At 37.3% G+C, this 72,089-nt stretch overlaps 1 long non-coding RNA gene and 1 pseudogene across 3 annotated transcripts; one reads left to right on the forward strand and one right to left on the reverse strand.

Annotated features, from left to right (window-relative positions):
- Window positions 1-19,990: 19,990 nt before the first annotated feature.
- Window positions 19,991-46,126, forward strand: LOC128264972 (uncharacterized). 3 transcript variants are annotated; one of them, XR_008268786.1, is made up of 5 exons: window positions 44,936-45,292; window positions 45,418-45,478; window positions 45,560-45,582; window positions 45,829-45,986; window positions 46,045-46,126. It is a non-coding gene; the product is annotated as an uncharacterized LOC128264972 (long non-coding RNA). The 3 variants fall into 3 exon arrangements; XR_008268785.1 differs by lacking the exons at window positions 44,936-45,292; window positions 45,418-45,478; window positions 45,560-45,582 and adding an exon at window positions 19,991-20,114; XR_008268787.1 differs by lacking the exons at window positions 44,936-45,292; window positions 45,418-45,478; window positions 45,560-45,582 and adding an exon at window positions 44,374-44,469.
- Window positions 46,127-70,406: 24,280 nt separating this feature from the next.
- The window catches only part of LOC128264971 (uncharacterized), a 2,506-nt pseudogene continuing 823 nt past the window's right edge, over window positions 70,407-72,089 (reverse strand).

Raw genomic sequence — 72,089 nt, forward strand, 5'->3', positions numbered from 1 at the left:
AAAACTTGCACTTAGAAGATCAACATCTAAATTAGCCGTATTTGAAGTTATTGGTGAATCTCAATCAGTGATTTGATTCACGGGGGCCGGAATGTTATTTAATAGCAGTGTATGTTCACTTTTGCACTTTTGGTCGACACGATTGGTAGTTTCTCTTAGGAAAAAAAAAATTTTAATATTAATATAAGCTACTAAAAAACAGATAATAAAAAGCATTCAAACACGGCCGAACGCATTGATCGAATCTGGTCGCAATAAAATATACGTTTCGACACTTAAAATACAGAGTCTGCGCAGTCAAAAGGCGCTGTTTAAATTCAGCCAGACCAACAAGCGTTTTTATTATGTCCTATCGACCACGGAATTCAGCAGAAGTCAACAGGAGCGTTAAAAATGTTACACAATATTTATTAAGTTTCTGCCTAACAAATTCCACAATATGAGTAATGGCACTTATGCAACTGTTTTTAGAGTTAGTTATTGCGGGACAACAGCATGAGCAGTAACATTTTTTTAAATTTAGGGTTTATGTTATCGAGGCCTTTAGCATTAGATTTCACCTAAAGAATAATAGCAAGGACATCACACGAATTGACACACATGAAACTAAAACTATTTTGACATATAGGTACAGTATTCAGGTACGTGCTGTACAGCGCTTTAGGTACATAAAATTTCTGAAAATTTTTGGTTTATTTTTTCAACATCGGCGTTTGGTTCCCTATTCCTAACTTGTTTATTTCGGCCCAACGGAACTTTAAAAAGGAGCAATTTTCCAACTTTGACTTATAAAATCAGCATTTAGCTGAACAAATTTTTTTATTTACTATTGTTCGAACCCCATTGTAATTGTTTCTTAATTCCACAGTTTTGTAGTGCTTTTTAATTTCGCTATTAAACCAAGGATTTTGCAACGGCTTTATCACTTAAGTTCTTAACGGCACATATTTGTTAAACAAGTACTGGACACTACTATTTAAAATATGCAATTGACAATCTTATAGTCTCTATAATTAAAATAAGTTGATTGATAGTCCAAGGTCAAGTCATTGGTCAAGAATATTAAGTCATATCTGGAACGAATAACGTGAGAGAGAAATAGAAGCAATTTTGTGAAGCTCCGCTTTAAACACCGAAAAACACCTTAAACTCGCCTTAAAAAATTAAAGACTGCTTACGGCAGCAGCATAAAAAAGAGTAAAACACATTGAAGTTCTGGTTGCCCGGAATACAAGGTGTGTGTCAAAAGTTTTCAAACTTTTCAAAAAGAAAAAAAAACTACAAAATAGTTTGGAATGAAACTTTGCATTTATTCAAAATAGTCTCCCTCCGACTCAATACAACGATTTGCACGATTTAAAAGTGATTCGAATGAGTGTTTTAGCTCGTCAACCGGGATGGCCTTGAGTATGTCGGTCGTCTCCTTTTCAATGGACTTTATGTCATCAAAATATCTGCCTTTCATTGCCAATTTTAATTTTCCGAATAGGAAAAAGTCACACGGAGCTAAATCAGGTGAATATGGTGAGTGGTTGACGGTAAGAATGTGATTTTTTGTTAAAAAATCGGTCACAAGCATTGCTCGATGAGACGCCTTTTCGTGCTCTTTGAGTGTGTGTGGAACAAACCGTGCACAAACCTTCCGCATACCCAAATGCTCAATCAAAATGCGATGAATAGATTTATAGGATATCTCCAACTCCATTTCCATGTATTTCAACGAAGATTTTGGTTCTTTTTTGACAAAATCACGAACAATTTGAATGTTTTCATCAATAACAGCACTTTTCGGACGGCCCGAACGTTCGTCGTCTTCCAGGCTTTCACGACCATTTTTAAAACTATTAAACCACTCGTAAGTTGAGGTACGGGATAGACAATCATCACCATAAACTTGTTTCATCAATTTATGAGTCTCGGTGAAAGTTTTACCGAGTTTAAAACAAAACTTAATAACCGCTCTTTGCTCCATGATTTTTCGTCGACCAACTAACACAAGGTACTGTCACTTAAAACGCAATAATTCCAATTCCACTGTTCCAAATGTCTTGAAATTTGGAGGGAAAATCGGTGAATAATGTATCTTTCAAACGCATATACACACACAAAGAAGGCGGCACCAGAAAATGCCCTGCCAGAAAAGTTCGGAAACTTTTGACACACACCTTGTAAATTGGTTTTAAGCAGTAAAATCGCTTCTTAATAAATCCCCAATTTTAAGTGCAACAACAAACCATTAAAGAAACAGTGCATAGCAAAACACAAGAACACAGAGACAAAACACTCAACACATCAAAACACTCAACCCTCTCGTCACCAACACAAATATGTCTTCAGCAGCAAAGCGACTTAGGAAGGAAACTCACTCCGATCTGAAGGGAGCCCGTGACTCCGATGTTGAACTGCTTAACACGATCGACCTCAGATTTTCCGAGCTAAAGGAAAGTCTTGCAGGGGAGATCCGTGATGGCGAGGCACGTATAACAGGCACTCTGGAAGAAAAATTTAAGTTAATAGCAGCTGATTGCAACAAACTTTCACTGAGAGTCACTCAATTGGAGAGCGAGGTGAGAGAGATGGGGATGCGGAGGCAGCGGGTCCAGGAGCTGGAGGCGAAACTGTCCAAAAACTGCCAGGATCAGCGCGTTGACGAGTTGAAGGCAAAGTGGGTGGCCTCCTGCAACGCACAGGCGGCGTATTCTCTCGCCGTGGAGATATCTTCGTAAAGGAGAGAGAGGGAGGGAAGGCGATTTACGTGCAAAGCCTGGGCTAACTGGTTCAAATGGAGATTTGCACCCCCGATGGGGTGCTGCGCTGGAAGCTGCTAGTTCTGGGACATTAATGTTAATTCATTTCGCACCTAAGAGGCGCTGATATTTATATTCCATTTTTGTGAAATTATCAGTAGTTTTATTATATTTATTTAGGATTAGAATCAGTCGCATTAATTTTAATTTTATTTTGTTTCTTGGTGTGGTGTGTCTTTATGTCATAAATATTTATAGACTGCGAGCGCAGCTAATATTACAATTAAAAAATTTAAAACGGGTGACAGCAATAACAATAACATAAACATAAATCCAAATCGATCCATAAATCCATGCGATGTTAAGGGTTCTCGGAAAGAAGAGAGCTGGTCTTAATGTGTGTCATATAAATGCTCAAAGCCTCACACTAAAAATTGAAGAATTTAGATACCTCTTTATCAATTCGAGCGTAGATGTTATATGTGTTTCTGAAACTTGGTTTGTTCCTAATTTATGTGATGTTTTAGTTGAATGTGATGGCTATAATTTGCATCGCTCTGATCGTGATAGTCATGGGGGTGGGGTTGCAATATATGTGAGTAAAAAGTTATGTTCCACGTTTGTATGTAAACACTTAACCAGTAGTGCAATAAAATACTTATTTATAGAAATTAGATGCCAAAGATATGCTGATAAGCTACTAATTGGGTGTATAGTATACATAGTCGGTATATACCGACCTAACTGCCGGATTGACTATGAACAATTTTTAAACATCCTTCCTGACGTGTCATTTAATTATTCAGACGTCATTATAACAGGCGATTTTAATAGCGATATTTTAAGGGAATCCCACCTTGCAGAGGACATGAAATCGCTGGGGATGAAGTTGGTTAACTTTGTGTCCCCTACGCATTTTACTAAAACCCGCAACTCGCTTTTAGATTTAATTTTTGTGTCTGATACTGACAAAGTAGCTGCATATGACCAACTTATTGTCCCATCGTTTTCAAAACATGACCTCATATACTTGACCTACAATACCTTGACCATCCAATAGTTTTTAGGGACTTTAGAAATATAAACTATGACCTTTTGGACTCCACCTTTAATTTGTGCAATTGGAATGACATACATTCCCTTTCCGAAGTAGACGAACAAGTTAACTTTTTACAAAACAATATTTGTTATTATTATAACTGTCTCGTGCCTGTTCGTAGAAAAGTTTTTCGTTTTTCTGAAAAACCATGGTTTCAAAGAAACATCAAAGACGCAATATTACAGCGTGACGGGGCGTACAATAAGTGGAGAAGGTACAGGACACCTCAAGCTTACGCAGTGTTCAAGTCATTGAGAAAAAAAGTGACCAAAATTACTGACACCGCCAAGACAAATTTCTCTTCCCATAAATTCAACAACGCTTCTTCCACTGCTCAGACATGGAAAAAAATTAAAAACCTGGGAATATGCAAAGTTAAGCCAAGACTTGAACAAGATATAAATGTAAATGAACTTAATAAAAAGTTCTTAGGCTGCACAGTACCTGAAATCACTTAAAATAAATATCTGAACCCACGATTTGTACCTGAAACTGTCTGTGATATTAGATTTAGGTTTATGTGTGTTAGTCAGTGTGATGTCCTTCAAAGTATACTACGAATTTAGAGTGACGCCAATGGGTCTGACAACATAAACCCTAAATTTATAAAAATTTTGCTGCCAAAAATCCTGCCATACATAACCTATACATTTAATACTGTACTGACAAAATCTACTTATCCCGACTGCTGGAAAGCGGCAAAAATAATTCCGATTCCTAAATCAAATAATGAGTACAGACCCATCTTCATTTTACTATACCTATCAAAGGTATTTGAGAATCTCATGGCTGATCAAATTAATAAATTTATGTCCGACAATGCAATGCTTACTAAAAATCAGTCCGGTTTTAGGAAAAACAGAAGCTGTACCTCAGCTATTTTAAAAATTGCAGACGACATAAGGCAACAAATAGAAGAAAACAATGTTACACTCTTAGTTACACTCTTACTGGACTATAGTAAGGCCTTCGATACAGTATACCATAATGTCCTTTGTGCAAAACTACGTAATATGTTTTCTAAAACTTCTGTCAAACTTGTGTCTTCGAACCTAGAAAATCGTCGTCAATCTGTTTTACTGTCTAGCGTTTCGTCTTCATATGAAAATGTTAATCGTGGTGTACCCCAAGAGTCTGTGCTTGGTCCCTTATTGTTTACCTTTTATGTTAATGACCTTCCAAATGCGTTTTCTGAATGTAATGTTCACTTGTATGCTGATGACCTCCAAATTTATGTGAGTCGTCCTTTAAACAGAATAAATGAATGTATAGATGTTTGTAACAGAGAACTTGAACGTGTAAATGAGTGGGCCGGCAACAATGGACTTGGGATTAACCCATCAAAATCAAGATGTCTTGTCATAAGTAAAAGAAAGATAATTTTTTAACAATTTGTAGCCACTGAGTATGAATAACACGCCACTTGAGTACGTTGATAAAGCTGTAAGCTTAGGTATTACATTCAACAGAACACATACCTGGAATGATCATATTACAAAGTCTGTAGGGAAAACATATGGCATAATAAGGACATTATTCGTAACTAAAAATTGCCTGCCCACCCATATACGTTTACTAATAGCTAAAACCTGCATTGTTCCAGCGCTATTTTATGGAGTAGAAGTTTTTTTCAAACTGTGACACTATCAGTAAGAACAAAATTAAAGTTCTATTTAATTGCATAGCCAGGTATATATTCAACCTACCACATAGAAATAACGTATCCGAATTTTCGCTGAAAATATTCGATATCTCGCTAAATGAATGGATAAAAATGCGAATCTTAATTTTTCTGCAAAAAATTATTTTCCAAAAAGCACCTTCGTATCTTTTCGAAAAACTTCAGTTTACATCCTCTAGATGAGCAAAAAATCTTACTTGCATAAGTCCTAGATCATTGACATCCGAAAGACAATTTTTAATTAATGCTATTCGATCATGAAATCAGCTTCCCAACCATCTTAAAAATATTAGCAGTGCCACGCAATCCAAGATAAAATTATTCACACACCTTAAAAATACTATTTCGTAAATTAAAGTAAAAATATAAGGCGACTTAGGTTAGTTTTTATGAAAATTAGATTTAAGTATAATGTAACAGTTAAATATTTGCAACTCTTAATGACTAGCGCATTAACTTAAAAGTTCAAAACTTGTAGCGTTAGGATGAAATTTTATAATAAAATACAAATACAAATAAAAAATACATAAAGCTGGAAGAGATACCTGGTCAGCAAGTAAAATTTTACTATGGTCACTAACAAGAAATAAGTCAATAAGTTTCACTAAAACAGGCCAAAATCACGATTACAACCGACTCCCCCTAAATCACTCAAAAAAAAAAATGTTTTGGTGTTATTGCAAATTTTTTGAGTCCATTCTAATGGTATATTTTAATAATTCTAAAACAAAATGTTCTGTTTTTCATTTAAACTTTTAAAAATAAAATTACTTCACATCCACGCACAGGCAGTCATGGGACAACCGGTTTGGCGCGATTTGTTTGCGTGGTTATTCACGTACACTTGAGTCCTCAGAAAATTACCTGTGATTGTGGAAGTGGTAGATTACAGTTCCTGGCGATGCACACACACTTGTCGAAAAGGTACTAGGGGGGTCATTTCCATGAGACTGATAGAATTCCATAGGATACCACCTACACTGACTATGGCATTTATAAACGTACTGTAAAGCCATTCATCTGCAAATTTGGAGGATTGCCGAAAAAGAACCTCCATTACCGCATATAATAGCTACTTACTCCGCTCTGAAAGAAACTGACCCACGTGCGGCTCTGTGAAAAATTAGTTTTTTTAGTCAACTATGCCTGGACACATTCTTAACAGATCTTAAAACCTAATGTACGATCTAAAACTACTAATAATTAACAAAATAATTATACACAAAGGTACAATCCCTTTAATATTCGGTACCGAAGGAACCGCGTTGTCAATAATAATAATAAGCTATAACCCATCATCCTCTAATCGAAATACAACCCAAATTAATCCTCAAAGAACAGAAATGAAATTGACCCGAGTTTAAGGGCCGTAGAGCTCTACAGAGCCTCCGAAATTTTCGGGTAGCAGCCTTCCAGGACCCACAGACCCCCAATCCAAAGCCAAAGTTCCCCTCAAAATAGATCAGGTTGTAACGACGCCGATTTGACTATAGAATGCCCCGGCAAACTTTCAAAGGGAGACATTATTGGAAAAACTTATCTAGTTCCCCTAGACGACATAGTTGTAATCTCAACTATAAAACAGTCCAATCTTAAAATCCAATTGAAGAAATTCCACTTTCTACAAATAGAAATAGCATTCCTTGGTGACATAGTTACACCAGAAGGAAAAAAAATAAGCCCAGATAGTTCTCAAAACACATTTATAGGTCTCGCTAATTACAATAAAACATTTATAAAAGAACTCGCGAAAAAAAAAAATTATGTGACACCCTTTTTAAAAATGGGTGCCAAAGTTACACATACAGACAAATTTACTAAATCTTTTGAACGCTAGTTACTTGGCTCTTGGTGTGGTATTATCACAAGGTAATATCGGAAGCGATAAACCAATCTGTTTTGCTAGCTAACTATTCAACTATCGAGAAACAACTCTAATCAATAGTTTCGACCCTTCCTCTAAGATAGGCAATTCACAATAGGCTAATGAGTTTAAAAGAACCTAATTCTGAACTCGTAGGGTGGAGACATACGCTCGAGAAATTCTCCAACGCGGACGCACTATGTCATATTAATCTAGAAACATACGCTTTGTCAAGATCTTCCGTTGGAGCCACAGAAGGTAGCTCCTTACATTCGGCAGAGGAGGACTCAAATGACGACCCATTTATGAAAAGTTTTTATAATAAAATAACTAAAAAACTATTTCTGAAGTAAAGCATTTCATTTAATAGACATTGTTAATTGCCAGCAATTAACTCATCAGATGTTTTTTTCAGTAAAATACATGTAGCGGCGCCTGAAGAACGTTTGTTTGTTTTGGCTTGAAAACTGGCGATTATTTTAGTATTTAGCGACCTTTAGAGACTAGCCAGATGCATAGCCAAATTTAGTGTCGGAAATTAGTGTTTAGCAAAAAAAAAAATACTAACTAGTGTTTTTGCGGGTGATGCCAGATAGTTCTACAATCAGCTGTTGCTGAGAAGCTTGCCATAAGCCGAAATGGCGGATTTTTCAGCTGGCAGAAATTTCTGGAAAAGGCCGAAACCGACGCCGCATGATTTCTGAACTTCCTTCTTAATTAAACCGGCGTGGCAGTCAGACGTGGTAAATTTTATTCGTTCCCATTCGGCAAAGTTTTGAAAAAAAAAATACACACGCGGTATTTCAAAGTTCTCGCAAAGTGATTTTTCCCGCGAATAATTCAAGCAAAGAAGTGAGTTGTGGGGGTTTTCTCGCTAAATATTTTCAAGTGCTGAATTTTCGATTTCTTTTAAAAGGCTGAAATTTTACGGTTCCCGATACGGCCGCCACAGCCGCCACGGCAAACCAGCACGAGCGCATGTGCAAGGGGCCCAGTTAACTTTCGCCGACGTTCCGGGGAGCACCCACATCAGCCAGCAATTGGATCTGCCCTGTGGAGCACCCACGCTGCCCAGCGATTCGGATCCGCCCGGAGGAGCACACACGCTGCCCAGCGATTCGGATCCGCCCGGAGGAGCACCCCATTGACGGCGATCAGCAGTCGCCCTGAGGAGCACCCGCCTTTGCCAAACCGCAGTGCCTTAGGAAGCACCCCAAATTTTTATTCAGTGATCAGTAGTTGCAGCAGTTGAAACAGTGAACTCTCGTTTAATTCAACGAGGAAATACCTCGGCCAAATAATCATATAAGCTCGGAAAAAAAAAGAAAAAATGTTTAATTAGATCGGCCCTAACCCAAATCTAAAAAAAATGTAAAATCTACGCTTGGGCTCGACCTTAACCTTATTTGTAACCAAAAAACAAAAAAAAATCAAGCTTGTAAGAAAATTTCCACGTGCATATCAGCGAACAGGCTACACTGGAAGAAATTCCTAAACATGAGTTAACGTAAATCAAGAAGAGAATTTATTGAAAGAATATGTTATTGAATATTGAAGTGACGATAATTATGTTATGAAAAGAAAATTTAATTAAATAATTATAAGATCTAAAATAAGTTATTATTCATTCCCTGCCAAAAGTTTTCTTAAATTCATTTTGATTCGAAAAACAAAAAAAATAATTATGAAACGTTTATAAGTGCACAAATAATATAATATATATCATATTATATTATATTATTATATAAAATATAACCCATGTCAAAGCAGGAATGCCTTGATTTCTTTTCCAGCCTGCCTGCGTCGGAAGATCGATCGTCCGCCAGCTGTGTGAGTTGTTTTACCTTTATTTAAAATTACTAAAAAAAAAAAAAAAATAATAAAAAAATTAAAATATTTGTGCCTATTAAATTCTCATAAACAAAAAAAAAAATATATATATATCAATTCCGAAAATTTAAGAAAATTATTACTTATAAATTTAACCTTGCCACAAGTGAATTAAACAAAAAAAAAATTAATTCTTTAAATTTACTCTGAGAATATTTACTCTGAAAAAAAAAAAATAAACAATTTAATAAAATTAAAAGTAATTAACTAGCGAACCACTGATGAATGATGAAATGAGAATGAATATTAATAATTATAAAAGAACAAATTATTGAATTTTCTTTGAACATAAAACTATTTTTTCTTGAAAATTTATATTGTCTAATATACCCAATACTTATTTTTACTATATTTAAGCACTAGTTTATACTCTCACCATACATATGTATTTTACATTAATAATTATATACACCTGTGAAGCCCAGTATTTACCCATGAGGTTTAACACTTATTATATTTTATCTTTTCTCGCCGAAATTGTTTCACCCTGTCGTAAATTACCTAAGAAAGATTAAATATGTTACTTGCGATTGAAATAATTATTAAAATGGAAGCTTAATGAACTAACTAACTGAACTCAGCTGATGTCTCTGCGGTCTTAGGGTATACAAGGGATCACCAGAGTTATGCTCTAGCGGCAGGTGGTCATAGGTAGGATGGGCAATATGCGAGCCAAATAACATCTAAGGCGTCGCAAACAACAAATTTCTCTCTCTTTCTTTTACACTGTCCCCTTTCAATAATTTCTCAAACTTTTCTTTTTTTTTAAATTATGCATCTTTTCTTCCGGTTAAGTAACTAGCTTTTGATATTGTCGCATGCACGCTCAATTTTGATTTATTAATAGTAATACGTAGACAGTGTCAAGATCTGTACGAGCAAGACCTCCACCCCCAAGCCGACGAGCTAGAGCCAATACAGATCCTTGAAAACGTTTAAGGTACTTTGTACTTTAGTCGAACGTTACACGCAGTTTATACAGTTTAATTTATTATTATTAAAAATTAAATTAGTACATATACTTCTCTATACGGAAAATACTGGCATCACTCACGAGCTGTGCCATATCCAGAAAGAGGTTATGACCAAATTTTTTTTCCCTTCTTGTGACTAGAGGATTTATATTCTTTTAATCCGGAGTTGGAATACAGGCGAGTATGTCTTAGAACAATCCGCTGACCAAGTCCAAATAAAGTATAAAACTTCTTTCCTTTCTTTTTCTTTTATTTTCTAATTTCTGAGAAATTTTATAAAATATAGATACTCTTCGTCGCAGAGCATCAAGCAAAGAGTTCAGTTAATATTTCCTTATTACGTAATTTCGATTTTTTCGTTGATTTCAAATATTTAGATTTTTGCTTATTTTGCTATTACTGAAATTAATATCGTACCGCTGAAATTTCATCACTGAAACTACTCTTCTACCGCTGATATTTTCGAGGAAAATATTATCTTACCGTTTACATACGGTTGATTTGCTAAAACTATTTTGTTTATTATCGTTCGTGTGCATGATGGGGATAGACCGATCTCCGGAAAGGGTTGCCGAAAACGCCGCAAACATCGTCTGTCCGATATGCAAGGCCGAAGTATACCTAGTAGATGTTTGCCTTACATCATGTCAACATGAATTTCACAAGCGATGCATAGAAGCTCATTGGAAGTAGGCCAACTCTCCCAAAAAGTGGGGATAGCCGTCAAACTCGTAGCCAATCGAAGAACCGCCAGCTCGCAGATAACGCGGACAAACAAGTATCAGATGATATAGCTTCTTCGTCAGGATACAATTCCAATACCATCAACAGCGGTGATACTATTCCAAGTGCTATTACTGCAAATGCCATCACTTTACTAGCCATGGAGCGAAGATTACTAGCTACACTTACCGAAAGTATGGTCAGTTCAATTCAAAAGTCCGTTTCCGAAGCTATGTCAAGGATAATGTCCGATCAAGGTACTAATAGAACCCTAAGCGAGCTGAGTTAACCGTTCAATTCTCAACAGTTCGGAAGTGGTTTCAATAGGATCGATACAAGGGAAGAAACCGGGGTGAATTCTAGGCAAGAGATTTTAGCTCCGTGTTCTCCTGCGTCGCTTCGAAGTGCCGATGCAGATTTATTAAATCGACCAGTTAAAGTTATTCATATTTTGAACGGCTGGAAAATAAAATGTTCTGGTGTAGGATTGTCAGTAGACAATTTTATTTACCGCGTTGAAGCACTAACTAAGGAGACGTTAGGCAATAATTTCACTGTACTTTGTAGGAATGCTAGCGTTCTTTTCGAAGATAAAGCTATTGAATTTTTTTGGCGATATCACAAAGCTTATGGTGAAGTCCGATGGGATAGCTTTTGTTCAGCCTTGCGTCTACAGTTTCGACCCAGTAGGGATGATGGTGATCTTGAGGAGTTGATTAGGAACACCAAACAAAAGTCAAACGAAACTTTTGATAGTTTCAATGACTCCATTTCGAGTCTAATCGATCAGTTAGAACAGCCTTGGATGCCTCACAAGCTCATTCGGGTTCTCCGAAACAATCTTCGTCCCGAAATTAGACATGAAATCTTAAATATCGACATTCAATCAGTTTCAGAACTGAGGGAGATTTGTCGCAGGCGTTGTCAGGGTTATTTCAGATCTTCCCCTTTCAAACGTGAAGTCTCGGAATTTAGTCCAGAACAGGAGATGCCTCCAGAATCGGAATCCGATAAAGAAGGCGATATCGAAGCTTTTTCCTTGTTGTGCTGGAACTGCCGCAAAGAAGGTCACCGGTATCAGAACTGTGTAGCCGAAAGAAGAGTTTTTTGTTACGGATGCGGAGCTGCCAACACATACAAAACAAGTTGTAACAAGTGTTCGATGCCGCCATACAAACAGAAGGCCTCCAGTGGCGTTCGAAGTCAAGCAACGATGACCGATCCATAGATCACGCAACTATAGTTGCACCTAATTTTTTCCATGACGTACAAATATCCCCAGACTGTCCTTTGCTTCATAGCAAAATTCCAATGTTAGAAAAAATTAATATCCCGGAAATAAATAATGAACAAGAATTAGAGAAGCGGAAAACGAGAAATTCCGTCCGAATGCAATCATTTTGGCAGGAGGTCAAAACGTGTTAAGCCGGACTGGAATATATTAACTCTCTACCTGCAGGGCCAAAAGATCCTCGACCCTTTTTATCAATTCGCATGTTCGATCGTACCGTTTACGGACTGTTAGACTCTGGCGCGTCGATAAGTTGTGTCGGTGGAAACCTTGCCAGATACATAATTAACAGCAAAGAATTTAAGACGATAAAAGTCAGCGCTACAACTGCTGATGGAACATCTCAGCAGATAGTTGGTCATTTAAAAGTTGTTGTAGAATACAACGACGTTAAAAGACCTTTAAAATTCTACGTGGTACCTTCGCTGAAGCAAAATTTGTATTTAGGAATAGATTTCTGGAAAATTTACGATTTGCTTCCGAAATGCATTAATATATCATCATAAGAAACCGATCCCGACCGTAAGGTTAATGCTGATCAGCATAACTTGTCCACGGTTGACAAAGCCAAATTAACGAACGTCATTAATTGTTTTCCGTCTTTCACTCACGAAGGTCTCGGCAAGACCAACTTGATAACGCACTCAATCGATGTCGGTACGGCTAAACCGATAAAACAACGACACTTTCCTGTCTCACCCGCAGTAGAAAAGGCCATGTATGCCGAGATTGACAGAATGTTACAATTGGGTGTGATAGAGGAGTCCGAAAGTTCGTGGTCTTCTCCTATTGTAATGGTGACGAAACCCGGAAAAGTTAGGATCTGTCTAGATTGCCGAAAGGTAAACAGTTTCACGGAAAAGGATGCATACCCTCTTCTCCAGATTTAAGTCTTCTCCAGATTTTAAGTCGTTTGCCTATGGCGGAATTCATATCCAGCCTTGACCTTAAGGATGCCTATTGGCAGGTTCATCACGAGACAAAACGGCTTTCACTGTCCTGGTAGACCGCTTTACCAGTTTAAGGTTATGCCTTTTGGGCTGTGCAATGCCACTAGTACAATGTCCCGTTTAATGGACAAGGTTGTGCCAGCACATCTCAGAAACGAGGTGTTCATTTACCTTGACGATTTATTGGTAGTTTCTTCCAGCTTTGAGAGGCATCTTGAAGTTCTCAGAGAGATCGCTCTGGAGATAAAGCGTGCAGGTTTGACAATCAATATTGGCAAAAGTCACTTCTGTATGCTTTGTGTGCGATATCTAGGTCATATAATCGGCGATGGTGGAATACACACCGACCCCGAAAAGGTGGGTGCAATTACTAATTTTCCGTTACCAAAAACTTTACGCAGTCGACGAAGTTTTATGGGTTTGTGTGGGTGGTATCGTAAGTTTGTTCCCAATTTCGCTTCACTCTCACCTCCTTTAACAGACTTAATGACCACAAAACGAAGGTTTAGTTTAACCGACGAAGCCATTAAAGATTTCGAAGTCTTAAAACTTTCACTCAGCAAGGCTCCAGTCTTATGCAGCCCCGACTTTACAAAGCCTTTTGCGATACATTGCGATGCTAGCAAAACAGGGATAGGCGCAGTACTAGTACAGGTGTCTGAAGAAGGAGACGAACGGCCGATTGCCTTCATTTCAAAGAAGCTGAACAAAGCTCAGCGTAATCATACTGTTACCGAGCAAGAATGTCTAGCGGCGGTAGCAGCTCTCAAGAATTTTAGGGCGTATGTGAAGGGACATAAATTTAAAATCATAACCGATCACGCCTCATTGAAGTGTCTAATGTCTAAACACGACCTAAATTCACGACTAGCTCGATGGGCTTTAGCTTTAGCTTTAGCTTTAGCTTACAATTGAAAATCGAAAGGGTTCTCTGAATATCGTTCCCGACTCACTTTCCCGTGTTAACGAAGACGTGGTAGCCGCTATAGACTTACGCGAAGGATTTTTAGTGGACATGAACTCAGAGCATTTCCAATCAGCTGAGTATGTTTCTCTTGTCGAGAAGGTAAAAGCCAACCAAGAAAATTTGTATCGGAAAGCCGAACATTTAACGGGAGTCCATGATGAGTATGCTTAGAAGCTCTGGATACCTAAAGAACTGGTTCCAGAAATCCTCTCGCGAGCTCACGATAGTCCTTTATCTTCTCGCGGCGGCATACACAAGACGATTGAGAGAGTAAGGCGATACTATTTTTGGCCTGGCCTTGTTCCAGACGTAAAGGCTTATATAAATGCCTGCGAAGTGTGCAAAACCACTAAAGCTCCGAATTGTGTATTGCGACCGCCACTAGGAAAAGCGCCAGAAAGTCAGCGATTTTTCCAACGGTTGTTCATAGATTTCCTTGGACCTTATCCCAGATCCAGAAGGGGAAATATCGGTATATTTATCGTGCTCGACCATTTTTCAAAATATGTCTTTCTCAAACCCGTGAAGAAAATAGATACATGTGCAATTATAAAATATCTAGAAGGGGAGTTGTTTATGGCATAAACATATTGGTGGTACATATTCTTTGTTAAGTAAATTAAATTTACTAGATGATCGTTCTTTGAAATTCAATCGTCAGTATTCATTTGAAATAGTTCGAGATAAAGCTTGCAAGTTAATGCAGGAAAAGCACGATATAAACGAGAAGCGATATAATCTCCGATCGCGAGTTGTGTCTTTTGAAGAAGGGCAGGAGGTTTTCCGTCGAAATTTTAAACAAAGCTGTTTTCAAACTGGTTACAATGCCAAATTCGGTCCTTCCTTTGTGAAAGCGAGGGTTCGAAGAAAGTTAGGAAACTCTTATTACGAATTGGAAGATTTACAGGGTCGAACTATAGGTACCTATCATGCAAAAGATATTCGACAATAACGTGTCTGCAGTCGGTATCTGTCTAGGGTAACCCTAGCCAGATTTTCCGGAGGGGCTTTGTAGCGGCGCCTGAAGAACGTTTGTTTGTTTTGGCTTGAAAACTGGCGATTATTTTAGTATTTAGCGACCTTTAGAGACTAGCCATTAGCAAAAAAAAAATACTAACTAGTGTTTTTGCGGGTGATGCCAGATAGTTCTACAATCAGCTGTTGCTGAGAAGCTTGCCATAAGCCGAAATGGCGGATTTTTCAGCTGGCAGAAATTTCTGGAAAAGGCCGAAACCGACGCCGCATGATTTCTGAACTTCCTTCTTAATTAAACCGGCGTGGCAGTCAGACGTGGTAAATTTTATTCGTTCCCATTCGGCAAAGTTTTGAAAAAAAAAATACACACGCGGTATTTCAAAGTTCTCGCAAAGTGATTTTTCCCGCGAATAATTCAAGCAAAGAAGTGAGTTGTGGGGGTTTTCTCGCTAAATATTTTCAAGTGCTGAATTTTCGATTTCTTTTAAAAGGCTGAAATTGTACGGTTCCCGATACGGCCGCCACAGCCGCCACGGCAAACCAGCACGAGCGCATGTGCAAGGGGCCCAGTTAACTTTCGCCGACGTTCCGGGGAGCACCCACATCAGCCAGCAATTGGATCTGCCCTGTGGAGCACCCACGCTGCCCAGCGATTCGGATCCGCCCGGAGGAGCACACACGCTGCCCAGCGATTCGGATCCGCCCGGAGGAGCACCCCATTGACGGCGATCAGCAGTCGCCCTGAGGAGCACCCGCCTTTGCCAAACCGCAGTGCCTTAGGAAGCACCCCAAATTTTTATTCAGTGATCAGTAGTTGCAGCAGTTGAAACAGTGAACTCTCGTTTAATTCAACGAGGAAATACCTCGGCCAAATAATCATATAAGCTCGGAAAAAAAAAGAAAAAATGTTTAATTAGATCGGCCCTAACCCAAATCTAAAAAAAATGTAAAATCTACGCTTGGGCTCGACCTTAACCTTATTTGTAACCAAAAAACAAAAAAAATCAAGCTTGTAAGAAAATTTCCACGTGCATATCAGCGAACAGGCTACACTGGAAGAAATTCCTAAACATGAGTTAACGTAAATCAAGAAGAGAATTTATTGAAAGAATATGTTATTGAATATTGAAGTGCGGATAATTATGTTATGAAAAGAAAATTTAATTAAATAATTATAAGATCTACAATAAATTATTATTCATCTAGTGCGCGGTTAATTTACGTTTTCTATCTCCCTGCCAAAAGTTTTCTTAAATTCATTTTGATTCGAAAAACAAAAAAATAATTATGAAACGTTTATAAGTGCACAAATAATATAATATATATCATATTATATTATATTATTATATAAAATATAACCCATGTCAAAGCAGGAATGCCTTGATTTCTTTTCCAGCCTGCCTGCGTCGGAAGATCGATCGTCCGCCGAGGAACCAGCTGTGTGAGTTGTTTACCTTTATTTAAAATTACTAAAAAAAAAAAAAAAAAAAAATAACAATAAAAAAATTAAAATATATGTGCCTATTAAATTCTCATAAACAAAAAAAATATATATATATATCAATGCCGAAAATTTAAGAAAATCATTACTTATAAATTTAACCTTGCCACAAGTGAATTAAACAAAAAAAAAAATGAATTCTTTAAATTTACAATGAGAATATTTCCTCTGAAAAAAAAATAATTAATTTAATAAAATTAAAAGTAATTAACTAGCGAACCACTGATGAATGATGAAATGAGAATGAATATTAATAATTATAAAAGAACAAATAATTGAATTTTCTTTGAACATAAAACTATTTTTTCTTGAAAATTTATATTGTCTAATATACCCAATACTTATTTTTACTATATTTAAGCACTAGTTTATACTCTCACCATACATATGTATTTTACATTAATAATTATATACACCTGTGAAGCCCAGTATTTACCCATGAGGTTTAACACTTATTATATTTTATCTTTTCTCGCCGAAATTGTTTCACCCTGTCGTAAATTACCTAAGAAAGATTAAATATGTTACTTGCGATTGAATTAATTATTAAAATGGAAGCTTAATGAACTAACTAACTGAACTCAACTGATGTCTCTGCGGTCTTAGGGTATACAAGGGATCACCAGAGTTATGCTCTAGCGGCAGGTGGTCATAGGTAGGGTGGGCAATATGCGAGCCAAATAACATCTAAGGCGTCGCAAACAACAAATTTCTCTCTTTTTCTTTTACACTGTCCCCTTTCAATAATTTCTCAAACTTTTCTTTTTTTTTTAAATTATGCATCTTTTCTTCCGGTTAAGTAACTAGCTTTTGATATTGTCGCATGCACGCTCAATTCTGATTTTATTAATAGTAATACGTAGACAGTGTCAAGATCTGTACGAGCAAGACCTCCACCCCCCAAGCCGACGAGCTAGAGCCGGAATATTAAGCGTGCCCAGCCAATACAGATCCTTGAAAACGTTTAAAGTACTTTGTACTTTAGTCGAACGTTACACGCTACATACAATCAGACTACAAAAATTCTTATTCAATACCCATCTATATAGAATTACGCGGCACACACAGGTAGTGGAGGATATTTCAGACAAACAAGAAGAAATAAAAAGCAAGGATTCAAAACACAGAAAAATTAGAGAAACATAAGAACAACTTTCTTTCCTCAACTACTTTTGAGTCCACCCCTGGCCGAACCTATGGTCATGGATCCACTTCGTACTCCATCGATCAGCAACGCCAGCACAACAAGCTGATGCCGATACACGAGCATTGACCAGCAGTGACATACTATTAGCTGATACCGCTACACATGCATTGGATGGATGACCGTGGTGGAAGCAAGCCAGCCGCTGCGTCGGCCACAATGGCAACTTACTGACTAAATCGGCAACTTGTAAGTTAGTTTAGCTTAGCTTTCTTTTAAGACAATTTATAAATATAAAACCAGTCCCTAAACCTGCAAAGAATACGTATTTTATTTCCATTGAACCTTGCTCGTGCCTACGTTGGCTTTTCAATTTGGGGGAACCAGAAGGACAACCAGCTCGCTGGCCTAAGCGGCTCCAACAGTATGACATTACATCTAACATCGTAAAGGCAAGCAGCATGGGAGTTGAGACGCCTTGTCTCGCCGAACTTGTGGAGACTGCCGCATATGCAACAAAGCGGAACATTGCGATGCTCAAGGAGTCTTATTCCTACAAGTATCCATGAAAGTATACCGCTTTGGCGCTAGTCTTAGCTTGGATACAAAATGGAGAACGGCCGCCAAAATCCACGACATGGGGCGAAAGTCGTGAAACAAAAGCCTTCTGTCTTTTTTTCGATCGCCTTTTCCAAAACGAAAGCGTTCTAATGATTAAAAATAAAACCGCAGACGACTTAATGGTAGTAAAGCTCCTCAGGAGGAGACCAGGAGCAACGCTCATAACTCAACTACCGGAGGTCATTTTGTAATCATCAAGTCGACCGCCAAGCTAAAGAAACATTTTTTCTGAATCGGGAAAGCGCCGACGTTGCGGTTTGATGCGCGTGCTGTCCTAATGTATTGCCAGAAAAGGACCAACTCGTCACACGACCTCAGCCAAGCGTCATAGGTGCCCCCTTCGAACGACTGGCTATTAACATCCTTGGCCCTTTACCTACTACAAAGCTCGGTAACCGATACATAGCTGTTGTGATGTGCTACTTCAGCAATTGGCAAGAATGCATAGCTCTGCCCAACCAAACCGCGGAAACCGTATCCCGAACGCTCGTCCAAGATGTGTTTTGCAGATACGGTGCAGATACGGTGCAGATACGGTGCACCCTCAATCGGACGGATGGGTTAAAAAATTCAGCTACTTGACGAAATTTGCACTATAGGCCTATCGCTCTGTAATACTCATCTAATCTGGAAACTTACCCGGCTAACGCGGAAATCTTGCAGGAACTCATCCGACGAACACAACAGGTCGCTCGACACAGTCTAATCGCGGCCGCCAGCACAAACAAGAGAAGACTGAGAAGGGGTAAAGTATTGAAAGTCACTAGATCTACGGAAACTCTATCTATGCTTAATATCATAATTAAAGAACCCAATTGTAAATCATATTTTAGTCTGAAATTGTAATAAAAGTAAAATTCACATAACTTGGGCCGTTACAATGGTGTTTGATAAAAAAGTTAGCTGCAAAATAAAATTTATCGAAAAATAAAGATACTGTAAATACTTTACAATAAACATGTATATTACTTATGTATTTAATATTCCACACATTTAATTTGTTGGCCATTGGCCAGAATGTTCAGAAAAACACAAATAATCATAGTGTTTAAGATTTTAATCGATTGGGAGCCATCATTTACCATCTGCTACTCAAACCGGACAAAAATTCAGTTGATAGCACTTGTATTCTGTAAAAACGGGGCTACTCAGACAAGCAGCTGCGGTCTCTGTCATAGATAAGACTAGAATACGAATCTTGGAAAAATAATTGGAAAAAAAATAAGTCAGAACTCAATTGAAGCGATAGTTGGATTCATTTGACAATACCTAACAGACTTTGACACTGTTCTCTGACATGTTACATACCTTTCATTACGAGTTAAAAAAAAAAAATAACTTGCAACAATACCTTCCTATTAATAACGACAAAAGACGACTTTTTCATGTAAAAATCGAAGTAAAGATGGTTTGTTTTCAAAGACTCAAAATTGCCAAGACGAAATTGCCAATAGTAGCTTTTGAGAAATCTTCGTTAGCTTATACATATTATTTCAACAAGTGATATTTTTATTTTAATGTTTTATAATTATTTGCAATATTATTTTTTTATTTTTAGAGTAAAGAAGGTGAACATAACTTTATGATGCTGCCCATTGAAGCAACGGAATCAACTGATCCAATTGATGGAACAGAGGAAATTAGGCGACTAAAACGTGCTTTTAAGCCAAATCAAATATTTAAAGAGGTTTGTATAAAATAGAAAATTCGATTTTAGGATTATTTTTTGATTTTTTAACTTAAAAAAAACGTGAGATCTGGTAAATAATAAATTGTACTTATTGTAAAACCTAGTGTCATGGTAATTCATGTGAAAAGGCGAAGAGAATTCTATGACGCTAAAAAAGGAAAGTTAAAAGAGCATGTTTGACGCTAAAAAAAGGATTGTTAAAAGAGCAGGAGGCTGCAAAAAAACAAATTTTTCAGATTTCTTGTTTTTTATTTCTGAGTACACAAGTTTTGTACACAGTAAATGGCAATATTTAAAGAGTAGAGAGTTTTTTTGTCAAAACAAATTATTATTTATCCCGTGGCAGCGTTTAGTCGGTTTATTTTCACTTGCACTGCGTAAAACCTAGAATCACAGTATTGTCTTAAACAAAAAATTTACGAATGATCGAAATTAAACTGCATTATATGCAGTTTTTAGTTTTTAATTTTGGAGGTGCAAAATTAGCCTACTATTGCCTGTAAAAATAGTTAAAAATTTATAAAAGCGGTCGTTTATCCGCAAGTATGTATTGTTTAAAGGATGTGTGCAAATTTCATTTAGATTGAAGCATTACCTTTTGAGTTACGTGACACACCGTCTTGAAAAAGTAGTTTTGAGAAAAACGCGTCTAAAGTTTTGACAACAATTGAAAGTATAGTTAAGATTTTTATTAACGTACAAAGAACCTTCTATTTTAGGGCCATAGTCAGCATTTTAGAAGCAGCTTTAGTGTCCAAACAACTTCTTTTTTGTTGTCTACGGGCTGTTCGTATCTCCTTAGAGGGTTGGATCGATTTTTGTTCGGCGTGTTATATACCTCCTCCGTCGCATAAAAAATTTGACGTCATATATATTTAGGGCAATGTTTGAAAAAAAAAACATATTTTACATTATAAAAAATGGAATATTGATTGACCTATAATGGTTTCCGCATGTCGTGTCGCCGTTGACATCGAAATTGGCGTAGGAGATCCTGACCGCAATTTTAATCGGAAATCATAAAATCAAACGTTATTCCACTGAAGGGGGTTTTCGATACTCGGTACTCTACTATTTTCGAAATATTTTCACATTTAGCATAAAAATTACATTTTTCATTATTTTATAATTTTTGCGTTAGAAATTTTCAAAAAACTATTTTTTTCTTGTCCGTTGAATACCGACAGAAGTTTTTTATGCTCTTTATAAGAAAGCTAGGTGAAAAAAATCGGTTAACTACTTTTTTTGCAATCCTCTACGCCAATCTGAAAAACATGGTTTTGAGAATATGCAGTTTAAATTTTGCGGTCAGAGAAAAGGAACTAAGGCGCCAACAACTGTCAAGTGCCATATCTTTCATAATTTTTAAGATCGGCTTTTAAAATTTGGCCACAATTTTCTTGAAGCTAATGCTACTCCGACATGTGAGTGGCACGAACAGCTGATCTCGGTTTGATTTCTTTTGAACTGTCACAAATTAAATAAAAATGAAATAAAAATCATGATTATAAGCAAGTTTTCGGATATCTTCAATGCTCAGCAGGACATCCATAATGCGACCGAAGCATTTGCCGACTTGGACGACAAGGACGGGGACCTAATGGTGTTCTTTGACGGGTTTGCAAAGACTAACACAGTTTTTAACAAGAAGGGAAGCAAACTTCGGCAAGCCGAAGTTCATATACCCTTGCAGCTAATTTAAAAATTAAATATTCTTGAAAACTTAAAATTTATGATATACTATATGTTTAAAAGCATTGAAGCGATGATGATTTGCAGCTCAATTATTCGATAGTTCCTATGACAGCTATACGATAACGTTTTTCGATTTATAGAATTAAAAGCGTAATTTTAAACTGTCAAATTATTGATAAGTCAAAAAGAATTTTTAAAAAAATTACAAAATAGAACAGGTACATTTTTAAACAATTGTAATTTTTAATAATTTTATTGATATATGATATAGTCGTCCGATTTTGATAAATTGAAACCGTAATTTTGAAATATTTAACCATTACTATATCTCGAAGAACTAAGAAAAATTTAAATAAACACTAAAGTTATCATTTTTTTTATTTATTTTTCCGATTGTTCCTGTGGCAGCTATATGCTATAGTCGTCTGATCCGGCTCATTCCGACTTATATACTACCTGCAATAGAAGGAATGGGAATGTTTCATGCAGATAGCTTTAAAACTAAGAGACTAGTTTGCGTAGAAACGGATGGACAGACGGACTTGGCTAGAGCGACTGTCCTAGTGATGCTGATCAAGAAAATATGTACTTTATAGGGTCGAAAATGTCTCCTTCACTGTTTGGCAAACTTTTGACTGAAATTTTAATTCCCTCTGCATGGGTATATAAAGTAAATTAACAAGTCAAAACATATATCTTTCAATGTTTCTTTAAATGTTGGCTTATACGGTAACTGATTTCACATAGGTCATCAGAACTTTTGGGAATGGTCGATTTTAATTGATCTATAAGCTACTTATTATTATCATTTCAAAATAAGGTTTTTAGAGCAGATTAAAACTCCATTGAATTAGTTTCGACTGGCGCAAAGAGTAAGGGTGTCCCAATGAAAAAATGGGCTGGCGACCATGCTGCTCTGCTGCTCTGTCGTCTAAGACTCGTGTCATCGGGCGGGAATTCAGAATTGCTTTAACTTCTGTGAGGGCGGTCCGGGGCTCTTCATAAGTAAGATCTGCTTCACCGGCGGTTTGAAGCATCAACGTTTTGCCGATTTGACTTACTCCAACAAAAGCCGCCAAAATCGGACGGAATCAAGCAGAACGCAACTCCCTTCCAGGCGCTGTAAGACCTTAGAAGGCGAAGAGATTCGGGCTCCAGAAGTTCACGAGTTTTTTGCGTTGACGCAGTAGATGCGTTGCGGTAAACGGTATAGGAAAGCATTATTTGTTAGATCAAAACTAATTCTAAGGCGAAGCAAACGAAGATTTACGCATAAGTATTATACTGTATGAGGTCATGACCAGCCCGCAAAAATCCACTCCTGTTACAAATAATGGGCGTTCACCATGGAGACGATCTGGTTGGAGAATTCCTATGAGTTGGGACACGAGGAGAAGCCTGTAGTAGAAGCTGCAGAAGCACAAACTCTCGTCCGTTGATGAACCACAATTTGTCCCGTAGTAAAGATGGCATGATCTTCACTCCTGCGAGCAAATTGAACTGATGTATAAACTCAGCATAGAATTTTGTAAAATGGAAGAACGGAATTACCTACTTTTTCCCCTACTCCCATCACGATCAGGATTGTAATGCCTATACGGATTTTGTTATAAAAGGTGTGAGCTTTTTTAAAGATGATCTCCTTGCTATAAACCATTTGCTGAATTTGTGCTATGATTGGCCGAAAGGTCTGATTTAGCTTGCTTACGAGCACTTGTACTATATATTAAACAGTTATATTTCTGGCTAAAGCGACCAGTTAAATTCTCAATAACATGTTCTAAAATGCTGGGTTTTATGAAAGAGCTAGTTGTCTTGACTAGCATTGCATTATATTGTCATTCTTATTAAATAACTATTGGATAAATAATGATAATTCCAATTAATTTGATATAAGTTCCTGGATTGCTAAGTCCTTTACTTTAGTTTGTTTGCAATAATATTATAAAGGAAAATGGGAGTACCCAAAGAATTAATTTCCATAATTAATTATGAAAACTGAATCTAACTGAAATATAAATCTAAAATGTTACTTGAATTATGACCATGCGATCTGGATCTCCGAACTTTCCTCGAATATGAATTATAATAAATATTGTAACCACTGTAACATCGATAACATTATAAATTAATTTTGTTTATTAGGGGCATCTAAGTAGTTCACGTCAATCCCAAATAAAGTAAGATCAGAAAACTTTCTCAGATTCTACACGTTGGGTGGGCCAGGAAAAAAAAGAACAGTCACATATTAGTCCTTAGTCTTAGTATACCTATATAATAAATACGTCTTAAGAAGAAATATCTATATTTCCAATTCCACCTTACTGTTTACGACATTTGTTCATGTACCGCCTATGTGGAAAAGGCCTAACATGACCCACCCATTTTCCATGAGCACGCCGGAACCGTATAGTGGGCAGAGGGACTGATGCATCACGAACGGCAGAACGGTTTTTGATTCAGTCCAAAAGTATACCATTAAGATGTAAAGCTTGAGATTGTGCAGGAATTTTCGAGTTTTTTTGAGCAGCACGGCTGTACAAAGTTCCAGCTTTGGGCACAATAAGGACTGAATCGGCGCCCCTTTAAATTGTACGATGGTGTCGAATGTAAAGACAGCATTATGCTTGCAAGCGTATGCAAACACGTGAAGCTCGCTCTCGTGCTGTGTGATGTAGGTACAAAACGTTGAAGTTTCACTGTTGAGAGATTGAGCAAGTGGGTTCTTAAGCTATGCCACACGATCGTTGGGAATTGCTCATCGCAGAAAATTTTCGGATCACTCAATACTTTATGAACGTTTTGCAATTCATACCGTCTGGCGCAATCAGTTCAAGTGAGCCGACGATTCGTGATACTTCAGATTAAACGGTCAGTCTAGTAGGTGTATCAGAGAACTTGAATTGAAAAATGTATACATCGTCTGATGGTGGCCATGCTAGTCCAAGCATTTTCGTTGATTTCAAATCCTCCAGCTGCATCGAAATCTTGGCATCAGATGATTGTCCTAGGATAGTTCTGATAATTTAACTTATTTCTAAGTGCGATTTCCAGTTCATCTGCGTCTGTCAACAGATCGTCGAAATATATATCAGTTCGTTACACTAATGCTGCAAGAGGCTTGCGGGATTCGTATAAATCTGATATGTAAAAATACATACTACGAATGGCGAGATATGGTGCTGCAGAAAGTCTCTAAGTGACGGTATTGAGTTGGCATATCTTAAGAATGTCAGTTTTCTCGTTTTCCTCTCGTTTTGGTCAAAAGTTTGCGGCGATTTCTTGAATGGAAGGCGAACTGTAATTCGATTGTCGGCACAAAGCTTCGGTGAATAATGAAATGCTGCTTTATTATTGTTGAACGTTGATGCATTATAAGCAGAACAAGCAACTGGCCCAACGAAACCAATCACGAGCTTTTCACGCGCGGGCCCTATTGGCATAGTGGGCAATTCTCAAGTTCGCGAAGAAAACAGAAATAACAAAATGCAGAGACATTTATAAAAAAACTAAAACTAATTACGGCGAAAATATGTTAAAACTGAAGTTTTTAAGACAGGGATAGAGGTTGAAATGCAAATTTGATTATATAGATTACTATAATTATTGCAAGGAACGCAAACGGGTTCATGCAGGCCAAAATTTCAGGTACATCAAGGCAAGTTTAGATGGTATTTGCGGGTTGGTCTACAGACCCATTAAAAATTAAGCTGCTTATTAATTCTACGATTAACAAGAGTAGGTAAATTAAGTAATCTATTAGAGTAAGAAGGCCGCCTTGCGTTTTGATCCTAGTTCAAACCACGAAGGAAAAACGAATTTTTTTTGTACCGACTCAATACGATCAATGTGTGCCTGATATTGGGGACTCCAAACGGGAGCGCAATATTTTAAATTAGGACGGACAAGGGAAGTAAATAATAATTTAGTTGTATAAGGATCGTCAAATTCTTTTGACCATCGCTTAACAAATCCAAAAACACTCATTGCGTTTTTAACAGTAGACTTTATGTGGCAGTCGAATTTTAATTTTGGGTAAAGAAAAACTCCTTAGCAGTTCAGCGAACATATTCGGTCTGGTGGCATATTATGAAGAGAATAGTTTATAAATGAATGCGTACCTCTATAAAATGCCAGTACGTTACAATTAAGGCAATTCATATTTAAGAGGTTAGATTGACACCATCTCTGAAAACAATCAATATCAAACTGTAAACCGAAACCCGATTGCAAATTATTAAAGGACAAGCAAAGTTTAACATCATCAGCATCCAGTAATACTCGAGAATGTTTTATGACAGAAGGAAGATCATTAATAAATAAAGTAAATAGCAATGGGCCCAATGACTACCTTGAGGCACTCCGATCTGATTTAATTTAAATAAAAAAAGAAAATTATTAATAGAATCAAAAGCCTTATTAAAATCTGTATATATAACATCAGTCTGCTTTTTGTTATTAAATCCTTTAACTATAAAAAATGTCATTTCAAGTAGGTTCGTGGTAGAACTTCGCTTAACAAAACCATGTTGATAAGGTGATATTAGTGAGAAACACAAATGTTGCAAATGAAAAGTAATAATGCGCTCAAATGCTTTAGGTATTGCAGACAATTTGGAAATACCTCTTTAATTTTGAACATCCGACTTTCTTCCTTTTTACGGAGTGGAATAATAAAAGAATCTATTAAGATAGTTCGAAAACTGATGGTGAGGTAGACCATTGAAACAGTTTTAAAATCGGCTTACAAATTACCACTTACCACTACCCCAGGAAGCCCGTCCGGCCACGGAGAGTATGTTGGTGTTGCGGCTCCAAATCCTTTAGAAGAGAACTTTCTGTTATTACCGGGGAAAAATTCAATTTGACTTTTTTAAATTTTAAGAGTAAACTAAATTTAGACTAGAATCCGCACTATAGGTATTTTGGAAGAACTTGGCAAATAAATCAGCAATTTCAGATTCAGTGGACGCCTCAGTTGAGTATAATCGTGGCAAATAAATCAGCAATTTTAGAGTCAGTGGACGCCACAGTTGAGTATAATCGTACTAAAGAAGACAAGGAGGAGTTTTTTCGCTTGACATTTACAAAGTTATAAAATTGCTCCGGATTATTTGAAAATTCGGTTTTACACCGGTTCAAATACATAGAATAGCATTGACTGTAAAGAACATTAAAATCCGATCGAGCACCCACATATTTCGAAAAATCAGATGGCTTGCCCGTCCTTATGTACTTTTTGTAAGTGTTTGTTTTAAGGTTTTTAGGTCTTTGAAGCTCTGGTGTAAGCCACGGAGATCTGTGGATTAAGATTGTCAGAAACGCATTCATTAAAAAATTGTATAAGTTTGTCCAGTTGTATTCGGAAATCAAGTAGTTTAGCTTATTAAAGTCGTTTCACAAACTAAATGGGAATAGGTATCAGGGCAGAGAGGAAAATTGTAAATTCCATTGTGGGACGTTATCGGTCCTCAGACGGATCCAAAACAAATACAAGATCTAATTGCCTATTTAAGGAGTTACGGATAAAGCTCGACTGTTGCTTTCGATCGTAAGCATAAGTCGCTGGCAGCAGCAAGTGCGACATTTGGAAGTCAACAGCAGTCGCAGTCGCGAAAAACTAGACATTGTGCTTTTTCTTCTTTTTGTACTTCTTGCACTTATTATTATTATTTTTAAATTGTTTTTCATTATTTTAAAAAATATAAAGGAAATCAAAATTTAAATTACTAAGAGTTTTCGAAAGTCATTTGGTTTTGGAGAAATGGGGTGAAAATGCGATAACATTTATTTCTTATATTGGAGCTGTTAGAGCCGGTGGACTTTTATGACATTACTGTATTCTAGCGTTAAATACGCGCCCAACGTCACCCCAATCACCTCTATCCGATACTCCATTTAAAAGATAGTCAATAAACCAGCTTTATAAATCATCTTTGAAATTAAAACATTTGTCCTTTTGTTGGTTTGTTTGTGCGTATCAAAGCGAAGTTTTAGGGTTCTGAAACTAATTTTACTGTTTTAAGCAGCTTGAGCTGAATAGGTTTTGTTCTACCACTTTTTGGAAAACCCGCTATCTTAGCAAGAAAACATCTAAAAATGCTTCTTTAAACGGACAGACAGACATGGCTAGATCGACTCGGCTAATGATCCTGATCAAGAATATATATATATCGGAAAAGCTTCCTTATACCTGTGACGTACTTTTCAACGAATACAATATACCCTTTGACTTTACGAGTAACAGGTATAATAAGAACGTAGAAGAACAAGCCATAGCCGTTTGCACTGACATTGTAAAAATTCATTAACACGGAGGATTTGAACTTCGCAGTTTAGTAAGAGAGACGATGAACGGTACGCCAAACATGCTAAAGCTAGACGGACAAAATTATAATTATAAGACACTTGGCATCTATTGAAGCACAAAAATTATTATTTCCAAGAACGAAAGAACTGTTAGCGGGAGGTGGGGTGCTGCGTGCTCTTTGCTTCTAGAGTTAGCTATAAAGCTCGACAGTTAGCGTCACCTAAACTTCGATTTTTTTGTGGAGGAATATTTAGTTTTAAATTTGTTAGCTGAGAACAGGGGAACACAATTATAGCGATCTCTCTTGTTTTAATTCGGTGTAGTTAAACACTATCAAAGTCTTAGAATAAATATTTCTTACAAATTTATCCAAGCTTAACCTTATAATATATTACATAAATTTAAGGTGACTGTGGTCAATTTTTAAGGTCACGAATAACCTTAATTTTTGTATGGTCACAAGTTTCCTAAAAATTCAAGTCATCGCATTACCTAATTTTAGGACTTTAGAGCTTGGCGCACTTTTTTGGTAATTATATCCGTTTCTCTTATAGTGAAATGGAATATTGTTTTCATTGAAAAGTATGTAACAGGTAAATGAAAGGTTTTCCGGCTCTATAAAGTATATATATTTTTAATCAAAATCAATAGTCGAGTCGATCTTGCCATGTCCGTCTGTCTGTTCGACTAGATTGTTAGTTTCCAGACAACTTAAGTTATTTTAGTGTTACCAGGCGTATTTTCTCTTATAATAATCATGGCTATCGAAATGGGTACCAATTTCATTGTACACGCTTGTGTAGGAGTTTTGTCGACACTCATTAGTTATGACAGATACATTTTAATGTTGATATTTGATGTGAAAATAAAACTGAATTGTTCCTCGGTAGTACATAATATTGGGCGTAGTGCACTGAGGGGTAGGCAAATCGATCAATAAATTTTTCCTGATGTGTGAAATAATACATCCGATTCCATGTGCGGCGGAAGTTTGTAAACGGAACTTGTATTCATCAATAGTCGGTTTTCTGCCAAGGTAAAAATTTTCTGAGCAAAAACGACTCTGATAAGCCTTAATAAAGAAGAACCCCTTGAAAAGTCAATTACATTTTAACTTCCTTGACAGTAAAGAATGCTCTTTATTTAAATTTCTTCCTCAAGGGGTTCAACGGGTGTTGTTATAATCATATTTTTTTGGACGTTGATGCACTATGGTCAGTAGCCCTTACGATACCAAGCTATGCTTGTTACGCGCAGTGGGTTAACTCATTAAAACTAATTTCGTGCTAAGAAAAATAGTATTAATGCTTTAAAAATTGGTAAAAAGGAACGTGATATAGTTTGTTTTAAGTTGGAAATAATCATTTTTGTGCTTTAATAGATGCCAAGTGTCTTATAATTATAATTTTGTCCGACTAGCTTTAGCATGTTTGGTCCAACTGGCGTACCGTTCATCGTCTCTCTTACTAAACTGCGAAGTTCAAATCCTCCGTGTTAATGAATTTTTACAATGTCAGTGCAAACGGCTATGGCTTGTTCTTCTACGTTCTTATTATACCTGTTACTCGTAAAGTCAAAGGGTATATTGTATTCGTTGAAAAGTATGTCACAGGTATAAGGAAGCTTTTCTGATATATATATATTCTTGATCAGGTCATTAGCCGAGTCGATCTAGCCATGTCTGTCTGTCCGTTTAAAGAAGCATTTTTAGATGTTTTCTTGCTAAGATAGCGGGTTTTCCAAAAAGTGGTAGAACAAAACCTATTCAGCTCAAGCTGCTTAAAACAGTAAAATTAGTTTCAGAACCCTAAAACTTCGCTTTGATACGCACAAACAAACCAACAAAAGGACAAATGTTTTAATTTCAAAGATAATTTATAAAGCTGGTTTATTGACTATCTTTTAAATGGAGTATCGGATAGAGATGATTGGGGTGACGTTGGGCGCGTATTTAACGCTAGAATACAGTAATGTCATAAAAGTCCACCGGCTCTAACAGCTCCAATATAAGAAATAAATGTTATCGCATTTTCACCCCATTTCTCCAAAAACAAATGACTTTCGAAAACTCTTAGTAATTTAAATTTTGATTTCCTTTATATTTTTTTTAAAATAATGAAAAACAATTTAAAAATAATAATAATAAGTGCAAGAAGTACAAAAAGAAGAAGAAACACAATGTCTAGTTTTTCGCGACTGCGACTGCTGTTGGCTTCCAAATGTCGCACTTGCTGCTGCCAGCGACTTGTGCTTACGATCGAAAGCAACTGCGCCGAAAATCAAAAGCAACCATCAGTCGAGCTCATCGATTTTCGCGACTGCGACTGCCGACGACTTCTGGAAGTCGACAATTGCTGCCGCTTCGACTTACGCTTACGATGGAAAGCCACAGCAAAGCGGAAAGCAAAAAAACGAAAATCAGCGACTGTTGCTGCTGTTTGATTTTGGTCGCTTTTTCATTTTTGCTTTTGCATCGACTTCGACTTCTATTTATTTCGTAAGCAGAAGCAAAAGCAAAATCACACGAAATGAAACTTACTGCAGTTTTTTAAACACTGATTTTCATTACGTTTGCTTACAGTTGTTTATATTAGCTCAATTAAAACTACTGAAGGCAGCAAGGAGCCGTGTGAAAACAAGCCTCACGAGCTTGCTAACAACATCAATCTGGGAACTAGACGAAATTACCGTGTTATTGAACAGACTCAATTCAGTTTGGAAGGGATTTGAGACAGTCAGCGACAAATTGGCCCTTTACGACGAGGAGAAGGGGTATGTTGATCCAGCTATCGACAACGAGAGGTACGAGGTCAAGTACTTGCAAGCAAACACATTACTTCTCACGCTAAAGCGCGCTCGTGAAACATCAATGGAGAGCGAGGGTGATAGCAAACAACAGAAGACAATCTGACAATCTGACGAAGTCAGATGGTTGGAAAGCGAAAATCTGGTTCGTTTTCCACAACAAAAACAACAAAAACTCAATAAACGTTTGGCTGAGCAAAAAACTCGACGGCGAAAATAGTGCAAAACGAGATGGCAAAAATCCATATCAAGGCATTTACTGGTAACTACAAGGAGAGGCCAGCATTCAAGGACATACTCGATAGCACGATTCACAGCCAGCAGCATTTGACAGCGAATCAAAAGTTCCACTACTTGAAATATACATCATGGGAGAAGCAGATTTTTTGATTCGTCATATGCCAATAACGGATGCAGCTTATGAGGTGGCTTGTACTTGCCTTATTGAGCGCTACAACAGATCACGCCGCGTCGTCAACACTCTGTTTGACAAAGTCTTCCAGGTTGGCCCACAACAAAACCAAGCCAAGCGATCGTCACACGCATTGGTAACAACGGATGAAGTAACTTGTGTTAAATGTAACTCCAAAGAACACAAGATCTACATCTGCCCAAAATTTGACTCACTCGGCCCCAATATGGGCCATAATATGGCCCTGTCAATAAAACCAGAGTTTTTATTTGTTTAAATAAAAGTTTTAACTTTTATATTTAAAGTACTCAGATTATTTAAATGTTTCCATTCGGACCGCTTCATTCAGGTATTTTGCCTACACAGGCATTTTTATCTCAGCGTGCCGGGAACATTTAAAAACTGTAATTATATAGTCGAATGCGTATTCATTTTTCGTCATAAAAATTGATATCAGATATTTTGTACGTTACATGATTGTCACGACTTTTTTATATCGTTAAGAGGTGTTTTCGTTTCTTTCAGAAGTTTTTGATTGAAAAATAGTCAAAAAAAAAAAATTTCAGTACTTATTTTACCCTCGCAGAAGGTATTATAATTACAGTCAGAAGTTTGCACCGAAATGAAGGAGACACCCTTAAAAGTATAAATACTTAATCAGCATCACTAGGAGTGTCGATCAGCCCGTCTGTCTGTCCGTCCCTCAGTCTCATATGGTGCTGCAGAAAGTCTCTAAGTGACGGTATTGAGTTGGCATACCTTAAGAATGTCAGTTTTCTCGATTTCTCTTGTTTTGGTCAAAAGTTTGCGGCGATTTCTTGAAAGGAAGGCGAACTGTAATTCGATTGTCGGCACAAAGCTTCGGTGAATAATGAAATACTGCTTTATTATTGTTGAACGTTGATGCATTATAAGCAGTACAAGCCCAATGAAACCAATCACGAGCTTTTTACGCGCGGGCCCTATTAGCATAGTGGGCAGTTCTCAAGTTCGCGAGGAAAACAGAAATAACAAAATGCAGAGACATTTATAAAAAAACTAAAACTAATTACGGCGAAAATATGTTAAAACTGAAGTTTTTAAGACAGGGATAGAGGTTGAAATGCAAATTTGATTATATAGATTACTATAATTATTGCAAGGAACGCAAACGGGTTCATGCAGGCCAAAATTTCAGGTACATCAAGGCAAGTTTAGATGGTATTTGCGGGTTGGTCTACAGACCCATTAAAAGTTAAGCTGCTTATTAATTCTACGATTAACAAGAGTAGGTAAATTAAGTAATCTATTAGAGTAAGAAGGCCGCCTTGCGTTTTGATCCTAGTTCAAACCACGAAGGAAAAACGAATTTTTTTTGTACCGACTCAATACGATCAATGTGTGCCTGATATTGGGGACTCCAAACGGGAGCGCAATATTTTAAATTAGGACGGACAAGGGAAGTAAATAATAATTTAGTTGTATAAGGATCGTCAAATTCTTTTGACCATCGCTTAACAAATCCAAAAACACTCATTGCGTTTTTAACAGTAGACTTTATGTGGCAGTCGAATTTTAATTTTGGGTAAAGAAAAACTCCTTAGCAGTTCAGCGAACATATTCGGTCTGGTGGCATATTATGAAGAGAATAGTTTATAAATGAATGCGTACCTCTATAAAATGCCAGTACGTTACAATTAAGGCAATTCATATTTAAGAGGTTAGATTGACACCATCTCTGAAAACAATCAATATCAAACTGTAAACCGAAACCCGATTGCAAATTATTAAAGGACAAACAAAGTTTAACATCATCAGCATCCAGTAATACTCGAGAATGTTTTATGACAGAAGGAAGATCATTAATAAATAAAGTAAATAGCAATGGGCCCAATGACTACCTTGAGGCACTCCGATCTGATTTAATTTAAATAAAAAAAGAAAATTATTAATAGAATCAAAAGCCTTATTAAAATCTGTATATATAACATCAGTCTGCTTTTTGTTATTAAATCCTTTAACTATAAAAAATGTCATTTCAAGTAGGTTCGTGGTAGAACTTCGCTTAACAAAACCATGTTGATAAGGTGATATTAGTGAGAAACACAAATGTTGCAAATGAAAAGTAATAATGCGCTCAAATGCTTTAGGTATTGCAGACAATTTGGAAATACCTCTTTAATTTTGAACATCCGACTTTCTTCCTTTTTACGGAGTGGAATAATAAAAGAATCTATTAAGATAGTTCGAAAACTGATGGTGAGGTAGACCATTGAAACAGTTTTAAAATCGGCTTACAAATTACCACTTACCACTACCCCAGGAAGCCCGTCCGGCCACGGAGAGTATGTTGGTGTTGCGGCTCCAAATCCTTTAGAAGAGAACTTTCTGTTATTACCGGGGAAAAATTCAATTTGACTTTTTTAAATTTTAAGAGTAAACTAAATTTAGACTAGAATCCGCACTATAGGTATTTTGGAAGAACTTGGCAAATAAATCAGCAATTTCAGATTCAGTGGACGCCTCAGTTGAGTATAATCGTGGCAAATAAATCAGCAATTTTAGAGTCAGTGGACGCCACAGTTGAGTATAATCGTACTAAAGAAGACAAGGAGGAGTTTTTTTCGCTTGACATTTACAAAGTTATAAAATTGCTCCGGATTATTTGAAAATTCGGTTTTACACCGGTTCAAATACATAGAATAGCATTGACTGTAAAGAACATTAAAATCCGATCGAGCACCCACATATTTCGAAAAATCAGATGGCTTGCCCGTCCTTATGTACTTTTTGTAAGTGTTTGTTTTAAGGTTTTTAGGTCTTTGAAGCTCTGGTGTAAGCCACGGAGATCTGTGGATTAAGATTGTCAGAAACGCATTCATTAAAAAATTGTATAAGTTTGTCCAGTTGTATTCGGAAATCAAGTAGTTTAGCTTATTAAAGTCGTTTCACAAACTAAATGGGAATAGGTATCAGGGCAGAGAGGAAAATTGTAAATTCCATTGTGGGACGTTATCGGTCCTCAGACGGATCCAAAACAAATACAAGATCTAATTGCCTATTTAAGGAGTTACGGATAAAGCTCGACTGTTGCTTTCGATCGTAAGCATAAGTCGCTGGCAGCAGCAAGTGCGACATTTGGAAGTCAACAGCAGTCGCAGTCGCGAAAAACTAGACATTGTGCTTTTTCTTCTTTTTGTACTTCTTGCACTTATTATTATTATTTTTAAATTGTTTTTCATTATTTTAAAAAATATAAGGAAATCAAAATTTAAATTACTAAGAGTTTTCGAATGTCATTTGGTTTTGGAGAAATGGGGTGAAAATGCGATAACATTTATTTCTTATATTGGAGCTGTTAGAGCCGGTGGACTTTTATGACATTACTGTATTCTAGCGTTAAATACGCGCCCAACGTCACCCCAATCACCTCTATCCGATACTCCATTTAAAAGATAGTCAATAAACCAGCTTTATAAATCATCTTTGAAATTAAAACATTTGTCCTTTTGTTGGTTTGTTTGTGCGTATCAAAGCGAAGTTTTAGGGTTCTGAAACTAATTTTACTGTTTTAAGCAGCTTGAGCTGAATAGGTTTTGTTCTACCACTTTTTGGAAAACCCGCTATCTTAGCAAGAAAACATCTAAAAATGCTTCTTTAAACGGACAGACAGACATGGCTAGATCGACTCGGCTAATGATCCTGATCAAGAATATATATATATCGGAAAAGCTTCCTTATACCTGTGACGTACTTTTCAACGAATACAATATACCCTTTGACTTTACGAGTAACAGGTATAATAAGAACGTAGAAGAACAAGCCATAGCCGTTTGCACTGACATTGTAAAAATTCATTAACACGGAGGATTTGAACTTCGCAGTTTAGTAAGAGAGACGATGAACGGTACGCCAAACATGCTAAAGCTAGACGGACAAAATTATAATTATAAGACACTTGGCATCTATTGAAGCACAAAAATTATTATTTCCAAGAACGAAAGAACTGTTAGCGGGAGGTGGGGTGCTGCGTGCTCTTTGCTTCTAGAGTTAGCTATAAAGCTCGACAGTTAGCGTCACCTAAACTTCGATTTTTTTGTGGAGGAATATTTAGTTTTAAATTTGTTAGCTGAGAACAGGGGAACACAATTATAGCGATCTCTCTTGTTTTAATTCGGTGTAGTTAAACACTATCAAAGTCTTAGAATAAATATTTCTTACAAATTTATCCAAGCTTAACCTTATAATATATTACATAAATTTAAGGTGACTGTGGTCAATTTTTAAGGTCACGAATAACCTTAATTTTTGTATGGTCACAAGTTTCCTAAAAATTCAAGTCATCGCATTACCTAATTTTTAGGACTTTAGAGCTTGGCGCACTTTTTTGGTAATTATATCCGTTTCTCTTATAGTGAAATGGAATATTGTTTTCATTGAAAAGTATGTAACAGGTAAATGAAAGGTTTTCCGGCTCTATAAAGTATATATATTTTTAATCAAAATCAATAGTCGAGTCGATCTTGCCATGTCCGTCTGTCTGTTCGACTAGATTGTTAGTTTCCAGACAACTTAAGTTATTTTAGTGTTACCAGGCGTATTTTCTCTTATAATAATCATGGCTATCGAAATGGGTACCAATTTCATTGTACACGCTTGTGTAGGAGTTTTGTCGACACTCATTAGTTATGACAGATACATTTTAATGTTGATATTTGATGTGAAAATAAAACTGAATTGTTCCTCGGTAGTACATAATATTGGGCGTAGTGCACTGAGGGGTAGGCAAATCGATCAATAAATTTTTCCTGATGTGTGAAATAATACATCCGATTCCATGTGCGGCGGAAGTTTGTAAACGGAACTTGTATTCATCAATAGTCGGTTTTCTGCCAAGGTAAAAATTTTCTGAGCAAAAACGACTCTGATAAGCCTTAATAAAGAAGAACCCCTTGAAAAGTCAATTACATTTTAACTTCCTTGACAGTAAAGAATGCTCTTTATTTAAATTTCTTCCTCAAGGGGTTCAACGGGTGTTGTTATAATCATATTTTTTTGGACGTTGATGCACTATGGTCAGTAGCCCTTACGATACCAAGCTATGCTTGTTACGCGCAGTGGGTTAACTCATTAAAACTAATTTCGTGCTAAGAAAAATAGTATTAATGCTTTAAAAATTGGTAAAAAGGAACGTGATATAGTTTGTTTTAAGTTGGAAATAATCATTTTTGTGCTTTAATAGATGCCAAGTGTCTTATAATTATAATTTTGTCCGACTAGCTTTAGCATGTTTGGTCCAACTGGCGTACCGTTCATCGTCTCTCTTACTAAACTGCGAAGTTCAAATCCTCCGTGTTAATGAATTTTTACAATGTCAGTGCAAACGGCTATGGCTTGTTCTTCTACGTTCTTATTATACCTGTTACTCGTAAAGTCAAAGGGTATATTGTATTCGTTGAAAAGTATGTCACAGGTATAAGGAAGCTTTTCTGATATATATATATTCTTGATCAGGATCATTAGCCGAGTCGATCTAGCCATGTCTGTCTGTCCGTTTAAAGAAGCATTTTTAGATGTTTTCTTGCTAAGATAGCGGGTTTTCCAAAAAGTGGTAGAACAAAACCTATTCAGCTCAAGCTGCTTAAAACAGTAAAATTAGTTTCAGAACCCTAAAACTTCGCTTTGATACGCACAAACAAACCAACAAAAGGACAAATGTTTTAATTTCAAAGATAATTTATAAAGCTGGTTTATTGACTATCTTTTAAATGGAGTATCGGATAGAGATGATTGGGGTGACGTTGGGCGCGTATTTAACGCTAGAATACAGTAATGTCATAAAAGTCCACCGGCTCTAACAGCTCCAATATAAGAAATAAATGTTATCGCATTTTCACCCCATTTCTCCAAAAACAAATGACTTTCGAAAACTCTTAGTAATTTAAATTTTGATTTCCTTTATATTTTTTTTAAAATAATGAAAAACAATTTAAAAATAATAATAATAAGTGCAAGAAGTACAAAAAGAAGAAGAAACACAATGTCTAGTTTTTCGCGACTGCGACTGCTGTTGGCTTCCAAATGTCGCACTTGCTGCTGCCAGCGACTTGTGCTTACGATCGAAAGCAACTGCGCCGAAAATCAAAAGCAACCATCAGTCGAGCTCATCGATTTTCGCGACTGCGACTGCCGACGACTTCTGGAAGTCGACAATTGCTGCCGCTTCGACTTACGCTTACGATGGAAAGCCACAGCAAAGCGGAAAGCAAAAAAACGAAAATCAGCGACTGTTGCTGCTGTTTGATTTTGGTCGCTTTTTCATTTTTGCTTTTGCATCGACTTCGACTTCTATTTATTTCGTAAGCAGAAGCAAAAGCAAAATCACACGAAATGAAACTTACTGCAGTTTTTTAAACACTGATTTTCATTACGTTTGCTTACAGTTGTTTATATTAGCTCAATTAAAACTACTGAAGGCAGCAAGGAGCCGTGTGAAAACAAGCCTCACGAGCTTGCTAACAACATCAATCTGGGAACTAGACGAAATTACCGTGTTATTGAACAGACTCAATTCAGTTTGGAAGGGATTTGAGACAGTCAGCGACAAATTGGCCCTTTACGACGAGGAGAAGGGGTATGTTGATCCAGCTATCGACAACGAGAGGTACGAGGTCAAGTACTTGCAAGCAAACACATTACTTCTCACGCTAAAGCGCGCTCGTGAAACATCAATGGAGAGCGAGGGTGATAGCAAACAACAGAAGACAATCTGACAATCTGACGAAGTCAGATGGTTGGAAAGCGAAAATCTGGTTCGTTTTCCACAACAAAAACAACAAAAACTCAATAAACGTTTGGCTGAGCAAAAAACTCGACGGCGAAAATAGTGCAAAACGAGATGGCAAAAATCCATATCAAGGCATTTACTGGTAACTACAAGGAGAGGCCAGCATTCAAGGACATACTCGATAGCACGATTCACAGCCAGCAGCATTTGACAGCGAATCAAAAGTTCCACTACTTGAAATATACATCATGGGAGAAGCAGATTTTTGATTCGTCATATGCCAATAACGGATGCAGCTTATGAGGTGGCTTGTACTTGCCTTATTGAGCGCTACAACAGATCACGCCGCGTCGTCAACACTCTGTTTGACAAAGTCTTCCAGGTTGGCCCACAACAAAACCAAGCCAAGCGATCGTCACACGCATTGGTAACAACGGATGAAGTAACTTGTGTTAAATGTAACTCCAAAGAACACAAGATCTACATCTGCCCAAAATTTGACTCACTCGGCCCCAATATGGGCCATAATATGGCCCTGTCAATAAAACCAGAGTTTTTATTTGTTTAAATAAAAGTTTTAACTTTTATATTTAAAGTACTCAGATTATTTAAATGTTTCCATTCGGACCGCTTCATTCAGGTATTTTGCCTACACAGGCATTTTTATCTCAGCGTGCCGGGAACATTTAAAAACTGTAATTATATAGTCGAATGCGTATTCATTTTTCGTCATAAAAATTGATATCAGATATTTTGTACGTTACATGATTGTCACGACTTTTTTATATCGTTAAGAGGTGTTTTCGTTTCTTTCAGAAGTTTTTGATTGAAAAATAGTCAAAAAAAAAAAATTTCAGTACTTATTTTACCCTCGCAGAAGGTATTATAATTACAGTCAGAAGTTTGCACCGAAATGAAGGAGACACCCTTAAAAGTATAAATACTTAATCAGCATCACTAGGAGTGTCGATCAGCCCGTCTGTCTGTCCGTCCCTCAGTCTCATATGGTGCTGCAGAAAGTCTCTAAGTGACGGTATTGAGTTGGCATACCTTAAGAATGTCAGTTTTCTCGATTTCTCTTGTTTTGGTCAAAAGTTTGCGGCGATTTCTTGAAAGGAAGGCGAACTGTAATTCGATTGTCGGCACAAAGCTTCGGTGAATAATGAAATACTGCTTTATTATTGTTGAACGTTGATGCATTATAAGCAGTACAAGCCCAATGAAACCAATCACGAGCTTTTTACGCGCGGGCCCTATTAGCATAGTGGGCAGTTCTCAAGTTCGCGAGGAAAACAGAAATAACAAAATGCAGAGACATTTATAAAAAAACTAAAACTAATTACGGCGAAAATATGTTAAAACTGAAGTTTTTAAGGCAGGGATGGAGGTTGAAATGCAATCGACCTCCACACGATGGACCTCCGATTTTCCGAGCTAAAGGAAAGTCTTGCAGGGGAGATCCGTGATGGCGAGGCACGTATAACCGGCACTCTGGAAGAAAAATTTAAGTTAATAGCAGCTGACTGCAACAAACTTTCACTGAGAGTCACTCAATTGGAGAGCGAGGTGAGAGAGATGGGGATGCGGAGGCAGCGGGTCCAGGAGCTGGAGGCGAAACTGTCCAAAAACTGCCAGAATCAGCGCGTTGACGAGTTGGAGGCAAAGTGGGTGGCCTCCTGCAACGCACAGGCGGCGTCTGAAGTCGCCTGTGACTTGCGTTGGCATGGGGTCCCACAAGTCCAGGGGAAAATGTGAAAGCACTTTTTCACGCACTGTTCTTCTCTTTCAAACTGACCCCGCCGCCTAAAGCACGTACGATTTTTCGAATGCGACCGCGAATTATCCAATTATAATTATAAAAATGGAACACGTCACCAGCTGACCAAAACAAAATATGAAATTTTCAAGCGGGCGATGCATCTCAAGAGGCTGAAGCGCCTAACAGCTGTTTTCTCTCGCCGTGGAGATATCTTCGTAAAGGAGAGAGAGGGAGGGGAGGCCATTTGCGTGCAAAGCCTGGGCTAACTGGCTCAAATGGAGATTTGCACCCCCGATGAATTAGCTGCGCTGGAAGCTGCTAGTTCTGGGACATTAAATGATAATTTATTTCGCACCTAAGAGGCGCTTATATTTATATTCCATTGTTGTGAAATTATCAGTAGTTTTATTATATTTATATTGGATTAGTATCAGTCGCATTAATTTTAATTTTATTTTGTTTCTTGGTGTGGTGTGTCTTTATGTCATAAATATTTATAGACTGCGAGCGCAGCTTATATTTCAATTAAATAATTTAAAATGGGTGACAGCAACAACAATAACATAAACATTAATCCAAATCGATCAAATAGCCATGCGATGTTAAGGATTCTCGGAAAGAAGAGAGCTGCTCAAAGCCTCACACGAAAAATTGAAGAATTTAGATACCTCTTTATCAGTTCGAGCGTAGATGTTATATGTGTTTCTGAAACTTGGTTTGTTCCTAATTTATGTGATGTTTTAGTTGAATGTGATGGCTATAATTAGCCTCGCTCTGATCGTGATAGTCATGGGGGTGGGGTTGCAATATATGTTAGTAAAAAGTTATGTTCCACATTTATATGTAAACACTCAACCAGTAGTGCAAATGAATACTTATTTATAGAAATTAGATGCCAAAGATATGCTGATTGGGTGTATATACCGTCCTAACTGCCGGATTGACTATGAACAATTTTTAAACATCATTCCTGACGTGTCAATTAATTATTCAGACGTCATTATAACAGGCGATTTTAATAGCGATATTTTAAGGGAATCCCACCTTGCAGAGGACATGAAATCGCTGGGGATGAAGTTGGTTAACTTTGTGTCCCCTACGCATTTTTACCAAAACCCGCAACTCGCTTTTAGACTTATTTTTTAGATACATATGACCAACTTATTGTCCCATCGTTTTCAAAACACGACCTCATATACTTGACTTACGCACTTGACCTATAATACCTTGACCATCCAATAGTTTTTAGGGACTTTAGAAATATGAACTATGACCTTTTGGACTCCACCCTTAATTTGTGCAATTGGAATGACATATATTCCCTTTCCGAAGTAGACGAACAAGTTAACCTGTTACAAAACAATATTTGTTATTTATATAACTGTCTCGTGCAACAGGCAACAGGCAAAGTTATTCGTTTTTCTGAAAAACCATGGTTTCAAAGTAACATCAAAGACGCAATATTACAGCGTGACGGGGCGTACAATAAGTGGAGAAGGTACAGGACACCTCAAGCTTACGCGGTGTTCAAGTCATTGAGACAAAAAGTGACCAAACTTACTGATACCGCCAAGACAAATTTCTATTCCCATAAATTCAACAACGCATCTTCCACTGCTCAGACATGGAAAATATTTAAAAACCTGGGAATATGCAAAGTTAAACCAAGACTTGAACAAGACATAAATGTAAATGAACATAATAAAAAGTTCTTAAACTGCACAGTACCTGAAATCACTGAAAATTAATATGTGAACCCACGATTCTTACCTGAAACTGTCTGTGATATTAGATTTAGGTTTATGTGTGTTAACAAGTGTGATATCCTTCAAAGTATTCTAAAAATTAAGAGTGACGCCACTGGTCTGACAACATAAACCCTAAATTTATAAAAATTCCGCTTCCAAAAATCCTGCCATACATAACCTATTCCTATACCTATACCTATACTGAACTGAAAAAATCTACTTATCCGAATTGTTGGAAAAGGGCAAAAATAATTCCGATTCCTGAATCAAATAATGAGAACATGGTCTGTACTCCATTTTACCATACCTATCAAACGTATTTGAGAATCTCATGGCTGATCAAATTAATAAACTTATGTCCGACAATGCAATGCTTACTGATAATCAGTCTGGTTTTAGGAAAAACAGAAGCTGTACCTCAGCTATTTTAAAAATTGCAGATGACCTAAGGGAACAACTAGACGAAAACAATGTTACACTCTTAGTTTTACTGGACTATAGTAAGGCCTTCGATACAGTGCGTTTTCTAAAACTTCTGTCAAACTTGTGTCTTCGTACCTACTAAATCCTCCTTGTACTGTCTAGCGTTTGGTCTTCATATGAAAATGTTAATCGTGGTGTACTTTAAGGGTCTGCGCTTGGTCCCTTATTGTTTACCTTATATGTTAATGACCTTCCCAATGCGTTATCTGAATGTAATGTACACTTGTATGCTGATGATGTCCAAATGTATGTGAGTCGTCCTTTAAACAGAATAAATGAATGTATAGATGTTTGTAACAGAGAACTTGAACGTGTAAATGAGTGGGCCGGCAACAATGGACTTGGGATCAACCCATCAAAATCAAGATGTCTTGTCATAAGTAAAAGAAAGATAATTTTTAACAATTTGCAGCCACTGAGTATGAATAGCACGCCACTTGAGTACGTTGATACAGCTGTAAACTTAGGTTTTACATTCAACATAACTCTTACCTGGAATGATCATATTACAAAGTCTGTAGGCAAAACATATGGCATAATAAGGGCATTCGCCGTAACTAAAAATTGCCTGCCCACCCATATACGTTTACTAATAGCTAAAACCTGCATTGTCCCAGCGCTATTTTGTGGAGTAGAAGTTTTTTTCCAACTGTGACACTATTAGTAAGAACAAAATTAAAGTTCTATTTAACTGCATAGGCAGGTATATATTCAACCTACCACATAGAAATAACGTATCCGAATTTTCTCTGAAAATATTCGATATCTCGCTAAATGAATGGATAAAAATGCGAATCTTAATTTTTCTGCAAAAAATTATTTTCCAAAAAGAACCTTCGTATCTTTTCGAAAAACTTTAGTTTACATCCTCTAGATGAGCAAACAATCTTACTTGCATAAGTCCTAGATCATTGACATCCGAAAGACAATTTTTAATTAATGCTATTCGATCATGGAATCAGCTCCCAAACCATCTTAAAGATATTAGCAGTGCCACGCAATTCAAGATAAAATTATTCACACACCTTAAAAACACTATTACGTAAATTAAATGAAAAATAGAAGGCGACTTAAGTTAGTTTTTATGAAAATTAGTTTTAAATATAATGTAACAATTCAATATTTGCAAACTCTTAGTGACTAGCGCATTAATTTATATGTTCCAAACTTGTAGCGTTAGGATGAAATTTTATAATAAATTCAAATACAAATACAAATACAAATAGGTTACTATAATTATTACAAGGAACGCAAACGGGCTCATGCAAGCCAAAATTTCAGGTACATCAAGGCAAGTTTAGATGATAAAAAAAAAATTTCAGTACTTATGATACCCTCGCAGAAGGTATTATATTTACAGTCAGAAGTTTGCACCGTAATGAAGGAGACACCCTAAAAAGTATAAATACTTAATCAGCATCACTAGGAGTGTCGATCGGCCCGTCTGTCTGTCCGTCTCTCCGTCTGTACGTCCGTCCGTTTTTACGCAAACTAGTCTCTTAGTTTTAAAGCTATCTGCATGAAACTTTTCCAAATGTTGTCTTTCAATTGCAGGTAGTATACAAGTCGGAACGAGCCGGATCGGACAACTATAGCATATAGCTCCCATTGGAACAATCGGAAAAAAAATTTTTTAAAAATTATAAGTCTATCGATTTCTTAATTTTTTTCTTAGTTCTTTGACATTAGAATTACGGTTTAAATTAACAAATCGGACGACTATTATATAAAGCCCCAACGGGAACAATAAAAATATAAAAAAAAAATTAGCATGTGACTTTTATTTTGTAATTTTTTTTTTTTAATTCATTTTGACTTAATAATTTGACAGTTAAGAACGCTTTTAATTTTATTTAAATCGGAAAACGATCTCATATAGCTGCCATAGGAATTATCGAATAATTGAGCTTCATAACATCATAGCTTCAAGGTTTTTTTACATTTACACTGAGAAAATTCTGACGTTCAGAAATTGAGTATTTGAATTCTCAAATTGAGAATACACTCATATTGAGTACAGATTTTGTCCAAGAACTCACATTAAGGATATTTGTACTAATTTTAAGAAAAAATACTCACACTGAGGATACATATGTTCTGAATTTAAAAAAACACGTTCTAATAATGAGGCAAAATGTACTCAAAGTCCGTGGTCTAGCGGTCTGAGATGTGAGGAAGCTAACACCCAAGGTTTAGAGGATTTTCACCAAATTTTAACCGTTGTTCACGCCAAGTAGGCGTTTGTATTTTCTGTCAGTGTAGAGCGTCAGGTCCATCTGCTGTCCCTACGCTCTCCCGCTCCAACACTCCTCCCAAGTCTCAGATCCGCTCTGGAGCGCTCAAGATAAGCTTATGTTAGTTGCAATTTACAAGTGTAAATAAACACCCGTACGTCGCGCAAAAAACCCAAAATTCTCTTATTATTATTATTTTATATCGGGAATCGGTTCAATCTACTGATCCAGTCAAAAGAAGCCACTACCACCACAACAACCGTAATTCCGAAATAATAAAACCATGCTATATATCGAAGCACTAATGCTATGGGCAATTCCTAGAGACTGAAATAAATAAAGTTATTAATGGATATATATAATGTATATATTTATATGTGCGTACTAGCGGATTTAAAGGAAATATTTGCAAGTATTTTCAAGGGGAAACAAATATTCTAAAATGAATTAGCTTAGTTAATCAACCAACAACCGTAATGTATATATTTATATGTGTGTACTAGCGGACTAAAAGGAAATATTTGCAAGTATTTTCAAGGGGAAACAAATATTCTAAAATGAATTAGCTTAGTTAATCAACCAACAACCGTAATTCCGAAATAATAAAACCATGCTATATATCGAAGAACTAATGCTATGGGCAATTCCTAGAGACTGAAATAAATAAAGTTATTAATGGATATATATAATGTATATATTTATATGTGTGTACTAGCGGACTAAAAGGAAATATTCGCAAGTATTTTCAAGGGGAAACAAATATTCTAAAATGAATTAGCTTAGTTAATCAATGAAGGGAAGGAAGATACATAAAAATGTCTTATATAAAAAATAAATCCCGTAACGTGTCAGAATGATGTCCTAAGTGCTTGTCTGTAAGGAGAGGACACCAACAATATGAACCTGGGGCAGGCTGACGGAAGCTAACGAGAGGGAATCTCGGCGAACATCCTACAACCTCAGGTAGGTTTGGTTCGTCGGAGTGTTCTATTTAAACTGCAATCCGACCAGCATAAATGATATAGATAGAGTAAAATCATAGTCGTCCGCTTATTCTTTTATCTTTCATTTGATTTGATTGTGTTAAGCCGTGATGGCTGATCAGCTGGGATGGACTGGCTAGCTGACCTTGACCCATTAAAAAACCAGGTACGTAACATATATTTTTTTTAATAACCAGCAGAACTAACTCCTGAATCATTTTTACCCTGCTTTGGTACAAAACGATAGAAAAGCTGCGCGAATTGCATTAGGTGAGTCCTAAATGTTATAAATTGCATCTTCTTAGTTTAAGAGGGCATGGAGCAGTGAGCCACATAAGGTATTTGTTTTGAATAAAATTTTCGAAACTTTTTAGGTTTTAATTCCAAAATGGCCAAGTTTTAGTGAATACCTCTTTGTTAAGCTGCATCAACAAAGTCTTTATTTGTATTTAATACAGCAATCATTAATTCATTTATTAATTGCAGCATCTGTTATTTTTTTATAAATCGTTTTAGATAATCGACCAGTCAAAATTCCTTCTCATCTCCGTAGAAAGTTTTGCTTTAAATGGACATTCAAAAGGTACTTTAAATGAAAAAAACATACTCTGCAATCTATTTTCTGATGAAATTAACTTATCTGTGAAACAAAAGGCTTGGATATCACTAAATAGGTTAGTAAATAAATAAATTTTGCTTAAGTTTTATATTAATTTAACAAAAGCTCAGCAGCAGCAGCAAAATTTAAGGTGCATTGCTTCATGACTGGATTACTTAATAACCTTGAGGTTATTTAATATATTTTATATATAATATATATTTATAATGCGTCAATAAGCAAAGCATTCCCTGACCAACATAACGAGAATAAATGTCTAGTAAATGAAAAATTAAATAAGAAAAAATAAATTTAAAAAGTGCCTTAACGGCTGACATATCTAAGATGTATCGGCAAGTTAACGTTGCCGAATGATATCTGAAATTTCAACACATCTTGTGCAGGGAGATATCGACCCAATTTCTCAAAACATACCGTCTTAACACTATCACGTATTGGACAGCCTCAGCTCCGTTTTTGACCATCCGTTTAATTTATTTGTTTTGGTATCCCAACGATATCAGACTAAGTCTTTTTAGATTCATCGGTCACCTTGTGATTGTTACATTAAAACTTAAATACTTAGTGATTCGTACAATAAAACTTAAATACTAGAAGTACAATTACATTACATTACGTTACAATAACAATACTCATTTTAACATTCACAGAATAATACATTTAATAGGTTTTGGTGACATGAGTACATAAAGAGATGAATTGAATTTGAAACAAAATGAGATTAACATTAAAATAATAAATTAAAATTAAAATAAGAATAAGAATAAATTAATAGTTTATAAGTTCGATTTTAAAGTGCGTTTCCTTTCATATACTTTTTATATTGTTTGGGAGGCTATTCCAATAGTGAACAGCCTGTATGAAAAAGTGTTTTTCCGTCATCGCCAAATTTAATCTTTTGCAGACAATGTTGTTTGTTCTAGCTGACGAAGCCAGTTGCACATGTTCAATTAAGTACTGCGGCTCTTTTTTATGTTATGTGCTCCCTGCGGTTTAAATTAAAAACATATCGCGCAATTGAGTTGAAGGCAACTTATGTAGGTTTTCGCTCCAAGCATCAGGATATTCTGTGGAATAAGGTTGCTGGATATGGATAGCTGCCTGAGCATGCCATATGCTTTTCCTGTGGCTTTGTTCACATGGTCATCCCACGTTAAGGTGGAATCAAATTCTATTCCCAGATTTGTGGCTCGTTTAACTAATTTTATTTCAACATTTTTTACCTCAATCTTTGGAAGACAGTTAAAGTCAATTGATTTTTTATGAATTAGAATGCATTTTGATTTGGATATATTGATTCTTAACCCGGACGCATTAGCCCAATCATTTATTTGTTTAATTTCATTGTTGCTAATTCTAATACACTCACTAATTTGACTTTGGGGACGACTAACATATAACTGGACATCATCTGCATATAGGTGCACATCACATACAGAAATACATTAAGGGAGATCATTTACATATAACGAGAAAAGCAGTGGACCTAAAACTGAGCCTTGTGGGACTCCTTGTGTGAGGGGCAGAAATGAAGATTTTTGTGACCCGGAGACGACGGCCTGCACCTTGTTTGTGATATTTGTTCGGATGAGGTTTATAGCACTTCAAGAGAAATTGTACAGTGTGCGAATCTTTGTGCAGAGCATTTCGTTGTTTATCGAGTCAAATGCTTTGCTAAAGTCAAGAAGTGTTAGGAGGGATACTTAGCTTTCATCGATTTTTTGGCGAATGTCTTCGGATATTTTTAAAATGGCAGTTGTACAACTTTTGTGCTTTTTGAAACCAGATTGCTTGCAATTTAGAAGATTATTGTTCTCCAGGTGAGTTTGCATCTGCAGGGCAACTAATTGCTTAAAGGACTTTGCAAGGAAAGGCAAGATAAAAATTGGTCTAAATTCAATTTTTTATTTCGGGACGGGCAAAATTTTAGCAATTTTCCAGCTATCAGGAAACATTGACGTGGTAAAAACTGTATTAAAAATATGGGTAATATAACAAATTAGTTTTGGGAGCAATAACAATATCTAGACCTTCTGAATTTGATTTTACTTTAAGTATACATTCAAGGACATCACATGGACGTACACACATAAAGCTGAAAGTAATATCATAGGATGTTCGTTGAGTTCAGGTACAAATTATGTGTAGGAATGACGGAAGGAACCTCTGAAAATGTCTTATTGCGGGCGTCTACATCAAGGCCCAGGCTTCTCAAATCCTTCAAAACTTGACCAGGAGTCTCTGTGTTGGCAAATTTATTATTATAAAATCTACGTTTGTAAGAAGAGATCGAGTTTGTGACTAAATTTCTCAGTTGTTTAAAAATGATTTGCAGGATTTCAGTTTTATAACTTTAACAGCGTTTGTAGGCATTATTCCGCAGTCGAATTTGTTTTTTAATTTCCAAATTAAACCATGGCTGTACGTCAGGTTTTTGTGTTTTTGTTCTTAATGGAACACAGTGTTCAAATAATCGTCGAATGTTGGAGTTAAATATTAGAAGTTGTTCCTGTGGCGAAGTCAAGTCATAAATGATTGTTCAGTTATAATTGTCAAATTCAGTTAGTAGGTTGTTAAAATTGATTGATTTATAGTCCCTATAACTAAAAAATCGTGTTGAATTGTCAGAAATAAAATCATATGTCATAAATATCAAGTCATGTTTAGAGAACGCTGGCACACACAACTGGTCATTGAGAATGAAATGCGTAGATAGTTGGCAGTTTTCCAAGTTTAGGCCAAGAGAGTTAAATTCATTTTGCACACTTTATTCTCTGATCATGTCGCTGTAAATATTTCCAGCCAGGATTACGTTTTCGTACTCCACAAATATGTCTGATACGGACTCTAAGAGATCAGTATATTCGGTCATTCGATGGGGTCTATAAATACAACAGATTAACATTTTTGATATAAAACTAGGATCTACGACTTCTACAAACAAATATTCAACTGGACCTTCGATCGGGTTTGATTTAATAAGCATCGAAGTGTATTTGTTGCTTACAAAAATCGCTACACCACCTGCGTGTTTTAATCTGTCGGACCTATGCAACATTACATTCAAAAGGGACTTCACTGTAGCCACTTACAAACCATGTTTCTGAAACACATACTACATCAACATTTGATCCTACAAATAGTTCCCTAAACTCATCCATTTTTTTGACCAACTTTCTGTTTACACAGAATTCTCAGCAGACTGCTCGCTGTTGCATTATTTGTATTGACCTGCATTAATAGTGGGGTATAAGGTAAATTTAGAAACGCACATATGAATTGAGAAGGCACAAGCTAGATTTGAACGAAAAGAGATTACCAATGGAAAACCTAAATTACTCTTAAAAACTATAGAAATAAAGAGGTCAGCTGCATAGGAGATGTTATTGACGAAAGCTATTTTGGGCAGCACGAGGGGTACCTTCGGCAACCAGTGCTCTGGACCCAGAGAGGGGGAGAGCAAACTCAGCAGCCGTGATCGCTGAGAGCGCATCAAGCTGCTGGGTAATGTAAATGTCCTCTCTCACAGTGCACTTCACGTGCACAATCCCACGGTGCGTAAAAACAGTAGCAAGAGATTTCTGCTTCTTCAAAAGCATGGCTTCTTTAAATATAAGCAAATTATCTCTCGTGAGCTGCTCATTAACATAGAGAGCGGCCGGCGAGTCAAAGCCCAACAGCTGTATGCTCAGTTGCTGTTTTGTTGTTCGTCAGAAATCAGCCAACGCGCGAAGACTTTTTCCCTCCTAGTTTTCAATTTTATCAGAATTTGCTGGTCAACCAGTGAATTTTGCGATTTTCGGACCCTAAAAATGTCGCGGACTCTCGGCGCAAAGCAGAGCTTATTAAACAGCGGCCTAAGTTTCTCTCCTTCCACAAAAGGAACGACATGCATACGCACTGCGCACGCCTCGCTTTCGGCACGCTGTGCGTCAAGCTTTCCTTGCACCGTGCCAATTTTTGATTTTAGGGAGCGCAGCTCCTGCTCCAGCTGCAACATGCGAGCGGCCATCTGCTTCATCTCCATGGTGACACCCAAGAGCCGTTCCTGCAGTACCTCGAGCATCCTCGAGAATATTTAAGATATATTTACTATAGCGAACAACATATTATTTATTTAGGTTGAGAGGTAAATAGTTCTGAATACACCATAAACTGATTTTCATTGTCATTTAAGGAATTCACTCGCATGTATATTTTAAGGTCATCCGCATAAAGAAGATACTTGGCAGATTGAATGCAGAAACAAATATCATTAATGAAAATAATGAAAAGCAAAGGACCAAGAGAACTGCCTTGAGGAAGACCAGAGGTTGCTTCAAAGAAGTTAGAAACAAACCCGCTGACCTCATGATAGGATCGGTTTGCCAAATAAGAAGAGATCCAATTTAGAAAAGAGCCGTGAATACCAAGCTTAGAAAGTTTTGCTTGCAAGGCAGAGTGAGAAACCTTATCAAAAGCCTTGGCGAAATCAGTATAAACTGTGTCCACTTGGGAATGTAACTCAAAGGCTTGTATGCAATGTTTAGCGAAAATAGCTAAATTCGAGGTAGTAGAACGACCAGGCATGAACCCGTGCTGATTAGGGTCAATATAAGTACGTATCAGGAAGGATAATTTTTTAACTACAATTCTCTCGAATAGCTTGGCAATATTGCTTATTTTAGCAATCGGCCTGTAATTAGAAACCTCAGGCTTGCTTCCGCCTTTATGAACCGGTAAAATTTTGGCAATTTTCCATCTAGAAATAAATTTATCCTGAAGTAGCGAAGACGAGAAGATCATCTTAAGGGGTTGAAGAAGACTGTGATAAAATTTGTTAAGAAAAAATGAAGAAACTCCATCAATGTCAGGCTTAATGGAGTCGTCAAATTGTGAAATAGCTTCAGAAATGTCATCATCATTAATTTCAAGGGAACCAATATTACACATTTCTGGAATGTTGTTTAGAATTTGCTGGTCATTCCAGTCACAAGCAGGCTCAAAATTGGCCGAAAAAAAGGAAGCAAATAAGTTTGCAATAGTTGTCCCAGAATTAGCTGTAGTATTGTACAGTTGACGGTATGGAAGAGTAAGATTTCTTTGAATTAATAAAACGCCAGAACACATTTGGATTTGACTTTAAGCTTTTTTCAATGTCGGAAATGTATTGATTATAAAGAAATTTATTAAGAAACTCAAATTCCCGCTTATGCTGTCTATATCTATCTAATGAACCGTTTATAGAACTTATTTCTTAGATTTTTATATTTCTGGAGACCTTTTGTATACCAAGGAAGCCTATAGGAACCCCGTACCTTGATTGAACACGTGCTGTCAAGAATATTTTTTAAAGCGACAAGAAAGTTATTGTAATTGGTCTCAATGCAAGCATTTGATAGCAAGGAAACCCAATCCATAGACGTGAGGCAATCACTTACGGCAACCAAGCTGGCATGATCAAAATTATACATAGGAATAAAGTTTACAACTGGTAAGAAATTATAAAATTCAATATTAAAGCATAAGGGCTTATGATGAACATCACAACTAGAAATACTAAATTCAGCAAGGTTTACCGAGGAATGAATAATAGAATTGATGAATATTAAATCTAGTAGCCTATGCAAATCATTAAAGATGTAAATTATCTGGGTGAGGATAACAATCATCGATAACAATAATTTCATGTGGCTGGTGTACATTGCCAGGCACCATAGCAAGGGATTGCGGATCGCATGACCATACAACTGATCCCAAATTAAAATCTCCTGTCACAACAAGACCAACAGAGTCATCTATGCTGGCATGTAGGCAGGCAATGTTATTCATATGCGCCTGATAAAGAAGCAACTATTACAGTCTTTCCAGACAATCCAGATACCTCAACAGCCAACTGGTCCAGAAGAGAGTCCTCGTTTTAAAGTACAGCTGCGCAGCAGGAGAAGGTACGACGGACAGCCACGATGACGCCTCCACCTCTCTTGCACTTCATTCTGCTGAAGTCTCTATCCTTGCGATAGACATGGAATAAATTAGTATCGAAGAACTCATTGGAGTTGATGTTGAGGTTGAGCCAGGTTTCAACCAATATTATTATGTCGTAACCACTGTTGGAAGTGCTCATGAAGACAGACTGAGTTTTAGTTCTCATTCCAGATATGTTTTGAAAATAAATTTTAAGGCAATTAGTTCCAATTCTTTTGACTGATGAATTCTCAGAAACTGTTGCCATAGTTTCATAACGGAAGTCATGAAATGGTATCGAAAAATCCACATGCGGCCTTTTCCTCGCAAGTCCAAAAAAAAGCCATTCAGAGCCGTAAGCAATATTCCAGTCCGGATACGTATTGATAGTGGAAGAATATCATTACGAAGGTTATAGTTGCAATCCATTCGTCCAATCGTAGAAGACAAACTTGCAGATACTTCCAGAGTCGATGAGTGCCCTTGGGAGCGCAATGCAGAAAGCGCCTCATCAAAGAGAGGCAACAGAAGAGAAACTTGTGGAGAGAGCAAGCGTCCGTAAAAATGTAAGATTTTAAAATCCCCCCATTGGCAACCATGAGGAAGTGAGTGGAACTCCAAAAACACCAGTAAACCATCCAAACGTCAGCCGAAGCGCCAATGCAGCGGGAGGTGAAGGGAGCGCAACGCGGAAGAGAGCGCTATATAGCAGCGGACTCTTTTCAAGTAAGGAGCTGCATAAGGAAAAGGGCAATGTCATCCGATTTTGTTGTTGTAGCAAATATGGGTGCGAAGAGAGTGATAATTCAACGCAATCGCTCAGCCATCCACGAGTAAAGCGAAGCAGCGAGGCAGCAGGAAATGGATAGAGCGCCAATATGAGGAGCGCGCTACTATCATATGCATTGGGTACATCAGAAAAAACAGCCGTCAAGAGCGACTGAGCGTATGAAGCTGCATGATAATGAGAGAGCGAAACTCCGAAGAGAGCGCCGTATTGTTGTTGATGTGAAAACAGCTGCGGCTGCGTGCCTTGATTCGAAACGATGTAGAGGACGAGCGGCCTAAGCACCAGCTTAAGCATTTGTTGTTGGTGAAGAGGTTGAGAACTGCAGTTATAAATGATGCACGAAAGTGAACCAATAATGACGTCAGAGCCAGTGACGTCGATTACTGGGGGTTTTTTGATGGAAGCTTGGCAGGGGTAGATGTACGCAAAGGTTCACTACCCAATGTGTCCACCACGGTCGACTCCAAGTGCTCTCTCTCCCTGTGGATGAATCGGCTCACCTTAACTGATTGTGGCCAGAAATCACCGCTGAAGACAGTCTGATAATACTGCTCCGGGACTCCAAGCTTAAAGTTAATGAACTTCAGTGTGCTAAGATCTATTTGGCGCTCATCGTGTCTTTTATACCCTATTTCATTTATGTACTAGTTACAGTGTTCTTATGTATAACCAATTCTAGGGGTTAATTCTAGGAGTTTATATGTATACTCTTTTTCGGGAACAAGTGTATGTCATAAATGTTAAATGTCAATTTTTTGGGTTATCCCATCCTATTTATGTGGGAAGGGGAAACATACTTCTTAGGTCACAAGTGTAATCTGAAGTGGTGTTGCAACCAGCAACCTAATTATCCATGTTCAAACGTGAACATTCTGCGGGGGCCCTTATTCCTTTATTTATTTGAATTTAATGTATTCATTGGTAGCCCGAATTCTATATAAATTTGTTTCTTATCATTCTTACAAGTACGTCTAACATAAATTAAACTTATTGCGATTATTGTTATAATTATAACTATTAGAGCCAAATGCCCACTAGCAGTATGGATATTAATCATATGTATCATATGTATTATTTATAAGCCTTGATGACATTGGTTTTTTTTTCTTTCTTAATATTAAACGCTACTGTAATCAGTGGTGCTACCGGCTCCGTTACATTGTCTTCTGTGATTATTTCGTGCGCAGCTGTTAAAAGATGTTGTCCATTGCGGGCTGAACATCCGTTGCGCAGTCTTAGTACTCCTTGGGTTTGAATTTGCGTCACCTGACTTCGATGGTTTCCACCGGGTCGTTGAAAACTTTATACAGCCAAGAATTTGATGTTGACAATTCTACCCTTATGTTTTCGGCACGACTCTCCTGGAATTCACATATTGGGTTTCGACTTTGCTTTAGGGCCGATAACTCACAGGAATTGTCAGTGGCTGATTTCCAGACCCAGTTTCCTCGTCAAAGAAAATGCTGATGTCTTTGACGAGAGCAGGCGTTTAATTGGGTATTTGTTTTCAAAAGTAAGAGTCTATGTTAAATTTATATATTAACAAGTCAGCCTTCAACTGAGGAACGATTGTTTTGCCATAACTTCCGAATGGTATTGGTATCATTCTATACACCGTTGATGCTTCCTAAACGAACAACGGTTATGATATTTAACGTCGAATCTGTTAAGGATGTTTGTTTCATATACATATGTTGCAGATCTTGTTGATTATCGAAAATGTTTTGTATATTTGCTTCAATTATATTTCAGTCTGTAGCATCCAGGGTTCCAAATAATATATGGGTGCTCTTTTCTGCCTTTTTGCTTTAAATTTCAACTCCTTTTTTCTTTAAGTTGATTAATAATATTATTAAAATTGCGTACCATTATTTGACAAATAAAGCCTTGCAATTAACTGCTTTATCTATCTGTCTTAACTCGGTATTGTATGGCTCAAAGTTATAATATAAAATAAAATTCCATTCCGACGCTGCGTTGTCCATTAGTCCAAGATTGTCCAGGTATATCATCGTATTACTTTCCAATGGTTGCATATTTGTTATTCCGCTATCCGATTTTGCTAATGCTTTTATTCCAGTAATAAGGGATAACATTAAAAGACAATTTATTAAAGCTGATGATTTGTTGTCAGGCCTCCTTCTATCTACCTTTTGATCCGTTTCCAATGGACACAGTTTGGGTCTTTTAATAACTCCACTTTGAGTTTTAACAGAAACGACTCTGATCTTACCATCGACTCCAGGATGAGTTTCTACTATTTTTCCAAGCCGCCATTTAGTTGGACTTGTATTTTTAATTTTTTCACTTTCCCATTTAGGTCGTTTCTGCCAGAAATGAGTCTCCATTTTTGTTAACAGCTTCCATCTATCAAGAGGTGATACAAATTTTTCCGTTGAATCTTCCGGTATATCAAGTGTTGGTCTGCCAATTAAAAAGTGCGCTGGTGTCAAAATCTCTTCAAGATTGCTTACTTCGTCAATCGGATACAATGGTCTGGAATTCAATATAGCTTCAATTTCTGCTAATAATGTGCTCATTTCTTTTTAAGTAAGTGTGCTATCTCCTATGACTCGTTTGAAATGATACTTTACTGATTTCACTCCAGCTTCCCAAATTCCTCCAAAGTGAGGACTTGCCGGGGGAATAAAATGTCATTGTATGCATTCGTTCGCTAGGGTCGGACTTATACTGTTTCGTTTAATAGCTTCTATGAGGTCCATATTTAATTTTCTTTCTGCACCAAAAAAGTAAGTACCATGATAAGAATATATATGTCTGCATCGTCCTTTTATTGCTACAAATCTTTAGAGGGCTGCCATAAAAGCTTCGGTAGTAAGATCACTTCTGCTTCTAAGTGCACGGCCTTGGTACTCATACATACAAAAACGGCGATGTATCCGTTGTACGATATTTGTCATTTTCCTTTGGAAACTCTCATATTAATAGGTCCGGCGCAGTCTACTCCTGAATGCGTAAACGGTTGTGATGTAGTAACTCTTTGTTCCGGAATCTGCCCCATTAATTGCTGTGCACATTGCTGTCGAAATCTGATGCACCGTACACATTGATGTACGACGGTTTAATTGTATTTTTTAAACCCATTATCCAGAATTTTTTCAGTGCATCGTGCTTAAATGTGTTTTTTTAATTAAAAGCTTAGCCAAATGGGACTCGTTTATTATAATTAGATGTTTTTTATTAAAATTTAGCTACGAAAATTGTAGTTTGCCTCCGACTCTAAAAATTCCATTGCTATCCATTAATGGGTTTAAGGGTGCTAATTTACACTATAATTATTTTTCGACTTCTTCGGTAAATTTTTCAAGCTGATGTAGCTTTAAAATTTTAATTTCTGCTCGTTCCAATTCTTCTACTGATAAATTGTTCGATCCTGACACGATTTATTTTTTAGATCGATTTATGAATCTCAGTACATAAGCCATTACTTTAATCAATTTTCCCATATTGCTGAATTTATTTTCCATATCATGCAGAACATTTTCCTGTTTCACCGTGCTCAAATTTTGTAGTACTGTATCCTCTTCTTCCAAAGGCCAGTCTTTCTTTTCTTTACTAAGCTATTTCGGTCCTTTCCACCAAAGTTCAGAGTTTCCAAGCTTGTCCAATTGTATGCCTCTCGTTCCTAAATCAGCAGGATTTTCCAGTAACCCCTTTGTGTCTCCATGCAGTCATTGGTGCCAGTTGCTTGATTTGTTCTACTTTTGATCTTTATTTCTACAATTCTTTATACAACTTTTTTTTTTTTTGTTTACATATGCATTTTATTTATTTAATCTTCTCTTTATTGAGACTAACAATATGTATATAAATCTTAAATTAAAACTATATCTGACAGTCAAGATGACTGACGCGAGATGAAAGGGCTCTAATAACTATTGCTGAGCTGAAAAGTCATTTCGTTGTAGTCGGGTCCGGTTGGAAACCCTGGCGAGCTGGTTTGGATGAGAACTTAGTTTGGTGTGGTAGGACGCTTTTTGTTTTGATATTTCATCTTTTACGGGTAGAATGCCAAAATCTCTGTGGATGTTGTCGTTCCGAACAAACCAAGGTGCCCCAGTGATAGTTCTCAGGATTTTTGATTGTGCTCGCTGGATAATATCGATGTTACTGCTGCTCGCGTTTCCCCACAATTGGGAGCCGTAAGTCCAGACTAGCTTAAGCGTTGAATTGTAGAGTCTAGGCAGAGGGGGGAGCGAGCGTTTATGAGCCAATGAAGGCTATTGGATTTTAGTTTTAGATGAATTTTCTTAGCTTCGATATGTCTCCGCCATGTAAGTCTCCTGTCTAGGTGGACGCCAAGGTACGTTACATCGTCAGCTTGTGGAAGTGGCGTGTTATTCAGAGTTAGCGGGGGACACGTTTGTCTGTTAAGAGTAAACGTTATGTGTTTACACTTTTGCGCATTTATTTTTATACGCCAGTCTGATAACCACCTCTCCACTACTACGAGATGATCAGCTAGTAGTGCTGTTGCCTGAATTGGGCATTTGGACCGACTTAGGATCGCGGTATCGTCTGCGAATGTAGTAGTAGTTAGCCGCTCGTTCGTGGGAATATCTGCGGTGTAGAGGAGAAATAGAGTTGGACCAAGGGCGCTACCTTGTGGAGCTGCAGCCTCTATCGTGTAATCGTCGGATATTGTAGTGTTGCATCTCACGGCGAAGGCTCTGTTGTCAAGGAAAACCGCACTGCAGTATTCCCGAAGCTCGAATGCAGTTCGTATTTCTGTTGTTAATCTATTGACTTGCTCTATTGTTCCATGGCTTTTTCGAAAGCCAAATTGATGTGCCGGAATAACGTTGTGCTCTCTCAGATGTGGGATTATGCGCGTCAGAAGGCATTTTTGGAGCAGTTTTGACAGACACGAGAGTAAACTTATCGGTCTGTATGAAGCTGGTATTGTGTGATCTTTTCCTGGCTTTGGGATCATTATGATTACCGAATTTTTCCATTTTTTTGAAAGTAGCCAAGTCCTGTAATTCCGTTAAAAAGTTTACAAATTACCTCAACTGCACAGTTTGGGAGTTCAATGAGCATCTTAGGAGTTATTAGATCACCTTCTGGGGCCTGTTTTGTTTTTAATTGCTCGCTGATGACTTTTGCAACTTTGTTTGGTTGAAACAGAATTGGCGCCGTCTCAGTTCCAATTTGAATTGACGGCGACGGTAGTGTGAATGAGTTATTTGCAGGGTTTGGCTGAAAAACATTTAGAAGGTGTAAAGCAAATGTACAAGCTCTGTCTTTGTCGCTTCTGGCCCAGCTGCCTGAAGAGTCTCGTATGGGAGTAACTGTTTCGGCCGGCGCACTTAGATTTGGGTGGGCCCTCCACAAGGGATGCTTGGTGCTGGTGGGTGAAAGTTTCTCAATGTACTGGCGTTGTGCTTTTTCTTCTTCGTGCCTTAGAGCCCTGGTAAGTCTGCGACCAGCTTCCTTAAGGCTATGTTTTGAGGATGCCGATCTGCTGGTTTGGCAAGCACGCCTCAAACGTCTTTTCTCCAAAACAAGCTGTTCGATTTCAAGGTTAGTCTTGTGCTGGTGTGTGTGCCCATCCCTCCCTTGCGGTGTAGAGACTTTGGCTGCTGCGACGAGTACAGACTCCAGTGAATCGGCATAGCAATTGATGTCCTCCTTGATTTTGAGCTGAGGAGTTAGTTCAATGTGGGAACTAACGTACTTTTTGAACTTCAGCCAATTGGTTCGATGCGACGTCAGCCTACCAGGGTACTCGATGATAGATCCAAAAACGATTTTGCAGATATTAGATTGCGAGGAATGTTTTTTGTCACAGCAAAATCAATTAAATCAGGTAGTTTCCTAGGATCTGTAGGCCAGTATGTAGGACTGCCTGGATGATCGGTGCCGTAGAACGTGTATCCCCGTATTTGAAAGTATATTTGCTGGTGAGATGCGTTTCTGCCAGCAACATAACGTCGATGTGGTTTTCGTTCAGAAATTGAGTTACTTCAGGTATATGCCGTGAAACACCGTTGTCGTTCCAGAGAGTTATTCGAAGGCTAGGCATAATTTATTTGGACTGCTGAGCTGCAAGCATTTGTAACAAGATATTTTGGTTTTGCATTAGAGTTTGCGTGGTGGTTTTCATGAAGGACATAAATTCCATCATATTTTGTTGCAAAGTTATCATCATAGATTCCAAGTTACTTTGTGGCTGCCCCATGGCCTGCTGTATGTTATCGATTTTCGGCTCTATGTGAGCTGTGCCTGATCTTAAAGCACTGGCGTAGGAAATGCCGTTGGTGGCAATTGAAGGCCCAATTGATGACCTGGCTGCTTTTGCAAAGAAAACTTCCGGTGTCGTTTGTGATTTCTTGAAGATGTTCTGGCGTGCCGTTGTCGCTCGTTGCATACGACTTTTCATCTCCTTGTAGACTGGACAGCCTCTGTAGTTTGCTGCGTGGTTTCCTTGGCAGCTTACACATTTTTTAGTGAGAGAGTCTTCCTTGTTGGCAGTGCAGGGTTCGGAGCCGTTGCAGTTTCCACAAGCTACACAAACTGACCTGAGGGTGACGTAAGCCCTGGTGTGTCCGTATTCCTGGCAATTTGTGCATTGCACTGGCCCGTTCCGTTTGTGCGGCTCTTCTACTGAGGAGGAGGTGCAGGAGGTGCAGGAGGTACTGCAACTTGTAGATTGAGTGCACTGCGTTTTTTTTCAAAGTTCTGGTGTCTGGCTCCAGGTCGACCTTGAAAAGTGGTTGCGGCTTCTTGCTTTTGTTTATAATATTTATAACATGTTTTGCGTAAAAACCGTTTTCTTTTAAAGCCTCTATAATTTCGGAGGCGGGCACATCGGGTTCTATTCCCTTGAGCACAACGTGTAAGCCTTTGCAACTTTTCAGCTGGTACGTGTAGCAATTCTTTTTGACATCGTTTAAGTACTTCGACACTGCTCAGAAATCTTCTTCAGTTTTGGTTTGAAGCTCGGTTTCGCTTATATTCCCTTTCATAAGCGGAATGACATAAAAGTTATCTTTTCCGACAAGCTCAACTATTTTGTTGAATAGCACGTTGGAGATCTTCTCCCGAATCTTTTTCAGGCTCCGCCAGAATGGAAAATCTATTGTCATTTAATGGCCCGAGGTTTTCAGGGCCTTTGCTGGTACGGTTTATTTTGCGGAATTGTCAATTCAACTACCGTAGCTTTGTTTTTGCCGATTGACCCGATTTTTGCACTAAGTTGTGTTGTTGCTTTACCCGCGACAGAGACCGTTGTGGTTGACGTAGTAGTTACTGTTGTTGTTGCACTAGGTGGCAGAAGCTCGGTTGGAGTTTTGCATTGCTCTCTCCATGGCGTTTGAGCGGTGAAAAGTAGGGCGGGAGAGCAAGAACTAGCTCTCTGGTTTTCGGCCGTCAGTAAACTTGCACTTTCTTGCACTTTCGGTTCTAGAGTATTACTCGTGAAAGAGAAATAAGCATTGTTACGGGCCAAGGAGAGACGACGTTTGTCTTGCTCTCTCTGGGATTTTTCACTGGCTTCGTCTTGTTGTTTTTGGAGTTGAGTGCGCTGATCCACGTTCTTACTCATTTGTTTATTGTTAGTGCGTTAATATTAATTAATTAATTAATTAAAACTTTAGTTTACGATATGCGAATTAGCATCACGAATCGCAAAACCTCGCGTTTATAAATTTTTTCGACGTCTTCGACTGAGTAACTATTTGTTTTTCCGTCCACACGCGACCGGAGCTTATAGAGATATACAACTTTCCGCAATTGTTGAATCACTCCAAGCATAGACATCAGTTTTCGTCGCTATGGTCGCAGAATTAACTGAATTCAACAATTTTGCTAGCATGTGTGCGGTACACAGATCCAATTTTGGCAGATTTTTTCGATTTTTTATTGGATTAACTTTTGTTTTGCTTGCAATTATGGTAATTCCACTTGATGTCTTCCCATATACTACTGATGCATATGCTAGCTCTGAAGCGTCTGCAAACCCATGTATTTCTATAGGTTCATTTTCCGATCCTTCAGTCCATCGCGGAATCCTTATATTTTCTACTGCTTTTAATTTTGCATTAAAATTTATCCATTCACCAGCAATTTTTTCATTCAGCACTTCATCCCATCCAACTTCAGATATCCACAGCCTTTGGATAAATAATTTTGCTATGATTGTCGATGGTGCCAACCATCCCTTTGGATCAAAAATTTTTGCTGTGTCGATAGAGCACCTCTTTTTGTTATAATCCTTTCCTCTCTCATATTGATTTTAAACCCGAACTTATCACTTTGTGGTTTCCAAATCAATCCCAGTGTTTTCACTGTCTCTTCATTGTTTACTTGAAACATCTTCTCCATTGAAGTATCTGGTAACGATGCTAGAATTTCACGATGGTTTGTCGCCCATTTTCGTAAATGTAAACCATATCTTCCCAGCTCTGTTGATATTTTTTTCTGAATTTTCATACAGCTTTCGATGTCATTGTAATGTAAAAATCATTCTGAATTATTTCTTTTGTTCTTTCGTCGTTACATCTTTTTGTAATTTCTAATAGAGTTCTTGTTGCTAAAAATGGAGCAGATGCAGTTCCATCTGTTACCGTTTTTAGCTTAAATTCCTTTATGTTTTCATTTGATTTCCTCCTCCACAATATTTGCAAATAGTCTTGATCAGCTGTTACAACATACTTCCAATTTCTCCAATTCGTAATTATTTCCAATATAGTCTTCTGAATTTGTGGTCCATTGAATATCATTTAGACTGTTTCCATTTGTTGTTTTTGACAATGCGTCAAACACCACCTGAAGTTTAACCGGTTGATGGAGAATATAATATTTTGCTACATCATCGACCTCTGCTTCCTCCATGTGTCCTTGTCTTAATTTTGTATCTTTTCCAAACTTCTTTTCCAAATTTATTAATCGTGCCATTGCTTTTTTTCGGGATTCTCCCAACTCTTTGTTTTCTTTCAAGGGCATTTTGTCCACAAAACGCCCGTCGACATCAATCATCGTCGTTTTTTTCGTATAATTCCATACATTTCTCATTATCTGTTATGGTTATTGTTTCTGGAACTTCTTCCAATTCCCAAAATTTTTCAAATTGACTGCCGAGTGAATGCGCTTCCTGACAAAATCTATCCTAGTTTAGTACGTTGACCAATCATGGTTTCTTCCTGCTTCAATCCTTGAGTAATAATATCGGCTAAGAGATCTCCTCCTATCAGCACATCAATCCTGCTACGCTTGTTAAAGGTCGGGTCCGCCAAGGTTGTATCTTCCCAGTTTCGCATATCATACTCAAATGATTGCGGCGGTTGTGGGTTTAATAACTTCGTTAAAACCACTGCTTCGGTCTCAAATCGATCACTGCTGGAAAACCAACCAAACTTTTTCCTAGTCCATATATTTGGGTTCTCTCCTTCTTTTTGGGTACTCTTAAAATTTGAACAGCTTCTTCAGAATCGACAGTAATTTGAGATCCTTGGTCCACTAATGCTCGAAGGGTTATCCATGCTCCACCCCCATCTTGAACCTCAATCTGCGCTGTGGCCAACAATGTTGTTTCTCCCGTTTTTGATAGAAGAGTTGCTTTAGTTTCTTCTTGCCCATGTCGTGATGGGGCTTACCACACTGCGAACAACCTTGTTCCATTTGACAGACCTTGTAAAGGGTATATTTGTGGACCAAGCACTTGAAACAAACCCTTTCTCGACGACTAAATTCCACTTCTCCGTAATAGTCAGTTGACAAAAGTTAATGCAATCTTGTAATTTATGCAATGGAGTTTTACAGTATGGGCAGTTGCCCCTCATAACCGCAGCTCTCGGAGTTTCTCGAGTCATGTGTCTGCGCGGCTTTACTGCATTTATGGCTTGCACATGTTTCTCCAAAAATTCCAACATATCTTTAAGCGTCTGAACCTCTTTTGTTGTTTTCGAAGAATGTTCGTATTGTTCTTGTCCTTGTCGATCAAATTTCCTCAATAATATTCCAGCGATGAAAACATCGGCGTCATCTACCGCGATACCCATGCCCTTAATGGCATACGGTGCATTTTTATGCGCTGTCTTCAGCTTGTTTAAAATACTTCTTTCTAATTCGCTGTTCATCATTGGTAAATCAAGAATTTGTTCTGTTCTCGTGTCTATTTTTTAATTTTTATATCCAAAGCTATTTTATAATTTTCATCACATATCAGCAGATGCTTTATCAAATATGATGCTTCACTATCCTTCAGTCGCATTAGTTTCATCTTAGGCTTCATCATTTCATCGCTGTCAACCATTTCATTATACATGTGAAAAAATCCCGACCATGCGGAAATGTCTCCAAAAAATGCGGGAATCTCCATCTCCCTAATAGAAACGCGACGATCTTCGAATTTATTCTGCTGCATCCAAATTTCTTTATTTCTTTTTTCAATTTTTATTTCTCATACTCCTCTAAAATCGTTTCAGTAAGCCGCTCAAAATCTTCCTCAATATATATCATATATCATAGTTGTAGTTTCGGGTCTTGGCCCGCAGTTTTCAAAGTTCCATGAAGCGCTTGTCTTGCTTAGTTGTACTCGTGTAAGCGCATTTCCTGATCGCCAACCAATTCTTGCATCGAGTATTTCATTGTTTCTTATTAAATTCCGCCAAAATGTTGTTTTTTAGGGCTTGTTTTTTTTCCCATACCCATCTTTTGAGAAGAAATCTCCTGTGAACGCTGATGCGTTTGCCAACAGCTCCTGATGCTGACTTTTGAATAGTTCCCATTTACTCTGTACTTCAGATAGGAATTTCAAATCGAAAATTTGATGACATCGTCTTCCCATTTCTTCATCTGGCTATATATGGCTGATTGACTAGGCGCCAGAGCATTAAGCGTTTCTCTTGTGTGTACCATTTTACTATATATTTGTTAGTGGATTTATTTCTTAACAATGCTAATTCTTTGAACAATTGTTTCTAATATACCCCTGTTGAGAGGTTGATAAGCCTTTATAATTATTTTATTTTTCACCCTTTCAGCGTCTTCTTTCCAGATCTTTTAGATTTTTTCTTCTTCTCCTGAGTTGCTCGGGACTTTTTTTGACGGGCCTTGTACTCCTCGATAGTCAATGGTTGTGATCCTGCTCCTTTTCTCGCCGCTGCTTCCCGGAAATCCTGTGCCTTTTCAAATACTCGATTAAATTTCTGATGAAACTCTTCCATCTAATGGTGACTCGGCCGTGGATTACGCTTCTTACGTGTCCGCTGTCGCCTCGCCGATGTGATGATTTTTTTTTTTGCACCAAGCCTCCACTGACGCTAGCCTAATAGCCGTGGTCCGACGCTTGATTAGTATTATTTTGTGGACCTTCCACGCCGTGTCGCCTCGCCGATGTGATGATTTTTTCTTTGCACCAAGCCTCCACTGACGCTAGCCTAATAGCCGTGGTCCGACGCTTGATTCGTATTATTTCGTGGACCTTCCACGCCGTTATAGATTTATTTTCAAGCCTCCGCTGTCGCTTGCCGATGTGTAAGCCGCGGTCCGTTACTTGGTTCGTGGACCTCCCACGCCGTAGTAGCTAACTCTCAAGTCTCCGCTGTCGCTTGCCGATGTGATTTCGGTATATTTGTGGACCTCCCACGCCGTTGTAGCTGCGCTGCAGTCACAAGCATCCGCTGTCGCTACAATTTTAGCCGCGGTTCTGCTCTTGTTCCTCGTTGAGTGGATTTCCCACGCCGTTGCAGCTCTGTATTCAAGCGTCCGCAGTTGCCTCCTTAAAAGGCCGCTCTCTGTCGCTTCATCCTGATCTTTCTTACGTCCACCGCGTTTTCGTCCCACGCAGCAGTCTTAGGTTGCAATCGGCCGTCGTGCACCGTTAAGTGCGCCTTGCGGACTTTTCTACCGTGGATACCGTCAAATATACCGATCGGCTTGGCAGTCTACATGAGCAAAGAAATCTTATGCTTGAAGGACCATATCTTAGCAGCGTATATCGCGTGTCTTGGGGGTAGCTAAAACCGTTCCGTTCAACTAGCAAATTATACCGCTAACCTCCGAATCTCTGACTAAAACACAACAGTATTTCGTTAGGAACTGATCTTTATTTGGCGCTCATTGTGTCTTTTATACCCTATTTCATTTATGTACTAGTTACAGTGTTCTTATGTACAACCAATTTTAGGGGTTAATTCTAGGAGTTTATATGTATACTCTTTTTATGGGAACAAGTGTATGTCATAAATGTTAAATGTCAATTTTTTGGGTTATCCCATCCTATTTATGTGGGAAGGGGAAACATACTTCTTAGGTCACAAGTGTAATCTGAAGTGTTGTTGCACCAGCAACGTAATTATCCATGCTCAAACGTAAACATCAAGCGACTTCTATGTTGACGATATGCTCACAAGACAGAGTTAACAGAGGGCCAGATAAGTCGCTTACATTCGACTCTGCCGCTTCCGTTAAAACACTCGGTATGTAATGGAATCCTCAATATGACACTTCCTAACCACCACCAAAACGCATTTTGTCCTTCACAGCTCGTTTGTTTGGGACCATTGGGTTTATTGTGTCCGTTGATCACTAGAACAAAATCTTGCTTCAGGAGCTGTGGCACCAAGAATTGGATTGGGACGAGTCAGTTTCCTTGAGTTTACATACTAGCTGGAACAGATTCAAGCAGAATTTACTAAAGTTTGCCAAAATAGATATATCTGTATGTCCGCTTATGAAACTGCCCAAATCTTCGGCTTTGCAGATGCATTGAGTGAAGCCTAAGGCTGTGGCATAAACATCCGTACCACTGTTAGGGGACATAGTTTGTCGAGACGGCTAACCGCCAAGTCGCGAGTTTCCCCCTTTAAGTGTCCCCACTTATATCAATCCCAAGGCTTGAGTTGTGTGCAGCGTATCTTGTTGCCAAACTATGGGCTCAAGTTGCACTCCTGCTAACCAACTTTGAATAGAAAAGCATTAATTTTTGGTCGGATTCTCAAGTCCGGTTATTTGGATTGAAAAGGGATCCATCCACCATAGCAACGTTCATTGCATCCAAGAGATCTCAGAGAACATGCCTACAGAAGAGAACACGGCTGATTAATTTCACGGGAAACAGGCATAGATGTTTGAAATGTACATTGTGGATGTGGTCTCGTCTTCATCAGATTGAAGTTTCCCCTGACTTACAGCTTCCCGAGAACAAGAACTGCGTGGCAGTATTGATATTATTTGAAGATGTTCGTCGTTTAATAAACTACTTCGGATCATACGTAAATCGGTTCCTATCTCTGCGAAAGAATTAAAATTATGGTTCACCAGGCTGGTCCAAGTACATTAGAGACTTGAGTTGGGTTTAGAATACATCAAGCTAGGAAGATTTGAAAGTTTTGCCTCATACGTCAACGTCTAAGTCTCTTCAAACACACACGCGAGCTAGAAGGTGTGACTTGTCGATTAATTCGTGTTGGGTGCAGGTTGCTTAATGTGCATATTCCCTATGATGCCAAATATCCAATTTTTCTGACTCAAAACATTATTACGCTGTTTCTTCGCAATTTACATCAGACTCATTATCATGGAGGTGCCAAAGTAATGGTGTCACTTTTGACGCAGCAGATTTGCCCTATCAATGCTCGAGAGGCGTGCACGAAGATTATTCGTGGCTGCGTCCACTGTTTTCGGTAAAAGCCCAAGCCATTGGGTAAGGTAATCGGCAATTTGCCCGCTGACATTGCCCCTGTTGCTCTCACCATCTCCTATAAACCAGTGCCACTTTACTACCGATTTGGAACATCAGTTAACGCCACCCAGAAGTTCGATCAAGAAAGGGAGCAAACTTTGCAAGCCTAAGTTAATATACACTTGCAGCTACTTCAAAAATTAAACACCTTTAAGACAACTAAATTTCAGACTATATGAGTACACATTAAAACCCGTTGAGGCTATGATATTTTCACCCCAATAATTTGATCGTTCCTATGGCAGCTATATGATATCGTTTTCCGATTTGAATAAAATTAAAAGCGTGATTCTTAAATATTAAACCATTTATCAGGCCTGTTTTCACTCGGAAGTGAATTTGATAACATTTTCGGATTTTCCTTTAAAATAGGAAAATTTCCCTTCTTTTAGTTTCATTGGTTCCCAAATCAAATCAGCTGTCTGGCTGATGTCCCCTGTTGACAACGGCGTTTAATTTGTCACAGTTTTGCTGCTTCAGGGCTGATTAAATTAATTATTATCACTCGTCTAATGGCATTAATGTTATACTAGTTTAACGCATTAAATCGTAATTAACACACTTTTTAGCCAGTGCTTATAACGACTGGTGTCAGTGCTGTGAAATTTTCGCAAGTAGTATTGAAAACCAGAGGTGCCAAAGGCGATCAAAAACATCCCAACGAAACACATTTCGCACAAATGAACTTTAAATTAAAAATAATAAGAACAAAAACACTTTGATTTAATACCTATCTTACCATATTGAAAGGAACACAAAAAAGCGTGCTAAAAATAAGATCCAGAGAGATACTTGTTTTTTTTTTTTTGGCATTATGACAACCCTTGCTGCCTCCCCTCAAATTCGTTGGGAAAATAGAAGAGGGGCTGCGGAATTGCTAAAAATGCTGAGGGCTAGAATCAAACCGATTCTGTAAAGCCATCGTGTTCTTAAATCATCAACGAATAAAGAAAATATATCATCCTTCCGACTTATATACTACCTGCAAGAGGAAGATAACTTTAAGAAAAGCTACATGCACATAGCCTTAAAACTGAGAGATTAGTTTGCGTATAAACGGATGGACAGACAGATAGACGGACGGACAGATGGACATGGCTAGATCGACTCTCCTAGTAATGCTGATCAAGAATGTATTTACTTTATAGGGTCGGTAATGTCTCCTTCACTGCGTTTCAAACTTCTGACTGAAATTTTAACACTCTCTGCAAGGGTGAGTATCTTGATAGGATTTTCGCACACATTATTATCCGAAAATTCAACATTAAACGCATTTAAGAAAAACTAAGGAAATTCAATTACTAAACTATGTTATAGAGTTTTTAGAACAACGTGTTGGTTCTGGCTCATCACTAAATGATGAAAAGAAACCTTTTATAAAAGTGGTAAATACCACTGTTAAGGAAAGTTGTCTACTTTGTAAAATGGTACGACACTTTACAACAAAGTCTTATAAGTTTAGAGGAATGAGTCCTATAGAACAAGGGGAATTTATCCAAAAACAGGGCTTGTGCAATAGCATTTAAGCATTCTAATTCTGAATATTTATGTTCGATTTACAAAAAAAACCACAGTCTATTTCTCGACAGAAAAAAAGAGAAAAAGTAAGCATGTGCGTTACTTAAGAACAAGCATTTCCAGCTTTGGCATTGATTGAAATAAAATCTAATAAAGGTGGAAAACCTAAGGGCATTAAGTGGTAGTGGATCGCAATGCACCATTATACAGAAGAAGCTGCACAAATATTAAATTTATCTCGTAAACAAATTATCACCGAGGTTAGTGGAGTGTCCTGTTCAGACACTTGTTCTTCAAAGCACAAAGTTAGTTTAAGTATGATAATGTGCGACAATACTAAAAATCCACAAAATGTTAAAGTTATACTTCTTCCAAAACTAATGAAAGCTTTACCGATCTAATACGTTGGCGGACCCTCACTTTAATAAACCAAGTAGGGTAAATGATATTATTATATATTTATTGATTTATATCCCTATATCGTAAAGGATGGAGTAGTTAAAATAGGCGGACTACTAGAACACTGAATTCGGAAGGATTGTATCCAGATGTACAAAATCAAAAGGTCAAAATTATATGAGGCTACTACTATGGGAGTAGGGGACTTAAAGAGGTTTTGGGAAATGTAAAATGATAATAATGATATTGAGGAAGAAATTTGTGAAAGGCCTATTTTAGAGACGAAAATTATAAATGGGACATATGTGGTCAAAAAATGAAAAAGAAGACTCCAAGGCGCAAGCAATAGCGTGATTTTATAACTAAAAAATAAATATAAAATTTAAAAAAAAATTATATAAAATTCATGCATTATTAACTTAAGACTTATGATAGAGACCAAAAAAGGAGCAAAATGCTATTTACCCTATCAATGTGTTGTAAGATATCTAACTAAAAACAACAAAAGACTAAATGACATCATGTGGGTTGGACCAAGAGTCCAAAAAGATATCTTTGATATCATCGTCAAATGGCGTAAATGGTATTATCGGCGGACATTAAGAAAATGTACCGGCAAATAAATTTGGACGAAGAAGATCAACACTATTTGCAAATTATTTGGAGAGACTCACCAAAAAAAAACTAAAAGATTTTAGACTAACTCACGGTACAGCATCGGCATTCTATATAGCCCCAAGACGGGGTGCTGAAATTATATATCAATTCGAAAATTTGTCAATAAAAGAAATAACTAAAAATAATTTTTTAATGATCCATACAGGAAGCCAAAAAACACATTGAAGATATAACCTTCGAATTAGAAAAGGTAGTCCTCAACCTTAGAAAATGGATTTCCAATGTCCCAGAAATAGTTATAGCAATGAAAAGCAAAGAAGAAAATAAAATATTATAGATTTTCAATGGTTCCCAAATATAGTAGAACTTAATTTAAATCTTAGAAGTGAACCCTGTACTAAAATTAACATGCGAATAATATTATCGACCCCTTAGGCTGGTTGTCTTCAGTGACAATAATTGGAAACTTATTTATGCAAAAGAATAAGTATCATAACATTTTAGATTCAGATGCCAATAAATGTGAATGCTTCAAAGAAAAGTTAACATCTCTTGAAAATATAAAAATGCCAATCCCTTTAACCCTGATCTAAGCTTTGGCAGAATGGGTTGAACAATGTTGCAATACTAATTGCAATTTTGTTGTGAAATTTAACTGTCTTTAACTCTCTCCTTAGAATTCTATTTGTCGTTAGGTGGATTAAGAAGTAAGGAATATTATTGAATTCTGGTAATATTGATTTAAGTATTGTTTTGGTATTAGTCGGAATTGTTTCTTGAATTTGAAAGATAACTTTATCCTTTTTTAAATATTTATAATATTTTTGCCGTTTATATTGATTGTGTCATTCCAAAAGTTTATTACGAACGTGCCCTTTATATGTTGAAAACTATTTTTTAAAACCCCGTAGTCATTGAAGTCGATGAGCAATAGAATTCCTTCATCTCTTTTTTCGATTGTTCTTTTATGATCCGCACTGCTGAATTCACATAGCGCTTCCTTGCCCTGAACATTTCGCTTGTCTTAAGTCTATTGTTTTGTGTTTGTTACAAATTGTAATGTGATTAAATCTTTTACAATTATCCGGTAAATCTAGTATCATTTCATTCTGCATAAAAGCTTCATTTGTATACAAATGAAATATTGATTGATTTTTAATAACAGGTTTAAAATTAAATTCTCAGAATTGGTTGGTTCGAATTTAAGAATTTTAACAATATAGTTGGTTTTGGCGACCTTTCCAAAGTATAATATTTGTTAGCCGGCTCGAGGTCAGGATTTTGAAAAAAAACACAAAATTATTTCAATTTTGGTAATGTTGTCAATATATTTCGGTTGCACTTCGGCAACCGTCTTCAGGACAACTATAAAATAATTACAACGATTTTAATATTTTTAACAAACAGAAAACAATTTACATTTGACATACATTTAATTGACACGTCTGCGTCCGGTGACGTGGAGTTGTTAACTAATTTTTTTCTTTCCCTAGTAAGTGTATATATAAATGAGCGCAATTGTCAGTGTCCGTTTTGTAGTTCATCCGTATGTCTGTAGGTGTTTTTATGATAAGTAGCATTTCTATGGTGAATCGTTTGGCATAGTGTTGTTCTTGTGATAAAATACTCGCCTCTTCGAAGTTCGGTGAGTGATTACTCTTGGCGCAGTGGGACATGAGTGCTGTTTTTTGCGCGCTCGTATGATGTCTAGCTTTGAAGTCCGATTTATGTTGTGCTAGTCTAGTTTTTAATTTAGATTTTGTTGTTCCTATATATATCATGTTGCATATTTCGTTGTTGTTGCCGTTGCACGGTATTTATATATTACGTCTTTTTTGTCAATTTCATTTATCTTTGATTTTGTTCTGTTGTATATAGATTTTAATGTGTGGTCCGGTTTATGTGCGATACTTATGATTTCTTTGTCGTAGCATTCCGATTTCGCTACACGTTCGGATAATGCCGGGACGTATGTAATTGATTTTTTTGTTTTTATTGTTTTTAACGCTATTTTGTTTTGTTGTTTTGTGTTCCGATAATAATGTTTTTATGATGTGTTTTGGGAAATCATTGTCTGTCAACATTGATTTTATCTCCTGGGTCGTCTCTTTGTGGTAATCCGTGTCTGAAGTTTTGAGCATTCTATGTATACAGCTTCTAGCTGTATTTATTATCATTTGTTTTGGGTGTTTGGAGTTGAAATTGATGATTCGTCCGGACGCAATTGGTTTCTTGTACCATTTTAATTTTAATCGATTTCCACGTCTAATTATCACATAGTCCAAATAAGGTAATTGGTCGTTTTCTTCTAGTTCCATTGTAAATTTAATATTATTGGTGAAAGAGTTGCGCATGGTCAGTGTAGTTTTAATGTCATCCTCTTGAATGATTGCGAACAGGTCATCTACGTATTTTGTCAGTAATCTTGGAGGTCGTCTTAATTTTTCTAACGTGTTGTCCAGGAGAGTTTCCATTACAATATCTGCAATGACCGGCGAGGCTGGCGATCCCATAGGCATTCTTTTAATTGTGTGTACAAATTGTTTTCAAATTTGAAATATCTGTTTTCTTGAATACAAAATTTTATTATTTCCATAAATATTGTTTGCGGTATTTTACTGTGTTTTTGTCTTATTGTCCATTTGTTTTTAATTATATCCAGGGCTAGATCTGTCGGTATACTCGGAAATAATGAAATTACGTCAAATGAAATTAATCTTTCATCGTCGCCAATATATGTGTTGTTGATTTTTTCTTTGAATTCTTCTGAATTTTTTATGTTGTTTGGAGTCTATTGTTATGTTTTTTAATATGTCAATTATGTATTTGCATAGTGCATAGGATGGTGATCCGATGGAGGAGCAGATTGGTCGTAGAGGGGTTCCTTCTTTATGAATTTTGGGTAGTCCATAATTCGTGGTGGTAAAGCTGTGGTGGTTGTCAACTTATTTCTTTCGATCCTTGAGATAAGTTCCATTTTTAATAGTTTGTCCACAATTTCGTTATTTTTTGTTTGTAGTCTAGAGGTGGGGTCTTTCCTTAATGTCCTTTATGTGTTCATATCCTTTAATATGTCCTTCATTTTTTGGTTGTAGTCATCTTTGTTCATAGCTACCGTCTTGTTACCTTTGTCTGAGGTCAATATTAAAATGTCGTTATTCTCTTTAAGAAATCTCCTT

The sequence above is a fragment of the Drosophila gunungcola genome, unplaced genomic scaffold (genome assembly GCF_025200985.1).
Source record: "Drosophila gunungcola strain Sukarami unplaced genomic scaffold, Dgunungcola_SK_2 000087F, whole genome shotgun sequence".
In the NCBI taxonomy this organism is placed as follows: domain Eukaryota; kingdom Metazoa; phylum Arthropoda; class Insecta; order Diptera; family Drosophilidae; genus Drosophila; species Drosophila gunungcola.